This window comes from Toxorhynchites rutilus, chromosome 2 (assembly GCF_029784135.1).
Source record: "Toxorhynchites rutilus septentrionalis strain SRP chromosome 2, ASM2978413v1, whole genome shotgun sequence".
In the NCBI taxonomy this organism is placed as follows: domain Eukaryota; kingdom Metazoa; phylum Arthropoda; class Insecta; order Diptera; family Culicidae; genus Toxorhynchites; species Toxorhynchites rutilus.
The window spans coordinates 165,275,782-165,336,495 of NC_073745.1; the positions used below are offsets into that span (position 1 = coordinate 165,275,782).

At 40.6% G+C, this 60,714-nt stretch overlaps 2 protein-coding genes and 1 long non-coding RNA gene across 13 annotated transcripts; 1 reads left to right on the top strand and 2 right to left on the bottom strand.

Moving 5' to 3' along the window:
- Positions 1–4,154: 4,154 nt before the first annotated feature.
- On the bottom strand, positions 4,155–45,787 carry LOC129770806 (dynein regulatory complex protein 1 homolog). Of its 11 annotated transcripts, XR_008742198.1 has the most exons (10): positions 45,535–45,786; positions 45,303–45,475; positions 44,905–45,237; positions 44,740–44,849; positions 44,290–44,685; positions 44,052–44,235; positions 43,572–43,995; positions 43,368–43,515; positions 19,557–19,668; positions 18,396–18,523 (listed from the first exon to the last, which is right to left on the bottom strand). XR_008742198.1 is itself a non-coding variant. In XM_055773906.1 (9 exons), exons 1-9 carry the CDS (start codon positions 45,669–45,671, stop codon positions 4,170–4,172), a joined length of 1,923 nt encoding a protein of 640 aa, XP_055629881.1. In that variant the 5' UTR covers positions 45,672–45,786; the 3' UTR covers positions 4,155–4,169. The 11 variants fall into 11 exon arrangements, 10 of the variants coding, with proteins under 10 accessions (XP_055629881.1, XP_055629880.1, XP_055629875.1 ...); XM_055773906.1 differs by lacking the exons at positions 18,396–18,523; positions 19,557–19,668 and adding an exon at positions 4,155–4,187; XM_055773905.1 differs by lacking the exons at positions 18,396–18,523; positions 19,557–19,668 and adding an exon at positions 8,832–9,141.
- Positions 45,788–46,204: 417 nt separating this feature from the next.
- LOC129770812 (60S ribosomal protein L11) lies at positions 46,205–47,398 on the top strand. The gene is made up of 2 exons (XM_055773916.1): positions 46,205–46,643; positions 47,155–47,398. Exons 1-2 carry the CDS (start codon positions 46,265–46,267, stop codon positions 47,283–47,285), a joined length of 510 nt encoding a protein of 169 aa, XP_055629891.1. The 5' UTR covers positions 46,205–46,264; the 3' UTR covers positions 47,286–47,398.
- A 143-nt stretch (positions 47,399–47,541) lies between these two features.
- Positions 47,542–49,494, bottom strand: LOC129770820 (uncharacterized). The gene is made up of 3 exons (XR_008742209.1): positions 49,361–49,494; positions 49,090–49,292; positions 47,542–48,803 (listed from the first exon to the last, which is right to left on the bottom strand). It is a non-coding gene; the product is annotated as an uncharacterized LOC129770820 (long non-coding RNA).
- Positions 49,495–60,714: the final 11,220 nt, after the last annotated feature.

Here is a 60,714-nt window from a genome sequence, read left to right on the forward strand (position 1 = left end):
GGGGAGCGGTATATGAAAACAGTACGGAAGAAAGCAGAAGGGGATTTTTTTCCTTGAAGTGTGAAAGAGACAGACTGATCACGAGCGAGCTTGGGCACAAGCGTATTGTGTTTTGTTTACAAACAAAACACAGTAGACTTCCAAGATGGCTGAAGAGTGGTTTTAGCAAGTTGGCCCACCTTAGGATATATTTCTACGCGTCTTGGTCCTAACCTTAACTTAACCTATTTCCCCTGAATTTTCAGATATTCCTACTAAAATGTATTATTATAATATAACGTCAATTTCAGACATAATTTTCGTATGGGATTTTCTCACCACTTGCCGAAAAAAAGTAATTTGCATTCACATAGAATACTAATTTTATTCGTAAAAGTTCATTTTCATTCATAATTTACACTTTAGAATTCGGTTTTTCTTATCAAAAATACATCATAATACTCGTTTCACAAATACAGACTGTTCCTTTCAGTTTCAGAGATGCCAGATTATTTTAGTTTGCGAAAATATATGCAAGTTATTTTATCTGCAAGCAAATGTTTTTATTCCATAAATGAGACTATGACAGTAGAACCCCGATTATCCGCGAGCGGGTGATCCGACCTGCGGATTATTCGTGACTGCGAGTTCCATAGTAAATCAATAGGCCTTTCCGGAATTTGTTAGTGAGTGGTAGGCCCATGCTCTTTTGTTGTGGTCATGGCTTTTACATTATTTAGCCACTGGTGTACACGACCTTATAGATGGATAGTTGATTGATTTCTGTATTGATAGAACATAGTTTTTATGTTGAAACATCTCTTTTCGTGTTTGCATTTTTTTTTGTCTTTTAATGGGTCATCCGAGATTTTAGCTAATCGCGATGAGTATGCCCGACTATTCCGCGGATAATCGGGATTCTACTGTAGCTTGAATTAACACATGATGCATTTTCATCATTTTCCCAGATCTTCTCATTCTCCAAATTTTATAGCGGAGTGTGAAGAAACACACAACCCGCTCACTAGCGCAAAGAATGACCGAGTTCAACGTTAAAAAATTCCTAAAACGTTGTTAAGTTTCATCCACTCTCTCACCATCACATTGTCAGGTCCGCTTTACACGGTCAACTTTATTGACAATATGATGACATTTGAGAGCATAATGACAGCTGAACATGGCCGACGACGCAGAAATCCGGATTTTCTGATTTTCGAGCATCAATATCGTGACATTTCATATGGATGCATGATGTTGACGTTTTACCTCACGGACTTCCAGACTGAGTTGCCAGATATGCAAGTGCACATTTAATTTTTGTTAGTCTTTTTTGCGATTGTAATTAAAATTTATAAACTACTGAAATTGTAGGAATCATAAATGGAAGCTTTTGGTTTGCAAAACCGATACTTTGAATAGCAAAATACGGTACTTTTCACGATACAAATCAAAACTTCAAAGTAAACTGACAATGTGATGGTGAGAGAGTGGATGAAACTTAACAACGTTTTAGGAATTTTTTAACGTTGAACTCGGTCATTCTTTGCGCTAGTGAGCGGGTTGTGTGTTTCTTCACACTCCGCTATAAAATTTGGAGAATGAGAAGATCTGGGAAAATCACAGATGAAAAAACATCATGTGTTAATTCAAGCTACAGTAGAATCCCGATTATCCGCGGAATAGTCGGGCAAACTCACCGCGATTAACGAAAATCGAGGATGACCCATTAAAGGACAAAAAAATGCAAACACGAAAAGAGATGTTTCAACATAAAAACTATGTTCTATCAATACAGAAATCAATCAACTATCCATCTATAAGGTCGTGTACACCAGTGGCTAAATAATGTAAAAGCCATGACCACAACAAAAGAGCATGGGCTTACCACTCACTAACAAATTCCGGAAGGGCCTATTGTCCAAACAGTTGTACCTTGTACTCGTCTTGCAAACATATGAAAACATATGATAGTGAAACCGTCGAAAGCCGCTGAATGTGTTTTACATCAAGCTCCTGCTGCGACTTGTCATTGTAAAAATCGCGCGGTAGAGCCGTCTAGTGTGTTTCCACGCTAAGAACATTGAAAAGTTGAAAGGTAAGTCTTTTACGGTTAAAGTTAAGTTTGTTATTTACTCTATCTTTTTATATGTTTCAGCTAAAAAGAATAAATCGACTCTCGGTGTCGGTTGGTGATGGAGATATTTTTCCCGCGTTTTGCAGTTAAAGACGTCGGTTAATCATTCGATAGATTCAAATAATCGAATATCTGCAATTTTATTCGAGGAATTTTGTATCGAATATTCTTTGTTTCTGTGTTCTTGGTTAACAAAAACTTAATGCCTGTTTTTTTATGACAAAAGGATCTTCCTGCGACTTGTTTTATTGTCGATATTGTTCCCGAAGCCCGAAGCTGTAACTGTAAAAATAACCATAAGCCACCGATTAATTCATAGTTTACAGTTTACAATTCTTTCGCAAGTGCGATTCTTTCACAAGTGTGTATATGTGTGATAATTGTATTTAGTGAACAACTATACGAAACAAACAAACAAATGTCAAACATTTGTACTTTACTTTTGCACGTATGAATCTAACGACGAATAATATATGAATCCATTCAATCCGGTGACAAAAAGGACTAAAATCAAATAAGAATAGTCCGAAAATCATATTATGCATTTTATTTAATAAATATTCCACGCCACTGACATTAATTCATACATATCATTGAACAATATTCTAAAATAGCAAAAAAAGTCTCTCAGACCTATGCGCGAGTATAGGAGTGTTAACCGTCATGATGTTTCGTCGAAATCCATCGAATATGCTAAACCATTTACGGTTGAAGCATAAAAATGATTCCCTGGTGGTGGAGAAGACTGGGAAGAAGAATTCAGGGTCTGCAGGAGTAAAATGCAGACTTGAAGAAGGTAGCCTCAGCTCCCGTTCTAAAATAGTAGTATCCAAATTCAGAGTGCCAAGGAAAATATACTATACTAGTGATCAATCATTCTATAAATATACTTCTTTGTGAACTAGTAGCTATAGAGACCAAGCATAAATATTCAAACAAATCAGCTATCCCAACAACAATCGAAGAATAGGTAGTTTTGAACAGAAAAAAATTATGTTGGTGCAATAAAAATATTGTGCATTATTCTCATGGTGTGCTTTTTTTTCAATCGTCCTCACAAAATCATGAAATGGTAAATTTATCAACATACTGAAATACCATTTCATTCAAAAACCATTATTCTGCACCATGTTTATTACAAAATTATATTTAATGTAATTAGAATTATGCCATCATATTTTTATCATGAATGTCTGTTCTTTTTGATTACAAGAAATAAATATATGCTCGATTATTCGAATATTGAAAGACAACTATTTGAATGAATCGAATATTTAAAAATGACCCCACGATTAATCAACAACCGAATAAACGAAAAATTTAGACATCTCTATTTTCAGTCAAATCCCTTCCCACAATCCTCTCTATATTTATACCGTTTCCACTCGCGACACGGTCACACCTTTATTCCACACATGTTGCTCACGTCATTCGCCGTGCAGGATGAAGACCAACCCAGCAAACATTAAATCGCATAACAAGCGTATATATAACATCATATGCCCTAAATTTTGGTTGGCATATAATGCGCCTAATTGGCATATGCATGCAAAAGTGGGGGCCATATACATACATGACAAATGCTTACCGAATTAGTTTGGATGAATATGCAACTTTGACCGGCTATAATAGCGATTATGTTGAAATTGAATTGCGATCTAATATGAACATATTGTCAAAGCACCAAATACGACTTTTGCCATACTCATATACGATTTATTACAGACATGTAAAAAAACAAATGGCGCAAAATATTTTCGTGAAATGTTTATTATAGCTGTAGGGTTCATTATTATATACATTCTTTTTATATCCTCACAATTTCTATGAATCTTGATAATCGATAATATTCATACCTGCGTGTGTAGATCCTTGGTTGAATAGACTAGAGATTTGACAGATCAGAAATACGGGAAGGATGGAGACAATTGACGAATTTACGTTGGATTTACAACCAGATGGCGCAGCGAGTAAAATGAGGATGTTTTGTTTTTTTGGTATGAAATTCGTTCAAATTTTCTAGAAAAATCAGAATTTATCTTCAAATTTCCCGGTTTCATGTATTCTTTCCACGCTGAAAAGGATAGAAAATCATCATTTTACAACTAAGTAAACGATGAATAGGGCGTTTTGCGCTAAAAATACTGCAAATTCTTCTCGTATCGGCCCCTGCATAATCAATGATATCAGCCAATTTGATGTGATATCGATTTCATCGCAGTTATCCATAGTATCAATAATCGGTATACATCATCAAACGTAAAATTTTCGAAGATTATCTATGACTTTAGTCAAATCGCCTGTTGAAACCATCGTAAATATACAAAACTCCAATTTTCTTACCATATACTGACGACATTCAATGGCTGAAATGAATCTAAACTGAAATAAAATGAATAATCACCACCGAATCTTGCTTTTCAGTGCATAAAATAAACAAACACCCTCACTTTTGTGGTTCTGAGCTCTAATGTAGATGTCGCATGAGCTGATTCAGCTTTGCGTAAATTCGTCAATTGGCGATCTAACGTACAAATCTACACCTAGGCGGTGTTGCGGTGAATGTGATGATGGTTTTAAATTTTGCCATGTGAGCTTATGGAAGGTTTGTAGTTCTTTCCACAAATTACAATGTTATAATCATAAAAGAATATTTGATTGCGATGAGTTTGTAAAAAATTTAATTCTGCGCAATTTTATATATAACATGTTATTTATTTACCTCTTTCAGTAGTGAAAACTATAAAAATGTTGACAATGGATGAATTAAAGAAGGAAATTCGAGAGCACAATCAAACACAAGTAGAAAAATGCACGATCCTGCATGTGAGAACTACCTTAAAAAGCCCGGAAGTAAAATATAAGTGATTTGTTTTTTGAGTTTTATACTTATGACAGACATACAGCTGTACTTGCGTTGTACTTCGAAAATTGTATGTCTGTCACCATGTACAGCGCTAGAACCATGCAAGCAACTCGGTACAATCGCTGTATCTGTACCGACCTATTTCACCGTTGTACATGGTTACAGCTTGTCAATTTCAACTGCTCGCAGCGCCATAGACGGGTAGTGGTGGCAACATGAACAAGTTTTGTCAACACCGAATCAAAACACCGCAGTGTTAAATATTCAGTTAGAGACGAATGAACTCCCAGAGTTTAAAGTCTCTTAAATCCAACACCAATTCCAATTCCTATTCAGTTCGTGAGGAAAAAAACTATAAATTATATATACCTGTGGCCAAGAGTAGTTGAACAATGGTAATGGAGCTAGCAAAGAAAAGGAAGGCTACGATGCTCGACAAATCGGGGATGCTGGTCGTCATTGAAGTGTGGAAGGACAATATTCTGTCCCTTCGGAGCACTTCCAAGAACTCCCACATCTACAAGCAAATGTGTGAGGAGCTGAAAGGCCACGGCGTTATACTTACGGCGGTCGAATTGAAAAACCGGATCAATAATCTCTCTCGGAAGTACAGGTAGATACTTTTTGAAAAGAATATAAAATCAAGTCAAAATAATGGCATATTTGGTCCCTACGTGGGGAAATGTGCCCTTTGTCAAAATAATCACAAGTGCCCCTGATTTTCATAAATTCCTGATCTACTGAAAAAAATCATGAAATTAATGCCAGAGATAAGATATTTTTTGTGGCATTTGTGATTATTTTGACAACTGAGCTACTAAAAAGACATATTTACAAAGCATACGGACCAAATATGATTTTATTTTGGCTCGAATTAACATGCTTTTCGGCTGTTAAAACGTTTGAGTCAGCACTCTACGGGCAATTTTTTGAGATAGTGTACTTTTACAGATCCGAAAGAAACGCCATGGGGCCCTCGGGAGGATCGCCTTCTTCTTGGGATTATTTTGATATTCTACACAGCTTTCTCCATACTTATAAACAAAACAGGTGATTGGTTCCGGTAAGTTAAAAGTAATTTTGACAGTAAATTTTCGAAAGAAGGAGACTGCATGGATCGACTTTCTCTTGTGTTAAACATCATCTAGAAAGCTTTCCTTACCATTTTTGACGTAGGACTACGTCTAACCGGAAGATATAGGGGGTGAAATGGAAATCTAGGCACTGAACAAGTAGGAAAAAATGCAAGATTTGGAACGCTTATAACTCGAGCATTTCTCAATAGATCGCAAAGGTTTTTGCATCAATTGATAGGAAATATATCTACGCATCTATCATAACGAATAACATTCCATTTTTCTTGAGATAAATAATTGAATAATTGTGAAATATCAAGCATTGTCAAAATGCACTATGTGCCCATTTTTGATTGGTCCATTTTGTGCTCCTCAAATCGTACCGACCAAAACGGGCAACCAGAGCAGCAGCGAAATAGAATGAAGCACGATTGGAAAGGAAAAAGAAAAAAATGAACGAAGCAATGGTCGCAGTCTCACACATGCGTAATCTCGAGCCAGCCAGTCAGCTTAAAAATCCCCGCTCCGCTGCCGTAACGATCATTCTCATTCAAACCGTACACCACATCGGTTCGCATCACAACACATCAACAAGCCAACCCAAGCAGCCATGGCTGGACATGGTAAAGGAGGAAAAGTGAAGGGAAAGGCAAAATCCCGCTCGAACCGTGTTGATCTGGAGTTCCCCGCAAGGGTAGCTATGCCGAGCGCGTTAGTACCAGTGCACCAGTCCACCTAGCCGCCGTTATAGAGCTTCGGCTGCCGAAGTGATCGAGTTGGCTGGCAAAACTGCTCGCGCTTTGGTTCGGTGGACATCAACACAACAACAGGCAGACGCAAACGCAATCGCAAAACGGCAGCAGGTAGCAGAAGAAAAAAGTTTGTTCTTTATACAAACTGCTTCAATGGCAAATCCAGAACAAGGCGGCATCGAGGGCGTTCGAAATGGTTTTTTTCAAAACCACGAGTATTAAGTTTTCTAAATTGGAACCATTCCATAAAACAAGGCGCTTTTCAGGGCCATTAAACCATCCAAAAAAGAGTATAGGAAATACAGTTCAATGCTTTCTAAAACAATATCCAAAATAATAATAAAACACAAATTGATTTTTTCATAATTTGTTTGCCAGGATATGATGAGTATGTGAATTTGGCAGTTGTTCTGAGCTTATTGATTTTCACCAATTCTTAAATTGCTTCTAGATTGAAAGTACAGTAATTTACACTTATCTCGACATTTAGTTAATTGGACGGACCTGTAATGCGACATATTTAGTTGGACATTTTTGTAAACATAGAGTTCGGGGTCCAAATTATGACCCCACATTGAAAGTCGACACTGTACCACTGTCATCGGAAATGTTCAATTACAGGTTAAAATTACCTCCAATCCGATACTGAGTGGTGGTAATGCGACGTGCCATTGAATGTAATTTATTGTAAAATATGTCACAAGCTGGATGGGAAGAATTTTTCCAACTGTGAAAGCTGTGGCGAGTGGCAAATGCAATCGCTAAACAGAAAGGTTTAGCCGAACAAGATGGGGATATCGAGTGATAACAAAACAATAAACTCTTTAGATTGAAGATAATTTTGTGATCCTGAAAAGGACCCTTTTTAGCCTGCATGTGAATCCAACGAGCGAACAAATCGTAATGAATGTATTTTTTTGCCATCGCTCCCTTTTAACGCTCATTCGTTCGTCTCGTTGGACTCGCCCCTCTGGCTGAGTCTGCCGATTTGTCTCTATCCTGTGAGTGTGTACCGCTAGAGTATAAAACACGCGGACCCCTAAAAAAATATCTTATTTTCTTTCAAACCGTAAACCCGTGTGGTTGTACGGCATCGGCATCGTGGACGTAACAAAGGAGGATGAGTTAAGGGAAAGGCAAAGTCTCACTCGAACCGTGCAGGTCTCCAGTTTCCTGTTGGTCGCATTCACTGATTGCTCCGCAAGGATAACTAAGTCGAACGGATTGGTGCCGGAGCACCAGTATACCTAACAGCGATTATAGAGTTTCGGCCGTCGGAGTGCTCGAGTTGGCTTGCAAAGCTGCTCACGACAATCAGAAAACCCGCATCAAGAACAGAGCAGCTTCGGTTCGGCGCTCATCAAGGCAACAATTAGTTTCAGTGAGTGGCAAAGTGTTTCTCCGGCACGTCGCATCAAATGTAATTTACTGAACAACATGTCACAAGCTGGATGGGAAGAAATTTTCCAACTGTGAAAGCTGTGGCGAGTGGCAAACGCAATAGCTAAACAGGAAGGTTTAACCGAACAAGATGGGAATATCGAGTGATAACAAAAACACAGCACCAAAGGTTCTTTTCAGAACCATCAACATATTCATAAAGAGTAAACAGTGAACTAATCCATTTTTCAGGTAGATAGGTAGGTATTCTCGTAGGAGAAGAAAATAAAACAATATATTTAAAATATATATTTAACAAAAGCTGTCCCCTTTGTATAGTCCTACGTCACTCCGGTTATGTCCCTGACATTACCCACCCGTCTTTTAATTTATTAAATGTGAGATAAGAACTTCCCTTTCAATTTGAGTCGTACAAATATAGTATCAAATCTCATGCAATGGGTGACTTTAGCGATGGTCCAAATGACCTGTTTGGTATAATTATTCTGAAAAGAATCAAACTGAGACCTTGCAGAATCATGCGCGGAACGTGAATGTATGTAAATAACCACTCAGTCTTAGCATTCAAATTCATTTTCATTGAAGCAGCTTTTGATTTATGAGTAATTTGAGTTGGGTTCTGATTCAAGATAGAATAGATAGTTCATCCGGCATCTTCTGGAAAGTATTCCAGGCAAATTTTATAGTTTTTCACTCAACTTGAAAACAGTGTTTTGATCTATATCAGGCATTAACGAAGCAACTAACAATATCTTTTATTTTGTTCCAGATGATGACTACTGCGATGCTGAGTATTTAGATGGAGCGTACAACCCGAAGAACGACACATTCGCTCAATCTATGTTTATGTCACCTTCTGCGCCGACATCATCAGTATCATCGTCATCACCAACACTGCCATCATCAAGCCGCAGGAAAAATTGTTGGAATTGGCTATAAAGGAAAACGAAAATATGGTTACTTTTATGGAGCATTCCAAGACTACAGATCTTCAAATAATCGAGCTCATGAAAGAAAATAACGCGTTGATGAGCAAGCTGGTCGATAAAATTTGAATTGTGTACTTGGAAATTTGAACCAAATAAAACATGTTCAAAAAATCAAATGAATACAGAAATTGATAAAAAGTTTGCGGTGGTGGGTACCACCCACTGTTTATACAGTGAATATAGAGGGAGATAATGGGACAGTTTCCCTGTGATATTTACCGAAATGTACCATCAGTGCGTTTCTAATCCTGGATGCTGATGCGTTTTCGTTTCTTACTATCAATCCTCTTTGTGGTTGTTGCTTCGAATTTAAGGTTTGAAGCTGGATCATCCATTTTTTGTTAATATGGTCATTGTGGTTGTTACATAGGTTATGTAGAATGCAGCAAGTATTGATAATTGTATTGACATTATTTAGGTCGACCTCCAAACCTTTCCCGATTCTTCTGAAACGGGCCTTCAGATGGCCGAAAGCATTCTCTACAACCCGTCGGCATGCTGATAGATGATCATTAAATAACTTTTCATGCTCCGGCTGATCTACAGAAAATAGAAACGGCTTCATCACCTGGTTTGACAGTCTGAAAGCCGAATCGCCGATCAACAGCATCGGTACTACAACCCCTTCGATTAGTTTCGAATGCGCTTTAAATGTCTCGTTCGTGCAGTGTACTTTTTTGAGTTTGGAGTTCTCAAAAATAGTTGAATCATTTGAACGGCCAGGAACTCCTACTGTTTCTGCCGCTGTACTCGGATTCGGACGAATTTTAGAAATTAAACTTCAACTTCTTTGAACTTAAAAACTTCCGTAAAATTCACGACCAATTTATTCCGTGTTCATTTAAACTGGATGACTAAACTCGAACAGATACTTTCTTCGACTGACTTGTGTGACGACCGGCAGAATTCAACACAACTATATTGCGAGAGAAGAGATCACAAAAATTCTCCGATAATCCCTAAATCTATGACCGCGTTAGCGCGATCATTATCATGCGACCGAAAGAGACGGATCTATTCCAACTATTTGTGGATCACATGTTGGTTCTTAAAACTAAACAGTATACTTTTTATCTCTCGCTCAATCATATGCCGGCCGCCTTGAAATGCCTTCGATTTCAATTCTTTTTTTTTTCTACGCTAGATACCGTTATACAATTCGGTTTGTTTTGACTGTGAAGTGAGACTGCTACGATTGCTGTGTCTGGTTCTATTATGTCTGGATTGTTGTGTCTGGCGTTGCTGTATTCCTGTGGTGACTGCTTCTGGTATTTCTCGCTATTGTCCCTGAAATTGCGTTGACCTTGAACTCTGTTCCTTTGTTTCAAATCAGCTGATTTGTTGGCGACTGTATTGCTGCTACTACGGTTGTTGATTCTGTTACTGCTGTTTCTGTTGCGATCTGTGATACTGCTGTTGTTTCTGGATGTTGCTTCAACTGGACCGATTATTTACGTTGTTGGAATTCCTTGACACCAGGACTGCTTTTGATCTTCTAATAATGTTGACTTTATTTTCGTGACTGTGACGGATGCTCATTGCATTCCGCTTGTGTTGCTTATGCGTTGCTGCTGTGTCGCTGTCAGATAAAATAAGAACGGCTTTTTTATTCTGTATTTATTTAATAGAAAACGACTTGCCTGGACTGCGGAGGCCACAATGACCTCCGCTGATTCCGTCTGGCACCACTGATGTTCCCTCAGGGTTAACGAAAGGCAGCATATGATGACTGTTCGATGGTGGATGTTGAAAATGACGGCATAAACGTTGTTGACGAGATGATCGCCGAAACTAGCTGGTCATGCTTGACGACGATCAAACTGTTACGTTTGGAGAATGAATAGCGCTCTTCACCTCTAGTGCCGTCACGGGTACCTCAAAATGTCAAAATAGCTGCACTTAGTTTCTGTTTTGATCGGGCGCACAAATGCGCTGGCGTTATACGCCGATGTTAATGGACGAACTGGACGTAGCTAGATGCACTAGCACAACTGTTTGCTTGCTTCATGCAACACAACATGCAACCAACACCGAAACAACACAGATTACCTCAGTTTTCTGGAACTGGTTTCAAATACGAATTCGCCAAGATTGGCTTGCGATTGAGATAGACTGAGAAAAAAAAATACGGATAAGCTTTTTGAAAAATTATAAGGTACATAACTTAACTGAAATGCGGAGGCCGACCTCGACCTCCGCCCTTGGGGGAGCCCTAGCTCTCCCCATCGCCCGAAACTGTATTATCCCGAATAGGCAATATGCAAATTTTCGAGATTGCCCTACGAAAACTGCCGTACTTTGTTCGCACTGTTACAACGCGTACGTTACCATCCGGTCCAGCGTGAATTTCAGTCACTCGTCCTAGATGCCACTTTAATGGAGGAGTGTTGTCCTCCTTTAGGACCACCATTGTTCCAACTGCAATGTTGTCCTTCTGCCTTGTCCATTTAGTACGATTGTGGAGGTTGGACAAGTACTGTTCTGACCATTTTATCCACATGCTTTGAACATAACGCTGAACTTTTTGCCATGCGGACAAACGATTCTCCATAATACCTTGTAATCCTGGTTCTGATATTGCGGTTAGAGGTCTGTGTATCAGGAAGTGCCCAGGGGTCAGGGCCTCAAAATCATCTGGATCATTGCTCAAAGGGGTGAGCGGACGCGAATTGAGGATTCCTTCAATTTGTGCTAATATCGTCACCATTTCGTCGTACTTCAAAATATGTGTTCCTATCGTGCGTTTAAATAAAGTTTTGAAGGATTTCACAGTTGATTCCCACAGTCCACCAAAATTTGGGGAACGTGCTGGGATGAATTTGAATTCTATCTCCTGTTCTACGGCATCCTTCATTACTGTTTCCTGGAACTGCTGGTCATTGAATAATTTACGGAGCTCTTGCAGTTCCCGCTTCGCACCCACAAAATTGGTGGCATTATCGCACATTATTAGACTAGGTCTTCCACGTCGCGATACAAATCTTCTTAGAGACGCCAGAAAAGCCTGTGTTGTTAAATCCGCCACAAGCTCAAGGTGTACTGCCTTCACGACCAGGCATACATACACTGCTACGAAGCTCTTCACAGGACGACTTCGACGATTTGGATAAGCCACATAAAACGGGCCACAATAGTCTACCCCAACTCTTTGGAACGGTGAGCATGGGGTCACTCTTTCTGGTGGAAGGTCCGCCATTAGTTGTTCGTGTATTCTTGGTTTTGCTCTAAAGCATGCCACACAATTGTGAATCACCTTCCGTGCTAGATTCCGTGCGTTCACGGGCCAGAAACGCTCTCTTACTGCCGAAACTAATATTTGCTGTCCCGCATGACACAGCTTGCGATGGTAGTGTGTAAGTATTATCTCAGCCAATGGATGACGATGATCTATCACGTACGGATGCTTGCGGCTGTTTGTAATGTTTGCATGACTAAGCCGGCCGCCAACACAAATTAATCCATTCATTAAAACTGGATTCAGTGAAATGATTCGGGAGGAAGGTTGCAACTGACGACCATTTGACAGGTCTGCCATTTCCTGCGGAAAACTCTCCTGTTGTGAGAGCCGAACTACCTTGTGTAAAGCTTCTTCATATTCGTAATACGTAATTGCTCCTGTTCGACGACTGACGTGATTAACCTTTTGAGCATTGTAACGGAAACGATAGATGATTGCTACGATACGAATTAAATTCGGCAGCGCTGATTTCAAGCTGAATATTTCGCTCGGCGGGGTGGATTGCAGAATAGCAATGACAGCACTTTTCTTCTCCATAATTGTTTGATCTAGTTCTTCTTCGTGGATTTGACCACCCTTTGGCCAGTGGGATTCATCGAATATTAGCCAGGAAGGACCACGGAACCACAGCGTCTGATAATGGAGTTGCGCCGGGATCATTCCTCTCGAGATTATGTCGGCAGGATTTTCTACTCCTGCTATATGCTGCCATATCCCGTCTCTTGTAAGATGCTGAATTTCGGAGACTCGATTTGCAACAAATTCCTTCCATCTTGAAGGTGGCGACGCAAGCCAGCATCTCACTATCGTAGAATCCGTCCAAAAGTAGGATTGTGGTTTGATTCGAAGACTGGTTATAACTTTGTCGTATAGATGCGACAATAATAACGCCGATGATAGTTCAAGACGTGGAATCGACTGTTTTCTATTATTTGTTTTTAAATTCTCTAGAGGAGCCACCCTGGATTTTGACGTTAATAGCTGCACATTCACTTGTCCGTCTCCATAAACTGTTCGCACAAAAATACAAGCTCCATACGCTTTCTCCGAAGCGTCGCAGAATCCATGAAACTGCACTACGTTCGCATGGTTGCCGATTCCAACCCAACGAGGCACCGATATTCCGTCGATTGCTGCGAGATTTCTTCTAAATTCGATCCAATATTGTTCAATATCGACGCTCAGTTTGTCATCCCAGCCGTATTCTTGTTTCCACAGTTCCTGAAGGAATATCTTCGCTTGGATGATGACCGGACCAACTACCCCCAATGGGTCAAACAGTCGTGAGATATCAGCTAGTATCGTTCGCTTCGTGATAGTCGATGAAGTCCATGCAGGTGTGCTGAAACGGAAGGTATCTGTTCGGGGCTCCCAAATCAAGCCCAACGTTTTTACTGATGAATGAGCTGAATCCAAATCTAAAATGGTTCGATCGTCACGTAGATGACGAGGTACGCTCTTCAGGATCGCCTCGCAATTAGAATTCCATTTGCGCAAAGAGAATCCACCTGATTCCAATAATTCTATCAGTTCCTTCACTAATTTTACGCCATCTTCGAAGTTGTCCGTTCCGGTCAGCAAATCATCTATGTAGAAGTCTTGCTTTAACACCCTTGCCGCTGTTGGATATTTATTTACTTCATCATCTGCCAATTTCTGTAGGCACTTCGTTGCCAAATATGGAGCCGAAGCCGTACCATACGTAACTGTAGCTAATTCAAACGTACGGATTGGTTCTATCGGTGAATCTCTCCACAGTATTCGCTGTAGTCGCTGATCTTCCGTGTGGATACCTATCATGCGATACATCTTCGCTATATCAGCGACTATAGCACATTTATGGACCCGAAAACGCAGAATGATGTCCAACAAATCCTCTTGGACAACTGGACCGACCATTAGTGCATCATTCAACGATACTCCTGTACTAGTTTTACAGGAGGCATCGAAAACAACACGTAACTTTGTTGTGGTACTATGCGGTTTCAAAACGGCATGATGTGGAAGGTAGAAGCCTGTCTCTTCCTTTTCATCCTCGCTGATAGGTTTCATGTGTTCGAGTGCTAAATATTCGTGAATGAATTCTGTATACAGTTTCTTGAGTTCTGCATTCATCGAGAATCTTTTCTCCAGTCCCATAAAACGTTTGACTGCAACATCTTTTGAATTTCCGAGCTGATTAATCAACATTTTTTTCTTAGGTAACGTCACTATGAATCTCCCGGTTTCATCTCGTACTGTCGTTTTTTCAAAGAACTGCTCACATGCTGTCTCTTCGAGAGAGTAAGTGGTTTTCGATCTACACGTTTCCAATTCCCAGAATTTAGTCAGTTGCTCTTGGATGTCCATTGAAACACTAACATGGACCATCGACATTGATGGACCGCACGTATTCTCAGGAATTTTGCCAGCAAGAACCCATCCAAATAACGTGTTCTGCATTGCAGTTCCCTCTGACGTTGCCTTCTGTTGTCCCTCACGTAACAGCTCAAAATAATACTCTGCTCCGATAATGATATCAATTGGACTGGATTCATAAAATAACGGATCAGCTAATAGCGTTGACTCAGGAAGTTTGAGGATCGATGGATTGAAGCTAGAAGTTGGCAGCGACACAGTTAGCCTTGGCAGCACATAAAAGTGCATGTTCGTAGAATATAGCGATATGGTTTTCGTTCTGGCTGCTACTTCCGCACTGACTGCTGTAGTTGACATGAACCGACTAGATCCTATACCTTGGACAACTAGATAGGATGGAGTTTTCTTGAACCGCAAACTTTCAAAAAATGTGGAAGTCATGAGGCAATGCTGGGACCCAGAGTCCAGTAGTGCTCGTGCTAACTTGAAATTTCCGCAAGAATCTGTCACTTTAACAATCGCCGTTGATAAGAGAATGTTGTGTGTGGGTGTAACGGGTAAAGTGGTGTTGGTTTGACTTACAGTGACCAGACCTGTAGTGGGTTGTGTGGGTGTGCTATGCGAGGTGGCAGACGTAACAGGTGTATTGTTGGTCGACGGTTGATTTTGTTGAATCTGATTCGAGCGTGTGAATTTTGGTTGTCGAAAATGTTGGTCTATTGTCGCGGGTCTTACTTGCGGTGAGGGAACTGGGGATCTTACCTGTCCTACGTGTAACATGGAATGGTGGCGCTGCTGGCAGTGGTGGCACAATCCTTTCTCGCAGGTCCTTGAGAAATGTCCCGGGTGAAGGCAATTACGGCACAGTTTGTATTTCGCTACTGCTTCGATTCGCTCAGAAATTTTCATTTTCTGGAATTTAGCACATTTAAAAGCAGAATGCCAAGAATCGTTACAGAATGGACATCGAACACCTTTTCCATACGTGGGGTGACACACTGATAGTTTCGGTTGACGGAAATCTGGATTACTAGGTTTTGATGACGCTACAGCCTGTAATACTGCACAGTGATTACGCAGAAACTCAAGTAGATTGTTGTATGACGGGACATCCTTAGAATTATGATGTGTTTCCCAGTGACGTAACGTGACTGTGTCCAGTCTTGAGCCTACCATGTATGCCAAAATGGTGCTCCATTCTGCGGTTTTCTGACTTATTTTTTCTAGCATCTGTATATTTCTTTCGAACTCGCTAATGAGGTGGTTTAATCCCTCATAGCTTTCCCGTTTCAATACATCCAACGAGAATAAAGAATCCAAATGCGCCTTGACTATAAGTTTCTTATTCTCATAGATTTTCTCCAATGCCTCCCATGCTACTTCATAGTTAGCTGCTGTCTGCTCAATGGAGCTTATTTTCTGAAGGGCATCTCCAGAGAGTGAAGAACGAAGATATGTGAATCGATCCATTGGTGTTAACTGCGTGTTGTTGTGTATGAGACTGCGAAACGTGTCCCTGAATGTTACCCACTCACGGATCTTTCCACTAAACATCGGTAGATTTATTTCAGGAAGCTTGACCTTGGAAAAGGATCCACCTGATTGCCTTGTTTGAGGACAGTCATCATCGTTTGAAAATGTTTGCCGTTTTCTCATCTGTAACTCAAGCAGTTCTGCCTTGAGGTTGCAAAACTCATCGTCAAACTCCTGTAACACTCTGAAGTTCTCCTTCTCGCGTTCAGCCTCTGCAGTCTCTTCTTCACCGCACTTCGTTGACTCATCCTCCAACAGCATCTCGATTTTTGCTCGGGTCTCTAGAAAATCCTTTCCTACTTCCTCCAGCTTCTGAAGTCGCACACTGATTTGTCGATTATCTCTTTCTGAGCTGTAGTTTTCCAAGAATAATCTGATAAGATTCACACTATCCCGCAATTGACGCTCCTTCTTCAGTAATGACCTCAAGTTGGCACTCATTTTCACTTCTCACTGCACTGCACCGGAAAAGTGAAATTAATCACTTTTCAATAATAAATTGACAGATCAACCCAAACGTTCCACCCACGCGACCTCACGCGACACTTCCGATAGACAATGACGAGCAATGGTATGAATAAACAGCGGAAAATATTCAACAATTCGACGATTTTTTGAAGAATGGAATACAATAATACAACCTCTGCTACCTGCCAGAAATAAAACTCGCATGCATTTATTTATTTATTTTCATTTTATTTCAACACCACGGTCGGTCACATGCAACAAACCACCTCCCTTTCTTCATGCAGTACTTCTCTGAGTATTCTTTTATGCACTGTCATCTGCCTTCCAAACTCTCGAATAGCTAAATCCTCCTCCAGGTATTTGCTCCAAATGATCCCCAGCAGCAGCATTCGCTGTTCACTCCAGCAATCGTGGATAAATTTCTCCTTTTAATCAACTTTTAATTTCACCGAATTTGTATGGAAAAATTCACTTTTCACAATGTCCGCGAACAATTAGTTTTGTTGTCCGGTCAATAGAACACAATAGCGTTCTATACGACTTATTGTCCACAGATAATTCGTCCGAATATCCGATCCGTTATCTATAATCCGGAGATCCGGCTCGAAGGACCAATGTTTCTGCCGCTGTACTCGGATTCGGACGAATTTTAGAAATTAAACTTCAACTCCTTTGAACTTAAAAACTTCCGTAAAATTCACGACCAATTTATTCCGTGTTCATTTAAACTGGATGACTAAACTCGAACAGATACTTTCTTCGACTGACTTGTGTGACGACCGGCAGAATTCAACACAACTATATTGCGAGAGAAGAGATCACAAAAATTCTCCGATAATCCCTAAATCTATGACCGCGTTAGCGCGATCATTATCATGCGACCGAAAGAGACGGATCTATTCCAACTATTTGTGGATCACATGTTGGTTCTTAAAACTAAACAGTATACTTTTTATCTCTCGCTCAATCACCTACGTTGATATATGTGAACCGGTAACGATGATCCACCGCAGCAAACAGAATAACCGAATGCCATCCTTTGAAGTTATAGTAGTCGGTTGCCTCATTTTTTGGTACTTTGACTTCTATATGGCATCCATCAATGGCACCGTAGCATTGTGGAAAACCCAGTTTCTCGAAGCCACCGACTATTTCTGATATCTTCTCCGAGGTTGGTGGGTATGCGTCAAACACTTCGTGTTGCACAACATCTACAACCGCATTGCAGATTTCAATGACCAGTTCACACGTAGTTGTTCTTCCTACACCGAATAGACTTCCAATAGTTCTATATTCCGCTGACGATCCGAAAGCATATAGGGCAATAGCGATGCGTTTCTCCAACCGAATAGCAGACCGCCAAAGAGTATCTTCTCTTTGCAGGCGATGTAATTTTTTGACCAACAAATTAAACGTACATCTGTCAACCCGAAACGTGTTTTTGAACTTTTTATCACTAAACTTTGGTACTTCATCTTCCCAAAATCTAGAATTTTCTACCTGAAAGACCGATATAGTTAGAGAAATTAAAGTTGATATTCAAATGCATCTTACAGTTGACCACACCCTACGTTTTCGGGATTTAACCGGACTAGAGAGTAACGAAACGTATTTCCTGTAGAGCTTCCTAGATATCAAAGCTAACATCCTATATTTCCTGCTCTGCTTCAACAGCATTTGAATTTTTCAGTTATTTTGAATCATTTTCGTTCTGATTACGTTCAGCATCCTGAAGAAATAAAAATACAAAAAATAAACAAGCAAGAACGTTGACGGCATTGAGCTTCGTATTACGAAACGGGGGAGTAGGCATGACAATATGGGTTTGCAGAAGAAATGAACACACTTTCAAAATAAAAACTATGAATGATAATTATTTTTCCCAAATCAAATTAGTACTCCATGTAAATTAAAATCACTTTTGCATGCAAGTAGTGAAAAAATATCGTACAAAAATTATGTCTAAATATAATTTTATATTATAATGGTAAGTTTTGGTGAGAATATTTGGAAATTTATAGAAAATAGTTTAAATTAGGGTCAGAACAACGTACTTCTAGTAGGCAAACAACGCCAAGAAAAAAATTTCATACAAATTTTAGTAATTGAAAACTGCCTTAGGGTCGACTAATCTGATAGAGAAGAGTCACACAAACTAATGTCGTATCCAGATGTCGACACCATTCCGTTGTCAACCCGAATGCAATAGATTTAAATTCCTGATTGTCAGTTTGACATGCGGTACAATGTACAACCAAAGTATGTCTGTCATGGTACGATAGTACCTGTACAATGCTGTACTCTTACAACGCAAGTACAGCTGTATGTCTGTCCCTGGTATAAGAGTTGTTCTATACTTTCCAGAAGATGCCGGATGAACTATCTATTCTATCTTGAATCAGAACCCAACTCAAATTACTCATAAATCAAAAGCTGCTTCAATGAAAATGAATTTGAATGCTAAGACTGAGTGGTTATTTACATACATTCACGTTCCGCGCATGATTCTGCAAGGTCTCAGTTTGATTCTTTTCAGAATAATTATACCAAACAGGTCATTTGGACCACCGCTAAAGTCACCCATTGCATGAGATTTGATACTATATTTGTACGACTCAAATTGAAAGGGAAGTTCTTATCTCACATTTAATAAATTAAAAATGGTAAGGAAAGCTTTCTAGATGATGTTGAACACAAGAGAAAGTCGATCCATGCAGTCTCCTTCTTTCGAAAATTCACTGTCAAAATTACTTTTAACTTACCGGAACCAATCACCTGTTTTGTTTATAAGTATGGAGAAAGCTGTGTAGAATATCAAAATAATCCCAAGAAGAAGGCGATCCTCCCGAGGGCCCCATGGCGTTTCTTTCGGATCTGTAAAAGTACACTATCTCAAAAAATTGCATGTTAATTCGAGCCAAAATAAAAGCATATTTGGTCCGTATGCTTTGTAAATATGTCTTTTTAGTAGCTCAGTTGTCAAAATAATCACAAATGCCACAAAAAAATATCTTATCTTTGGCATTATTTTCATAAATTTTTTCAGTGGATCAGGAATTTATGAAAATCAGGGGCACTTGTGATTATTTTGACAAAGGGCACATTTCCCCACGTAGGGCCATTATTTTGACTTGATTTTATATTCTTTTCAAAAAGTATCTACCTGTACTTCCGAGAGAGATTATTGATCCGGTTTTTCAATTCGACCGCCGTAAGTATAACGCCGTGGCCTTTCAGCTCCTCACACATTTGCTTGTAGATGTGGGAGTTCTTGGAAGTGCTCCGAAGGGACAGAATATTGTCCTTCCACACTTCAATGACGACCAGCATCCCCGATTTGTCGAGCATCGTAGCCTTCCTTTTCTTTGCTAGCTCCATTACCATTGTTCAACTACTCTTGGCCACAGGTATATATAGTTTATAGTTTTTTTTCCTCACGAACTGAATAGGAATTGGAATTGGTGTTGGATTTAAGAGACTTTAAACTCTGGGAGTTCATTCGTCTCTAACTGAATATTTAACACCGCGGTGTTTTGATTCGGTGTTGACAAAACTTGTTCATGGTGCCACCACTACCCGTCTATGGCGCTGCGAGCAGTTGAAATTGACAAGCTGCAACCATGTACAACGGTGAAATAGGTCGGTACAGATACAGCGATTGTACCAAGTTGCTTGCATGGTTCTAGCGCTGTACATGGTGACAGACATACAATTTTCGAAGTACAGCGGTAGTACAGCTGTATGTCTGTCCCTGGTATTAGGTTACATTAGCATCATTTTCTTAGTTCAAAAACAAAATCCAGATATCTCACCGATCGTTTACGTTGTGCTCTCGAATTTCCTTCTTTAATTCAACCATTGTCAACATTTTTATAGTTTTCACTACTGAAAGAGGTAAATAAATAACATGTTATATATAAAATTGCACAGAATTAAATTTCTTACAAACTCATCGCAATCAAATAATCTTCTATGATTATAACATTGTAATTTATGGAAAGAACTACAAACCTTCCATAAGCTCACATGGCAAAATTTAAAACCATCATCACTTTCACCGCAGCGCCGCCTAGGTGTAGATTTGTACGTTAGATCGCCAATTGGAGACTGAAGGAGAAGCCGTAAATAGTGGTGAGAACCAGGAATGATTGAGAAATAGCTGCGATAAACTCTACAATTGGCGACGAGGATGGGATAGATAACCGAAGTAAGTTCCATTAATTTGAATAATTAATATTGTTTTTGTTGTAGATACCCGTTCGTAATAGATGAAAATTCCTAGAATTGCATGTAGAAGAAGAACACAAAATGGTGGAACTCAATGACGGTGAAAGAAAATAGATGAAATTTGGAATTGGTATTTGGAATTTTGTATTATTTTTTTTTGTTGTGCCCATAGCGTATTTCTGGTTGATTGTCTGCTGACAATAATTTATGGTTGGCAGCATGCTAATCATTGCCTGTGTGATAGTCTGTTGTGACGGTGGCGGATCACCTGTCGATTGTCTGATGGTAACGATTCATGACTGTAGCGGATAGCCGACCATGACCTCCAAAGTCATTTGCTTAAATGCAGTATTTGTGGACGTGGCGGGATGCCAGTCGTTTGCTTAAATGCAGTATTTGTGGACGTGGCGGGATGCCAGTCATTTGCTTGAATGCAGTATTTGTGGACGTGGCGGGATGAGAGTCGTTTGCTTAAATGCAGTATTTGTGGACGTGGCGGGGTGCCAGTCGTTTGCTTAAATGCAGTATTTGTGGACGTGGCGGGATGCCAGTCATTTGCTTGAATGCAGTATTTGTGGACGTGGCGGGATGAGAGTCGTTTGCTTAAATGCAGTATTTGTGGACGTGGCGGGGTGCCAGTCGTTTGCTTAAATGCAGTATTTGTGGACGTGGCGGGATGCCAGTCATTTGCTTGAATGCAGTATTTGTGGACGTGGCGGGATGCCAGTTATTTGCTCAAATGCAGTATTTGTGGACGTGGCGGGATGCCAGTCATTTGTTTAAATGCAGTATTTGTGAACGTGGCGGGATGCCAGTCGTTTGTTTAAATGCAGTAGTTGTAGACGTGGCAAGTTGCCGGTCGATTGCTTGAATGCAGTGGTGTGGTGTTTTTTTTTATCCAAAATATATATTTTTATTAAGGCTCATATGGCGTCAACCTGACGGGGCCGGGAGTTCAATATTTCGACAATGTTTGCCTTATAACTATGTTAGTAATATGTAACCGATTACTCGCGGTTGGCTCGAGGTTAGTATTACAAGTGTTTTCGTAATTGTGATGTTGCTGTCTCCAATGCTCTGTACCTGTGCCCGACACGGGATACTTCCTTTTGGGATGCAGCTGACCATTAATCAGCAACGCCCCCTAGTCTGTACCCCATATCTAGCGTGGTGCGTCTTCCCGACTCGAGGAATCCAGTATAGAATGGTCACTAGCCGGCGCAATCATCAGCTCGTGTAGAGTTGTCATGAGCGGTACAACCTTTGGCTCTTGTTGAATCATCAGTGGACTGCACAACCTTTGGCCCGTGTATCTGTAACGAGTGTGTATTGCCGCGACTAAGTAAAAGTTTATAGATCGGATAGGAGGGATATGAAACAGGGACACAACGAAGGAAACATCATTAAACGTTGACATCGGCGTTTCTGAGGAACAGGTATAGATGAAGCAGAAGATCAGGATCACGGCTACCTAAGATATCCCGGAAGGGGATATCCGATTGTCTGCCTTTTGCTCTCAGTGCTCTAGAGAGCTGAGAGCGAGCAGCATGGAACCGGATACACGACCAGACAATATGCTCGATGTCGTGGTAGCCATCGCCACAATCACAAAGATTGTTTGCTGCGAGCCCAATGCGATAGAGATGCGCGTTTAGGTTGTAGTGATTGGACAAAAGCCGAGATATCACGCGAATGAAATCACGGCCTACATTCAATCCCTTAAACCAAGCTTTCGTCGAAACCTTAGGGATAATCGTGTGTAACCAGCGACCGAACTCATCTTCACTCCACATGCGCTGCCAACTAACGAGTGTGTCCTGACGAGGAATGTGAAAAAATTCGTTATAAGCAATTTGCCTTTCAAAAAGTGTGCCTTCTGAAGCGCCCACCTTAGCTAGCGAGTCCGCTTTCTCATTCCCCGGAATCGAGCAATGAGAGGGAACCCATGCTAAGGTAATCTTGAATAATTTTTCGACCAAAACACTCAATAGATGTCTTATTCTTGTTAGGAAATAAGATGAGCGTTTATCAACTTTCATTGAACGAATTGCCTCTATTGAGCTGAGACTGTCTGAAAAAATAAAATAATGGTCGATGGGCAATGTTTCAATGATCCCTAGTGCGTAGTATATCGCACCCAGTTCAGCGACATACACGGAACAAGGATCTTTGAGTTTGAAAGAGGCACTGGAATTTTCATTGAAGATGCCGAAGCCAGTGGACCCGTTTATGAATGAACCGTCAGTAAAGAACATTTTATCTGATCTAACTTTCCCATATTCTGCCGAAAATATCGGCGGAATAGAATCGGAGCGCAGATGATCTGGGATTCCATGGATTTTTTGTCGCATGGACAGATCAAAATTGACAGAGGAATTGCAAAAGTATGGGAAGCAAAATTGGTTGGAGATGCCCGGTGAAGGGTGCACTTCATGGGTAAGGAAATCATGGTACAAAGACATAAAACTTGACTGAGGAGTCAGTTGGAGTAGATTTTCGAAGTTATCAATCACCAATGGATTCATGATCTTGCAACGGATGAGAAATCTGTAGGATAATTCTGTGAATCGAAGAGTAAGCGGGGGTACTCCTGCCAAGACTTCGAGACTCATCGTATGTGTCGAATGCAAACACCCCATTGCTATACGCAAGCAACGATATTGTATTCTCTCCAGCTTGAGAATATGAATCCTGGCAGCTGATCGGAAGCAAAAACTGCCATATTCCAACACTGATAATATCGTTGTTTTGTACAACTGAATGAGGTCTCCTGGATGGGCACCCCACCATGTTCCGGTTGGTTCCCGGAATAAATCGCCACAGAAAACGACTGCAACAGAAACCACCGCTTATAAAATGTGTAGTAGGCTATAAATATTGTGGCGCGGTATTGTATTTCAAAACAAGAATTAACCGGGCAAACGTATCGCCCCAGGCAAACGTAACGCCCCGGGCAGACGTATACCGTCCGACGCTCGCTAGAGCTCGGTCGGACATTGCTAAAGGATCGTATCCTATGTTTCAAACTAACCGGGCAATCAGTGGATCCCAGGTTTGCGTGCGAGACACCGCCGCTTCCGACGGCGGGTCGGCGGTGGACTCGGATTGCGTCATCTTGGCGGCATGGGCCGCCTCGATTCCTTATCCTCGCCAAATGGGGACTTCGTCCCCATTACATTGTCCTCAGAATAAATTTCGAAAAACGAGAACAAGAGAATAAATTTATAATAGAAATGTGAGGCACATGATGTTTTTCCCGCGCCAAATATTTCTAGCCTACTACACTTTTTCTAAGCGGTTGTTTCTGTTGCAGTTGTTTACTGTGGCGATTTATTCCGGTCACCGTTCCGGTTATTGTTTGGAGAAAATTGATTCTTTGCTGGCATTTCTGTTTCAAATACGCAATGTGTATTCCCCAGGTACATTTAGAGTCAAAATATACTACAAGGTATTTGAAAAACATTGAGTGCCTGATCGCTTTACCGGATAGGTGAAGCTGGAATTGGGCGGGTTCGTGCTTCCTAGAAAAAACGACCATTTCAGTTTTCTCCGTAGAGAATTCGATACCCAGCTTTAGAGCCCACGTGAACAGGTTGTTCAGGGTATCTTGCAAGGATTTTTGCAGAATGGCGGGATTAGTACCCGTGATGGAAATAACTCCATCGTCTGCAAGTTGTCTCAGCAAGCAGTTTCTAGTTAGACAATCATCCATATCATTGACGTAAAAACTATACAAGAGGGGGCTTAGGCAGGAGCCTTGTGGTGTTTGTACTAGTTTCGGGTTGCCGGTGGATGCTGTTTTGTAACGATTACATAGATTCTATTTTGCGACACTGTCCGAGGAGAAGTGATTTTCGTAATGGTTAGAGTCCTTGAAAGGACGGTTTGGTTCTAGAGCATGCCATTCTTGAAACGTTAGTGTCTTTGAAGAAGAAGGAGTATAGCACGACGTGGTCTTGTTCGTTATGTAACATGATGTATGTTAAGAATTAACTTGGTAGAGCGAACGGTACTGCGTAAGTATCTGTGAATGTTTCACGTTTTCAATCACACAACAACGGGAAAATCATCATCCCAGTTGAAACTTCAGTACCATACTTCGATTCCCCCAGTCAAAATTGAAGATCAAATCAATACAAATGAAGATCAAATGAGGAAAGATGAGGAGAGGCAGTATGCGGACATCAGGGAACCGGCAAGACCAAGTGGGATACAAGTCGATTATCAGGTATTAGGGAAATGAAGACCATTGTATTAGTGAAGACAGACAATAATGTAGGATCTGTAAGAAATAAGAGAGCTGGAGTCGATATTTTATAGAAGGCCTTGTAACTAATGGAAAACGTTCTGTTTACTAAAGAAACCGTTTATTTATTGATATTATTCGTGGTTTTCTGTTTAAAGAAAGGGTGGGGTGTAGGGTTCATTATTATATACATTCTTTTTATATCCTCACAATTTCTATGAATCTTGATAATCGATAAGATTCATACCTGCGAGTGTAGACCCATGGTTGAATAGACTAGAGATTTGACAGGTCAGAAATACGGGAAGGATGGAGAAAATTGGAGACTGAAGGAGAAGCCGTAAATAGTGGTGAGAACCAGGAATGATTGAGAAATAGCTGCGATAAACTCTACAATAGCCTCACGAATCGCCATTTTTATATAAGAGTATTCATGTTTGTAAAAATAAAAATTGTTTGATTAACTTGTGTTGGGAGTGGAATATGAATGTTTAAAATGGCACAGATTGATGTTTGGTGAAAACTGCTCCGATATGGGTTCGAATTCCGGTCGTCTGGATTATCATCCACCAGCTATCTCGCGCGGCTATCTGAAATTTAATTCAACAGCGGTTAAAACTTTCGAGTGCATCAGAATTTCATTGACATTTCAATATGATGTAATATGTTCTTTATTAGGATCTAATATAATTTACTGTTTCATGATTTTCTTCAGCATGCAACACGATTTACTACAATACTGAATCGATTTAAATTATACGCTTATACGACACACAAACTGCATCAGCGTAATATACGCATATGATGCGGATTAAATATATTTTACGACAATGTACATCATAAAATCACTATCCACTTTTGCATGCATATGCCAGTTAGACGCATTATATGCCAACCAAATTCTAGGGCATATGATGTTATATATACGCTTGTTATGCGATTTAATGTTTGCTGGGTTATTATACCGAATTGTGACTTAATTTGATAATGGTATATAAAATCGAGTTTTTACATTTAATGCGATTTCAAATATACACAATACATACTTTTATTGATATTATATGCGATTATGATTTATTCGGATTTCTTATAAGACTTGGCACGTGCAAAATTATACGATTTAATGTTTGCTGGGAATGCACCATCGTGATTCATGCATTCAACTATGTACCTAATCAAATCAAATGGTCCAAATTCACACCATTTTCAAAATCGTGGTGTATTCATCCTGGGCAGTAATGTATTCCGGATCACCGAGGGAAATCCGAGGGAAACTAATAAATGATACTTTGTCAAATTCTTCGGAGTATAATAAAAAGACGTGTGACTTGTTTGGGTGTCGAAGTCGGAACGGAACTTTATTTCAACCAAGGCGGTATAATAAGGTGGAACGTTATGTCAGAACTGCTGTTCAGCCATTACTTGAGTTCGAATTGACAGCGACCAAACGAACGGCTAGAGTTTTCCGAGAAAGAGGATAACAAATGGCATGCAATGATGAGTGCATACCGCTATGTGTTTGCTGCGCATAAACGTTGGTTTTGTTTACGCTGTTGGCATCATTGTTGTGTTTCGGTGATTACTGCAAGTTGTTGTCTGCATTGCTGTTTTACGGAACGTGAAGGTTGTTGCTGTTGCTGCTGGGATTGGCATGTCAGCGATTGTGGGAGCTTTGCTAGTGGATATATGAAAGGGCCACTACCGGCGGGCTTGTGCCGTACTGCTCTAAAGGCTGATTTAGACGATGCCAGTCAGCGCTCTAGTTGAAGTATCCAGTGAACAGAGAACAGACACTCTGTTCAAGTTACTTGTACCAGTATCGAACAAGTAATTGGCCTCTAACTTGAACAGAGTGTCTGTTCTCTATTCACTTGATACTTCAACTAGAGCGCTGACTGGCATCGTCTAAATCAGCCTTAAGTTCCATTCGCTTTGGTGGCAGTAATCGTTGGCGACCCATTAGAATTGAGTGATAGCGATTCGCTGAGGATATCCATGCATATCGTTTACCGGCGACTGCTGCTTTAGCTGGAGACTCACCTGATCGTGCGGGTTGTGAGACACAACAGCTAGTTCGATTGAAACCGGCCCAGCGGATGTATATGTTGGTATGGACCGCTATGTAGCATAAAAATTAGACCTGCTTTGTTTATAAACAAAAATAGTCGCTGTCATTTTTTATCCCCTCTCGCATCTTCCATGCCTTATCTACATACTGTCGCGAAAACGAACCACCTGTCAATTCCAGCTCCTTGATTTCAACAACTACTTTGACAGCAGTATGTTTATCCCGTTTATCCCGCCGAATGGTGAATACACGAATAATTGATGTTATCTAAAGTGTCTATACAATATACTCATTTGAAAGATGTTCGAATAAACCTACTAATTCAACTCCTAAAATTCAACTAATCTAGATTGTAATTCAATATACAATAAGCAGAGAATGATCATTTATTACCAATGGAAATAAATTGATTACTATCAGTGATCGGTGACTTTGAACATTAAGGGTCATATTCTCTCATTTGCTTCTACAATACATTCCAAACATTACATAGCAAAATCATAAATGGATATAATTGGAATTTCGGTTTTTGTCTCACTTGGATATCCTTTGTATAATGTCTAATTTCAAATTTAGTCTGCTCAAAAAATATCGCATATGACTCTGTATCTGTAGAGGGCGTATGCGTGTATTCGGGTTCACGTAAACCGAATCGTTTATTTTTGATATTTTACAGGCATTTTCTGCATTAAATGTTGCAATTCAAGATTTTGTCTTCTCAAAAATTCACACTCTTCATCATATGCCTTCCTTTCCTTGAGAATCTGGAATAATTAACAAAAAAAACATAATTATTTCTATTTCAAATTTACGGTTATGTATTAATGCGTGCGTTTTTACTCATCTGTTTTTTACTTCGATTCCTTTTCAGATGCTCTCAGCCTCGAGGTTGGAAATATGAAATCATAGAGAAACTCTATCATCGGTCGCATGCCCGGAAATGAGCAGCGTTACAGTAAAAATTTAGCCCCAAGCTCGGTAAAATCGTTAGGGCCCCCTCCACAGTATTTTGTCCTCACTGTGTTACAGTAGGGCTCTGAAACATTTATCCTATCCATCCTATCCGGCCAATATTTGTGCTATTCGACCGGATACCGGATAGTGACCTACTATCCGATCGAATACCGGATGTTAGAAAAAAAAATCAATAGTTTCTCATCACAACTATTAATTTTTTAACAGTACTAAAATTGAAAAACCAATCTTTGTTTTCTACAGAACAGTTTCAGAGAACAGTTTTTCGCTGTAAACACTACAGCAAAGAACTGAAAGATAAACTCTAACAAACCTTGCCAGTTGGATGTATTGCTTGGAGTTTATCACGTTGAGCTCGGATGTTTTCTTGCTACGCTTTTCATTTAGTTCACATTAAGAGCATTTTCACAATATCAGTGTCGGTCCCCGCTCCCAAAGGTATTTATTGTATTAAAGGAAAATTATCAGAAATTCGATCAGAAGGTAGTCACATATCGTAAAACATCCGTAAACAAACAATGTTTATTTTTATTCCTCATTTTGTAATTTTTGTTATTTCTTTTTGATCTATCAGATTATCATCCCTGAAGACAGTTCTTATTAGTTTTTTTAATCTTGAATACAAATAATATTTGCATATTTAAATTCGTAGTCCTTACTCTTACTCTCCCGGTATTAAAATTATTTCAATAAATCCGCAAAAATCTCATCGTTGAAAAAGAAAATCCTTATCAGAAAACAATATATTCAAGATTCTTTCGGTGTTTATTAGGATATTAATTCTAAGCGGAAAATTTAACCATCGTTCATTATTTTAAATTGTGTATTTCTTCCTAAATGTCTCCCTATATTATTATTTCTTCCTCAACGTAGTTTCTCCCTGTTTCGTATTCGCAAATAAAGAGCCGAATATCCGGCTCTCGGATATTCAGCCATTCGGCTTCGAAGCTTACCGGATATCCGATAACCGGTATCAGGCCAAACAAACATCCATTCCATCACTAGTTATTTCTCTAGCGTAAAATAAATCAAAAGGAATGACGGAAGTAGCGATCAAAAATAGAACGGTAATCATTCTAAAGGAAAATTTAAAGGCAAGTCAGATGATACCTCTTCAGCTACTGCTAACACCTCAGGTAGCTTCATGGTCGCTAGTATGGCAACATCTCATCTCAATTGCTGAACCGCTTAGGTCAAGTCAGCTACTGCCAACACCACAGGTAGTTTTACGCCCGCTTGATATGAACCAGTGGAGGCATATCATCTCAACCACGAGTTTTGGTTGAAACGCTGAGGGCACGTCAGGTGTCATTATTCGATATCACTTTGACTTGAGACATACGATGAGTGTAGCCGTCCTTATGGTTCGCAATTGTTTTGGGCCGTTTTTTATCCCATCTGTTTTATTTTTATTATTAGGCTCATCTAACAATTTAGCTGTAACAGAGCGGAATTTATTCGTGTATATTGTTTCTCATGTTATATATTACACAGTAGCCATATAGCCGTAAAAGTACATGTCGCAATTTTCGGCATAAGAAAATTTCTATTGTTCGAATGTTTACAGTTGGACTTCCATTGTTGTGTTTATAAATAGCACTAATTACCGATGCAGCAGATCGATCGTATGTGGAGTGAGAGTCTGGAATCACCTTCACATGATGATTGATGCATGGACGTAGTAGCTAGAATTTTTGCGGATAAAAATGTAAAAACTAGACCGTTCAGGTTGGGTGTTAGAAGACTAATGAAAATTTTATTCAAATCAACAAACTACGTTGCTACGTTATATATAACAGAAGTACAATTCGTTGGTTACATTTTAGGCAATGTCTACTGCGATCACAACACTCCTCCTTAAGCAACGAATCCAATTAACCTTCTATTTTCTTCCAGCTTCCGGATAGCCAGGGCCTTTGTGAACCCATCAGCGGGCTGCTGCTTCGTGTTCACATATCCCAGCTCCACTACTCCTTGATTCAGGACATCTCGGACGAAATGATACCTGATGTCTAGATGCTTTGTTCGTGGATTGTACCCTTGGTTCTGAGCGATACAGATGGCTGATTGGTTGTCACATCGGATGGGAATCTGATACATGCCGAAAATCTGCAACTGGAACTGGTACCACCAAAGTGCTTCCTGGACTGTGCGGGAAAGCGCGATATATAACGCTTCGCACGAGGACAATGCGACTGTTGGTTGACGTTTGACGTTCCACGATACAGCTCCTCCCATGAACGTAAAGACGTATCCGGTGGTGGATTTTCTGGAGTCCGGTTCTCCTCCCCAATCGGCATCTGTGAAACCAACCAAGCCTGTGCTATTCTGCTTCGAATACGTTAGACGGTTCGAACGCGTGCCTCGCAAGTACCTCATGATACGCTTGACAGCGTTCCAGTGGCTACGTCCGGGATTCACGTTGAATTGGCTGACTTGGTTTACTGCGAAACTGATGTCCGGCCGCGTTGCCTGCGCCAGATAGGTGAGACACCCCACTGCCTCCTGGTAAGGAATCTCTTTCATTTCGCGCATCTTCTCCTGTGTCGCCGGAGACATGGACTTGTCCAGTTTGACGCTCGCCTCTGCTGGTGTCGAAACTGGGTTACAATTCACCATGTTGAACCGTTGCAAAATACTGTCGATGTAGTGCTCCCGATCTACCCACAGTTTGCCGTTCTTCCTGTCACGCGTGATCCGTCCCAGGCAGAAAGAAGCTTCACCAAGATCCTTCATTCTGAAGCGGTTGTGAAGGAACGATTTCAACATTTGCTTCAGCTTGGCATCATTGGTAAAGATCATGAAATCGTCCACGTAAATAGTGACGAAAATCATTTTCTCACCGCTGATTCGGAAATACAGGTACGGATCAACCTTTGATTGGTTCAGTCCGAACTCCTTCAGTGCGTGATCCAGCTGGTTGTTCCACAGACGGCTTGACTGTTTCAGCCCATAGAGTGCCTTCCGTAACCGACAGACTTGCTTCGAGGTGCCAGCAAATCCTTTCGGCGCCTCCATGTAGATGACCTCGTCCGATAGCTTGCCTTGAAGGAACGCAGTGGCCGCATCCATATGCTCCACATCGAGGTCATGCTTCACCGCCAGTGCCAGCAGATAACGAATGGTGGAATACCGTACTACGGGGGAATACACCTCGTCGTAATCGATGCCTGGCCGCTGTGAGCACCTTTAACAACCAGCCGTGCCTTGTATCGTTCGATGTCACCAGTTGGTCCCCGCTCCGTCTTGAAGACCCATTTGTTTCGGAAGGCCTTCCTATCGCTTGGAAGGCTGGTTAGCTCCCACGTTTCGTTCTCCTCGGCCCAAAATTCCTTCGGCAGGCGCGAATCACTCAGCATGCTTCTGGCCTTCTCGATGAGTGTCCGGTTCATTCTTTCCGCTACACCGTTTTGCTCAGGGGTGTACGGACAAGTTTTCTCGTGGCGCACTCCATCTTTCACCATGCTGCTTCTGAAGGATGCATTTACGTATTCGGTCCCGTTATCCGTTCTCAGAACCTTGAGTTTCCATCCGGTTTGGCGCTCACTCATGGCCTTGAAACTTCCATAAGCTCCAAATGCTTAATTCTTCTGTTCCAGGAAATAGAGGAAAACCTTCCGGCTCGCATCGTCGATGAACGTCATCACGTAACAACTGCCACCGAGAGAAGGAACTTCGATGGGTCCAACCAGGTCCGAGTGGACTAAATCCAGTAACCTTTCGGTTCGCGACTCACTGGAAGAAAATGGATTACGTGCATGCTTACCCTCGATACAAGCGATGCACTCTGGGATGACGTCATTTGCCAAGTCGATGCCGTCTGCCATCGTCGCAAGCTTTCGTAGACTTCGACGATTGAGGTGTCCCAGACGTCTGTGCCAAATTCCGTTACTCGGTGCCAGCAAAGCTTCCTCGTGCTTCTGGTTCAGCATATACAAGCCGCCTACCTGTGTACCAGATGCGATCACGTTGCCATTGCTCACGCGAACTTCACACCTTTCGGCATCGAAGACCACCGTCATTCCCTTCTGGCAAATCTTGCTAATCGAAAGGAGATTCGTGGCCAATTCCGGAATCTGCAGCACTTCCTTCACTTCGATGCGTCCTTCATTGAGCTCCAGCTTGACCAGACCCTTCGCGACAGACATCATGCTACCGTTGTTCGCCGTTCCCACTGGATGCGCCATTGGCTGTTGCTTCACAAATCCAGTTTCATTCCAAGACATGTGATACATGGCCCCGGAATCAAAGTACCACTCCTTCTGGCTTACATCGCCCATCGCAAAAATGCTGCACAAAGCTTTGCCAGACGTTTTCGATGTATTTTGCTTCTGTGGACACTTCGCTGCAAAATGCCCACGCTTCTTGCAATTGTGGCACGTGTCGTCCTTCTTGACCGCACCATTTTTGCTTCCACGCCGTCTTGAACTTGAATACAACGCTCCGTCTCCACCGGCGATTTCGGGTCCGTTCTGCAGCTTCACATCTTGCAAAATTTTTGCTTTCACCGCGTCCGACGTCAACGCAGTGCCGGATGCCTCGAGCCCCATAATCATGGGTTTGTAATGGTCCGGAAGCCCCATCAGCAACAACGCAGCCAGCCATGAGTCGTCGACCTTGAATCCGATTCCCGCAAATTTGTGTGCCGTGGACATCAATTCATCGACGAACGACTCCACGCTGCCGCATTCGTCCAACCGAATCGACGTTAGCTTTCTCAGCAACCCGATTTTCCGTGTCAGACCTGTAATGCCTTCTGCTCGCGATTACTCAGGGTCGTTGCAAACTGCTGATTCAGACTCAAGAAGAACCACACAACCCACAATTTCCCAGGAGTTTACCCTTTCCCGTTTATCTACCCTAAATAAAGCCACTCGCGTCACTCGTGGGGAGCCTCTCTTGCTACCGTTCCCAAGGCTCCTGTGGTGAAACCTTCTCTACAACCGACTACGGACGAGGGGTGACGGCTACCTTTATGAGCCCGGAATAACGTCAAAGAATGTATATTCAGGGCTGTTTGTTAAAAGGGAATGACACTGAAGGTAATGGTAGTGATTTCTATATATTTCGGGGGGGTTTAAAGCACACGGTACTTGCGGTCTGATGGTTTTCGGCGTGCGTGGGAGGAAAATTCCGTTCCCTAATCAGATGGCCTTCGGTTCTTAACTGGAACGGTACTGATAGTCCCTTCCGTAGGGCCTCTTCCTGTCGTGTCCTCTTCGATCTTCTGCGTCCTCGACTGTAGATAATAAAGAAAAGGCCCACTGGTCGGACCTGACCAGCAGAAGTTAACCACCGTGGCGTCCCCATTCGAATCATCTTTCTCATTACCTTTTCTTTGTATACTTTTTAAACTCTAACGACGTCCACAATTATCAACGACGTGGACGTAATACGAAACCTAATAAACAAACAACACTAAACATTACTGAAAACTACACTTATCTACATATTTAAATTAAAACATTTACTTTACACGACGCGCACTTCTACTTCCGGAGACGGTCACGAACAGAAAGAAAGACCACATAAAACGGACAAAAGGGAACAATGCCGACAGGCCGAGCACAATTATGCCCTATCCTTTTGAGCGACGGTAGTTGCCCCATTCATGGACGCGACCTCTCCTTTGCTCAAACCAGTCCATTGTTAAGGACGCGGGGTCCCCCAGATGAGCTGGCGCAGAGCTTACAATGACCCTGTCAATTGACATTTGGCAGATTTTGTTGTCTGCGGCTCAGCTTTATTTTAGTGATGGCAGAGTCATCGCTTTAGGCCAATATGAACGGATGTTACATTACCCTCCCGTCCCGGTAAGAAAACTGTATCATAAAGTAAGCTAAATGGAAAAAAGCATATCGCTGCTTCATCTAGCCGGAAACATGTCCTTCGAATATACTACGTTCAATTCCGAGGCATAAGCTAACTATTTGCTATGTTCGATTACATATCCTACCCTCGTGACATTCTCAATGCGCCATCTTTGAAGGTAATGTTATTCATTATGAATCAAAACAATCTCAACATATTCATTATTTCTTTAGATTTTCCATCGGTTTTAAATCTGCCGCCGAGAATGTTCCAATACTTTTCCCAGAATCGTCGGCTAGTTCATATGAGCTAGTACCTATCCTGGCAAGGATCACACATGGCACATAGCAGGGACCCAGTTTGGAATTATAATTTTGAGCTGCAGATGATACACGGAAATTTCGTTTCAAGACCCTTTGACCCACTTTATAGGAAGGTGCTTTATGTTGGTATCGCATATCGTACAGTGATTTGTTTTTGTCATGTTGCTTTTTTAACTGTTTGTAGACTAAATCAAAAATCAGTCTATCCACTTCTATCCTTTTTTCTATCCTCTCCTCCTTTTCCAATTCGCTCTCGTCCCTATCCATTCTATGTTCGTCCCCTCTTCCTACTATTTCATGACCAAAAAGCACTCTGTACGGACTGAAACCCGTAGAGGTGTGAGGTGTAGTGTTTAAAACATATTCAATTTCTGAAATTCGTGAATCCCATAGCTTTTGATCCGTACGAACATATGTTCTAATACATGCGTTTATTGTTCTATTCAAACGTTCGACAGGATTGGCTTGGCTGTGATGTCGAGACGTGGCCCAATGCTGAATGTGATACTTTTCAAGCAAACCTTGGAATTCGTGCGAAAGAAAAGTCGACGCATTATCAGTTATGATATATTCTGGAGTTGAGAACCTTCTGAACCAATTCTGTTCTAAGATTTGGCCCACCTGCCCCGAGGAGATTCTACGAAGAGGAAAAAGAAGACAATATTTTGAGAACAGATCCATCGTGACCAATAAATGGGAATTGCCGTGTTTACTTCGTGGTAGGGATTGAATGAAATCAACCGCTAAAATTTGGAACGGTTTGGTAGTTACCCGTTGTTTTCCCATTTCAGGATGCTGTGATCGAGTTGAGGGCTTGTTCTGCTGACATATAGTACACTGACGAATATGTTCCCGGACATCTTCGGTTATCCGTGGCCAAAAATATTTTTTCCGGATCCTGTAAATGGTTTTTTCCATGCCCATGTGAAGCGCATCATCATGCTCTTCCACTAAAATATGCTCTCGCCTACTTTCCGGAACGCACATCTTCCATTCAAATCGATAGTCTAAACTATCATTCTTAATTGGGACAAATTTCTTAAGTATACCGTTGTCGATTCGAAAATCTTTATATTTTTCCGGACTTTTCACAACTTTTTTCTGCATTTTAGCATACCAATCGTCATTGGATGATTCTATACCTACGACTTCAACCGACCGGGACAATGCGTCAGGAATAACATTATCAACCCCTCGACGATGCTTAATGGACATATTGTATCTTTGGAGCTCCATACTCCACCGGCATAGCCTGGAAGATGTGCGCCAGCTACTTTGTAAAATATATGTCAACGCCGACGCATCTGTGATTACTGTAAATCGAGAGCCTTCTATGTAGCATCTGAATTTCTGTATCGAGTTAAGAACAGCAAGTGCTTCCTTTTCGGTTGCACAGTAACGTTGTTGAGCATCACTCAATTTTTGTGAATGATACGCGATCGGTTTTTCGACTTCCTCGTGCATTTGTGTTAGGACTCCTGCGACAGCTGTGTTGCTGGCATCGCAGTGAATTGAAAATTGTTTCTCGAAGTCCGGATTTGTAAGAATCGGAGCGCTTATGAGCAGTTCCTTGATCCTGGAAAAGGCGTTTTCCGCGCCTTTGTCCCACCGAATACTCGCTGGTTTATTTTTGAGCAAATCAGTCAAGGGTTGTACCACTCCACTGTACTCGGATATAAATCGTCTATAGTAGTTACTCATACCCAGAAATCTACGTAATGCTTTGAGAGATTTCGGTCGTTCAAAGTTTACAATAGCCTCAATGCGATCTGGATTTGGTCGCAACCCGTTTTCATTCAAAACATAGCCTAGATATGGTACCTCCGAAACACAAAAATGCGACTTAGCTAGATTTATTGACAAATTTGCTCTCTTCAATCTAGAACCCACTTCCCGAAGCAGCAATATATGTTCGTCCAAAGATTGGCTGGTAACAATTATGTCGTCCAGGTACACAAAAACTTTTGGTTCTAACTCCCCTGCGCCCAGGACTCGATCCATTAATCTTGATAAGGTAGCTGGGCTGTTAACTAATCCGAACGGCATTCGAGTGAATTGGAACAATCCTTTCCCTACTACCGAGAAAGCCGTATACTTCTTAGATTTTGGATGAAGCGGGACTTGTAAAAACGCTTTAGATAAATCAATGGTTGATATAAACTTACATGGACCTAGCCTACTCAATATCCGGTCTGCATGAGGTAGAGGATAGCAGTCACGGACTGTGCGCTCATTTAATTTTCGCGCGTCCAAACACAATCGGACCGAACCATCTTTTTTATCAACTGGGACCAACCTTAAAGCCCAATCACTATAAGACTTTTCAATAATTCCCGCCTCAAGCATTCTACCTAGTTCCATATTAATTTGTTGTTGTCTTTTTGGTGAATTTGGATATGGATTGATTCGCACGGGGCCTATTTTTTTCGCATCTTCCGTTAGCTCAATTCGATGCATGATGAGCGGTGTAGAATCTAGCCACCCTTCTCCTGCCCCTTTGAACAAACTCTTCACATTTTCTAGTTGTTGCTGCGGATTTGGAGATAACTCCTGTTTATCAGAGACCGTGTGTATTTCGTTGACAGAAACTGTCTGAATGGTGGGAGCAATTCCGAATGCTTTCCAAAAATCAGTGCCAAGAATCAATTTACGTTTCAATTCCGGGACGACGAAAGTCGAAATTATTTTGGTAGTCCCGTTAAAAGTCATAGGCATGTTAACATATCCCCGGACTTCTAGTTTCTGTCCGCTGGCTGTACTCAGTTCCACATTAGAGGGAAAAATTTTCAATTTGCAGGACCTGATTAAGTCTTCACTTCCCACACCTATAATACTCTTGTGTGCTCCACTAGCCAACAAACCCAGAATTGGAACATCTAAAATGCTTATTTGAGCGAAGGGGCGATCATCTTCATTTAACTGAAGAAAGATTTCTTCTAATTCAGTCCCCGGTTCATTATACTCCACTTTATTAACTTGCCGGTATCCTAGCTTGTTCAAATTAGTGGGTGTATCGACAAAGTTAGGAGGATTTACCATTGCTTTCTGACCGACCTGCCCCCACAGATCGTCTACTGCGCGTTTTTTGCGCAATATGGACAGCTTCGAGTGTCTACTTCATGAAACCCACACGTGTGACAATATTTGTGTCGCGGGGCTTCACACTCCTCTTGGTGATGACCCGGTAGGCGACAATTGAAACAAATACCCTCTCTCGGGGGAACATATTTCTCCAGCAATATATTTGTGCCTCTCGAGATTTCCTCCATTCCGTTTTTCCTTTCTTTCCTAACTACGGACCGCTTTTGCTCTTGAGGAATTCTGTTTCCCCCCTGTTCATCCTCTGATATTTCCGTCTTGGATGAACGATAAAAGTTTCGCGTTGGAAAAGCTCTCCTCGGTTCACCTTCTACTGATTTTTGTTTGGCTTTACTAACAAATGCCATTTCACTAACTTGGGGTCGCGTTCGCGGATTGTTTAATTCCTGTGTATTGACTGAGTATTTAAACCAATACGTAGCATCGAGTTTTCGACCAAATTTTTTCAAGTCTACAAGATTATCGATATTGGCTGCTACGGCGTGGGCTTTGTAATCGGAACGTAAATTCCTGAAAACTATTTCGAATTTTTTGCTTTCTGTTATCGATTTTGTCGATGAATTGAAAATTTTTTGCATTTCACCCAAATAATCTTGAAACCTTTCTTTTAACCCCTGTTTACGCGATATTGCTCGTATCTCATTCAAATGATCATGATCCGGCATGAGGAACTCATTTTTAAGCTCATGCACGAGCTCCCTCCAATTTGAAAAGTCTTCATTTTCCATGGAAGTCATGTACCACGTTTTAGCTTGGCCTTTGAAAAGATAAATCGCGGAATGAAATAATTCTCTATGGGAAATATTTTCAGACTTTGCATAGAACTCTATCTCTTTCAAAAATTGCATGAGGTTTTGACCGTTATCTCTCCCATCGTACCACAGATTCCAATCAGAAACTGGACGACGAGGCCGACGAGATGGTCGACGCGAACGCGTCACTTTTCTTTGGAATATTTCGTTCGATGATGAGTCTGAATCATGTGATTCTACTTCGTTTTCCGAGTCGACTAATTTGGCTCGCGATTTTTGTACTTTAAATTTTTTTGTCTGAAGCGAAATTTTACGAATTTCCTTTTCTTGATTGCTATTTCCTGGTTGAATATCTGGCTGCGGCCACCCATATGGACCCGCAGGAAACGCAAAAGGACACCAGTTTCCGAACGGTGGATACTGTACATATTGTTTTGGTGTTTCACGTATGGATATAAGTTTTCGTCGGTCTGACGAATTAGAAGTTTTGGCCAACGGATTCTCTCTATTATTTCTCTCTGACATTTCCGACTCTCCATCTACCTCACTTTGTATTGGGATGGAGCAATTAGAATTTCAGTGTTGATTGTCCTCCCCCATCTGCATGTTCGACAATGATCGTGCGATTTGCTGCACCATTTCTTCACGAACTATCTGCACTGGTGAAAACGGGGAGAAGTAAGTATTCATCATCCCTCGCGCAGCACTAATTAAATTATCCAAATCTAGAAGATCTTCTTCTATCTCGGCGTATTCCTGAATTCGACGTGCTCGTATGAAATAATGAACCAGTCGAGTTTTCAAACTATCCTTTACTCCTTCAAAGCGCGCTCTATTTTCCAAATATTTTCTAATTATTTCTAAATTCTCATCTATCTTCTTAATTTCCTCATCTACGGATTTCTGCCAACGTTGAACGTCCACATCCACTACATTCTTCTCTCTTTCCTCCTTCAATCTATCTCTTAATCTTCTTTGAATCGCAGCACGACTTTCTGTATTTTCATACTGAACTGCTCTGATCGCTAACTCATATTCTATTTCATGCCTTTCCAAATGATGAACTAACAAATTTTTATACTGTAAATGGAATTCTAAATCCATTTTTCCAAACAAAACAACAAACAAATCCAAACAACACTAAACATTACTGAAAACTACACTTATCTACATATTTAAATTAAAACATTTACTTTACACGACGCGCACTTCTACTTCCGGAGACGGTCACGAACAGAAAGAAAGACCACATAAAACGGACAAAAGGGAACAATGCCGACAGGCCGAGCACAATTATGCCCTATCCTTTTGAGCGACGGTAGTTGCCCCATTCATGGACGCGACCTCTCCTTTGCTCAAACCAGTCCATTGTTAAGGACGCGGGGTCCCCCAGATGAGCTGGCGCAGAGCTTACAATGACCCTGTCAATTGACATTTGGCAGATTTTGTTGTCTGCGGCTCAGCTTTATTTTAGTGATGGCAGAGTCATCGCTTTAGGCCAATATGAACGGATGTTACAGACCATTGTCCTGGAAAGCATTCCGCAGCTTCTCCCAAGCTTCCTTGGCGTCCTTCGCGTCCTGGACCAGACTGTAGTTGGTCGTCTCCAGACTCAAACAGATCGTGGCCATCGCTCGCAAACTCGTTTCAACGTCGACTTGCTGTCTTTCCGGCGGCGACACAGCGTTCCATGATCCCTCGCGGATGAGCGTCATCTTCATAGCGAACGCCCACGTGGTGTAATTTTCTCGTCCCTTGAGCCTCTCGATAAACGGTAACGAAACTCCGCTGATTCGTCCGCTCCCAGCAGCTTGTACTCCAGCAGCAGGAACTCCAGCACCGTTTCCATTGCCGTCTCCTCCGTGGCTCATCTTGGGTTGACTAATTACTTCTTTAAAAAAATCTCCTTTCTTCCGGCTATGACCTGTCCTGGGCCCATAACCTTTTGCGGATAAAAATGTAAAAACTAGACCGTTCAGGTTGGGTGTTAGAAGACTAATGAAAATTTTATTCAAATCAACAAACTACGTTGCTACGTTATATATAACAGAAGTACAATTCGTTGGTTACATTTTAGGCAATGTCTACTGCGATCACAACAAGAATAACACACAAAGATGGTCAGTTGAAGGCCCTGAGTTATAAGCTCATGATTGTTTTGGGCCGGTTGTAAATATCAAAATATGCAGGAAGTGGTATTCTAGGGTCCGAAGAGACATGAGTTATATGATTGATGAGGTCCGTGATTATTTCAGGGGTAAATCAAGGCAGACAACATGGTATTTGGCCAGAAGATATCAATGTTAAGTTTCTTCTATGACTATTGAGAAAAAATCTCACCAACATCGGTCTCCATCTACGCTATGTGTTCATTCCGCCTTTTACACCTCATACGCAGGCTGATGAGACTGTGCTCAGCCTAGCTTCCACCACACGGTGAACGCTCCGTACGTATCTCATCATGCTCTCTATCGTACACCTTATACGCAGGTTGACGAGACGTTGCTCCGCCTTACCTTCCACGAAACACAGTGAATGTTCTGTCTATTGAACAATCACTCTCCCTAGACATATCTAGGTACGAGAAATAATATAAAATAAAATTTTAGTATGCTTATTTTAGCATTACCATCGCGAATCTCAATGAATGAAGCGTCGTCAGTGACGGAGCGATCAGTATAGTCAATGCATTTATTTGCTCTTCTAGACTCTTGAAGAATAGTGTCTTAACCGCAGTTGACGTGGCAGTATATCACCTATTAAGGTTTGATGTTTTTGTTTATCCAACTTTAGAAAAATATGAAATTTTGGACTCCCCGTGGGCTGCCGTTCAGCATCAATATCAAAATACTCCCGGCCCCGTCAGGCTAACGCCATATGAGCTTTGATTAAAATATATATTTTGGATAAAAAAATCCCTTTAATCGCCTTTAAATCGTTCAGGTGATCCGCAATTTTGTTGGACTGAGGTTCCAGTGGAATGAAAGGCCAAGTTTGAATAATTAAACGGATGAATAAAAATTTTATTAATTACATGTGTTCACTGCGCGTTCTAACTTTTGCATGAACATGTTTGTTCAAGCACACAGCAGAAGGCTGATGGTGTGCTCTCGATTTGCTATGCTACCACCTTGCGCATACACAAGGTGTTTAAATGCACAAGGTGGGACGTTCGTTGTTCTACCAACAAATTTTTCTCTTGACCGTTTTCGCATTGAGCTTGAAATTCAAGTTTTTATCGATCGCCTATATCGTCACCTTCTATGGTGTGTGGGCTATGGTTTATTCCCATCAAGTGTGATAATACAGTAGAACCTCGATTATCCGTGAAATAGTCGGACTAGACCAACGCGTATAAAGAAAATCGCGGATAACGCAATAAAGGGCTAAAAATGAGGTTTGAACACGAAAAAATATATTTTATCAATACAGAAATCATTGAACTATCCTTCTGTAAGGTCGTGTACATCAGTGACCATATAACGTGAAAGCCATGACCAAACAAAAGAGCGAGACTCTGTCATTCACTGACAAATTTTGGGATGGTTTATAGAATTACTAGGGAAATCGCATTCGCGGATAATCCGCATCGCGGATCATCCGCTCGCGGATAATTGAGTTTCTACTGTAATAGGAAAATTGTCACTGCTGAAAGTATCATCAGAAGAAGACCATTGAAGGTTACTGGTTAGTGTGGGCGAGCCCATAGTCAGGTCAAACGCAGTGGTATGACTTGTCATAAGATCTATTCTGGTGTGAGCACTATCAAGGGATAAGGCCAAGGTTATTGGCCGACTCAATTACCACCAAACCTGTACGGTTTGATATGTTTGATTCCCAGAGGGTGTCATGCGCGTTGAAGTCCCCTTCTAATAGGAAAAGTAGGGTTAAATTTAAAAGATTTTCTCGATCTCTTGTGCCACCACTCTATTATCGAATTCGTTTTTGTTCAGTTTCAACCCCAGTGCCGCACTAACTGCTGTCAAAACGTTTTTTTATTCACTCAGTTTCGCACTCAGTGTCGCACTAGTTCGCCCCGAAAGCTGTTAGTTTCGCACTGAGATGTTTCACGGGTTGGCACTCGGGTTCACCAATACAACTATACTGAACTGTCAAGTTCCGAATATTGTTTTGGAAAATCTAAAAATAAAGACTATGAAAATGGAAAACCTGCTGCTTTTGCTTTTGTATTATTGGAATCGTAATCCAATTCGGATTCTGATTTTGAAGAGTAGAGTAGACGGCATTAAGCTACGTGTGCTTTCATTGGGAGGTGAAAATAATGATGGATATTCAGGTGGAATAAATTTCAAAATCAAAATTATGAATGAAAATTTACTTTAACGTATCGAATATTTTTTTTTATTTTATGTGATTAAATAAAAGTTTTTTTTCCGATATCGCAGAATATTGAACGAAAACTGTGTCTAATGATGGTTTTATATTATAATAGTAATTATTTGTGGAACAAACAGGAAATGCATCGACAAATGGTTAAGTGAGTGTCAGAACTACATGTGTTAGGTAATCAAACAATATTAAGTAAAAATTTTCATTCAAACTTTTATATGTTTACACTGCACTTGGCCCTTCTGATCTGATGGAGAACAATTTACCTCCCAAGCACTAATATCACCAGCAGACGTCGACACTGTACATTTGCCGTCGTAAATATAAACAAATCAGACTATATAACGCACACCAACAAACCACCGCATTCGTGAAACTGAAAACGTTTTTTTATTACAGAGTCAGTTTGGCACTGACTCAGTTTTAAAAACGAATTCGCTATATGATTGTGAAATCTAGGGCGTATGTAAAAGTTAAAGGTGTTGACAGGTGGGATGCATGACTTCAACACCTTTGATCGGCATGCTCGATGTTCTTTGAGTGTTCTTGAAAAAACTTTTTGATATCCTTGCTGATACTAATGGCAGTACATACATTAAGGTAGCTATTCAGCAGGACACCAGGCACATAGGAGGCGAGGTAAGAACTTTTGAAACAAATGCACAATGAAACAAACTAATACTAATCAATATTATTTAAGTATTCTGATTAGCGTAAATTACCTTTAAGTATTGAACCAAATTAGTTTCCATTGTTTCCCAAACTCTTACTCTGTCGGGTGGAAACATGTTTCTGAAATTGGTCCAATAATCTTTAACGTGTTTGGTTGACACTTTGTCTGAACCGCCACCACATTTATTCGTTGATGATCTGTAAAATCAAACGTTTGAATTTGTTTTTTTTTTATTTATCATTCGTTAGCTTACACCATGCCATTCGATATTAATTCCTGTGAAAAACTTTTCAGTGTCCGTAGATTCTCCGATGACACCAAAAACGAGCTTACATCGGATTCGATTATGCTCGTCTCATCTTCTGTTTCATCTTCTTGTTCAGTTTTGGATAATACAACCTTGCTTTGCTTCGTAGATGATTCGCTTATTATGCGGAAACGTGACTGTCTCGCTTCTTCGAACTTGCTTTTCAGTTTGTGTACATCATCCCAATTCAGTACCCCAAGTGCACTTAGAACATTGTCAATGTGTACGACGTTCTTTTCGTCCTCTGTATAATGTTCTATGAGTTTTGTAATAGATTTATCGAATAGGAATCCGGCTTGCTGTAGTACGTCTTTTAATATTTCAATTGTCTGTTCTCGTTCGGACACATCAGATAGTAGCGTTGAGCTTCCTGAAATGCAATTAATCAGTTAGACCTCTATTTTCTGACTTGAACCCATGGCTTACTTCGAGGTGGATCGGGCACTTTTTCGCTATTGATGGTAGATGATACTAGACTGCCATCATCGGTTATAGAAATTGTTTTCCATTTTTGACCTAAATGTTGTTCTACCAAAATGTTGTCAATACTTAGAATTGATTTCAATACATCAGAACATTCTTGCTGATTCATTAGCCAAACAAAATTATACTGAAAAACAATATCAATATTATCAAAGAATTGTTTCACTATGGAGAAAACAACCTTTTTATCGTTTATATCGGCAAAAGTATTGACCTTTGTGGTCATGTGTATGATGCTGGATCGTAGCTTTGCAATGTCTGAAGTAATTTTCTCTGTCTCAATGAGATAATTCATCCGCACATCCTTAATTTTTCTTCTTAGCACAAATATAGTTTCGTTGAGTTTAGTTAACCGCCGCTTTTGTGCATTACGGACCATCAGGTTTTCATCTTCTCGTTTTTTCAAGACTTGGAAATTGTAATCTAGCTTTTCAGCATTCAGAGTAGTACTAGTTTTAACTTTCTGCAATTCGATCTCCAATGCTTGATTATCTTGTTCTAATCTGATACGTGTTGCTCTTGTCACTTCTATGTGCTCTTGTTCGATATGTTCTATCTTCTTGCGATAAAAATCCAGCTGCAAGAAAGAACAATTTTATGTTATTTATCTACGTATGTTTAGGCTACAAACCCGATCTCTTTCTTGTTTCAGCTTTATACGTTCGTTCACGGCTCGTCTTGTATACAAATCATCCCACTTTTTCGACGCTGCCAATCGCAAAATATGTCTTTCTTCATCAACTGAAACAAAACAATAAATTATTAAGAACGCCTTGGATAACGTGCAGTAATTAACTTGTATTTTCCAATAGCTCCAAGTGTTCCTTGAAAGCGCGTTTCATTATTTCAATTTGACTGTCTACCCTCTCTACCAAGCTATGGATATCTGCTGTCTGCTTGTATAGATCTCTGGAGTATCGTTCATCAGCTGCTCTCAACTCTTTGCGACATTCGCCAATAATGATATCTTTTTGCTTCATAAGATCTTGTATACGTTTCTTCTGCAGTTGCAGATCGTCGTTTATAGTCATAGGGTCTTTCAAATTTTTTAGCTCTATCCATTTCTCCGAAATTGATTCGAATTTAGCTATAGCTTCATCAGACTCCGCTTGTAGTTTTTCCAATAGCTCTTTCAAAATGGAACAAAATTTGTGTTGAGCTTATGATGTTTTATTTGTTTTCATTTTGCTTTACCTTCCCGTATTTCCGCCTCTTTAATACGCCTTCCTACCTCACGTTTATCATTTGCCACTTGTATATCTTGAATAAGTTCGTACCCATCACGAAGAAGCTCGGAAATTGCACGATCACTTGTATCTAGCCTCCGGCGAATACTTTCCTTGTCATCCGTATAATCGTCAGAGATACTGAAATGAAAAGATTTATGTAATTTGTTACATGAACAAATCATATTCCTTTGATTTACGATTTCGTGTTTTTTTTACGTTTAGCCCAATCTCCTATTAGAGCGTGGGATCTATCGTCAAGCACAGCATGAGAAACGATACCAAGAAGATCCGGTAAAACTGGTCTAGGTTTTTTCACAACTTCGTCGATTTCCATTGAAACGATTTATTTTTCCACGGATTTTAATTGTTTCTACTTAATTACAATCAATTGAGGCATCGATTAAACAAACTTCTGGTACCTAGCAACGCTAGAAACAAAATCATTACACAGTGTAGAAACGTGGCGCTTCAGAAACGTTTGAGAGATTCAATGGGCACGTAGATGTCACAATAACGACGCGCCGCGTTCGAATCTGTCGATAAAACGGAAATCTATGTGTCAAAAGCCATAGTTATTCTTTTCCGGTAGCATCTGTTGTTTGATGGACACATTTTCATAGCTCTTCTACAAAAATAAGTAAGTTTGATATATCTGTATATTATTGAATTAAAGGTTTGTACAACTATATAGTGCAAAGGTTCAAACAAACAAATTCATTGAAAAATACGTGTGTTTGAACGTTACTGCATTGTATGAATAGTATAAATCCTCAATGCAAGCTGGACACTGACGTATTTCTATTTACTTTCAGAGATGGTAAAGTGCTTCGATCAAAAATGGGTTTGTACACAAAATTCCACGTCTGCAAATATTCTTTCTAATTTTAGGCTACCAAAACAGCTGTAAAAGACAAATCGAAGAATATTATGCGTGATCTGCGTATCCGCAAATTGTGTCTAAACATCTGCGTTGGTGAATCTGGTGATAGGCTCACTCGTGCCGCCAAAGTGTTAGAACAGCTTACTGGACAGACCCCAGTATACTCGAAGGCTCGTTATACCGTTCGTTCATTCGGCATTCGGCGTAATGAGAAAATTGCTGTGCATTGCACTGTTCGCGGCGCCAAAGCTGAGGAAATTCTTGAGCGTGGCCTGAAAGTACGCGAATACGAGTTGAGACGCGATAACTTTTCGCAAACGGGTAACTTCGGTTTTGGTATCCAGGAACACATTGATTTGGGAATCAAATACGACCCTTCAATTGGTATTTATGGCCTTGACTTCTACGTCGTTCTTGGAAGACCTGGTGAGTGTTTGCTTCTGTGTAATTTTAATGTTCCGAATTTAAGGAATATTCGCAGTTGACTTTTTTTTGTTGAGATTCAAAAATGTGCAGCTTGTTCATTCTATGTTTTTCATGTTAGCTGAAATTTATGGCCATTTTCTTGATTTTACGTTTATCAACAACATCAATTACACACACAATTTGTAATGATTACAAATTTGCAGTTGAATTTCATGACAAAAGGAAAACACTAACCCTGCGACATTCCCGTTCGGTACCACAATTTTAAGTTCGGTCCTAAAAGGTGGAATGCACAATAATTAAATAACATTTGTGTTTGATTCAGATGTTATTCAGTCCTGTGCAAACATGAAATACGATTTGTTGCGTATAATTTAGGCTTTGATACTTTTGCCTTGTATCAAGACTCCCAATTAATTGAACATCTATTGAATATCTATATATAACTAATTCTAAGAAATATTATGCAAGTAGGTCAGATTCATAAATAATCTTTATTTTTGTTCCTCAGGATATAATGTTGCTCAGAGACGGCGTAAAACCGGTAAGATTGGGTTCATCCATCGTTTGACTAAGGAGGATGCCATGAAGTGGTTCCAGCAGAAATACGATGGTATCATCCTCAACAGCAAAGCGAAGTAAAGGGCTCCACAATAACATTTACTGTTTTATTAAGGTAGCCATAAAAGAGAGAAAATATGAGAAGTAAAAAAGTTTTGTTCATTTTGAATAGAAAGTCCCACAGCAGATTTAAACTATTTGTTTTTTTTTTTGATGTATCGATTTGAAAGGAATCATTGATAAGTTGAATTCCGACATCGGAGAGTATTCCAGAATCAAGTGAACTGATAGATAGGGCTTACAAACAGGCACCCCTATTCTGTATTTCGATCGATTCGAAATATTTCGAACGGCTTGATAAAATGTCATTCTGTATTCCGTTCGAGTTTTTGCATTTCATTCGATCTGTTTCTCATCGAGCGTTAAATGGGCAAAACGTTCGAAATAGGGAATGCTAAATTATAACTTGAGCGAAATAACGGTTTCGAACGAAATGGAAATCCGTCGGAATACAGAATAGGGCTGAGGACTATAGTCCTGATCTTTCTGAGCATCCGACTAACGTGTAAATAAGGTAATGTACAAGATATGGTACTTTCTACACATTCTGTTCATGAATCACAGTTTTCTACCCCCATTATTTAATTAGACTCAATGAGTCATTCATTTATTTATTGTCGTCAATCAAAATTGTAGACCGATACATTCTTAATACTACTTAAAACAAAAAAAAACTAAAGAGAGCTAGCTGGATAATTTATCCGTTTAATTCAAAAGACGATTTTAATAACATAATCAAATTATTTTGAATTAATTTATTTCGTCAAACCAGCGTAGACTAAATATGCTGCCCAAATAATACAGTGAAATTTAACTATATCTTATTCTATTCAGATAGTCTTTGAGCATTGACCTTGACATGGTTACATCAATTATTTCACTGTGTTCGTTACAGAGGCTCATCATACGATTAATAGGACTATGGGCCCTATTATAGAAATCGAATCGAGGATTCGATACAATCACTATCACACCGAGTAAAATCTGGAATTATAGAAATCGAGGAAAACTGCTCGATTCGTTAGCAAGCTCGAATGTCAGCGGTTGTGATGAAATATTTTGAAACGAGTTTGTAATGTTTCACGAAGCACTATAGAAAGGATGCCAATTCTTTTTCTGAGGCATCAGCTATAAAAAAAGTATTGCCAAAAGTGTTAATATGGTTATGTTTTGTAGTAAATTGATATTCCCTCAAAGAATAAAGCTTAATAGGCGTAAGGCACGCATGCATGTGTAATAAAAACGACAGCGTGGAACAATTTGCTTTACAAAAAATATAATTAGAAAATGAACTTTTTCATGTTTTTTGATGATTGCAATCTATGGAATTCCGTAAAGAGTCATGCACGAATTTCCCTTTTTTTAGCAAAACAATTTTTGTTATTCATGTAATGCAATATGTAATTCTCTTTTAGCGTCAATTTCTTGTTGTAGCGGCGTCAATAGATTTATTGTATTGGGGCCACCACCTGTTGCTCTAAATTATCGCTTGTTGTGTGCTAGTGTTTTCTTTACCTTTTCCCTCATGTCAATTGAAACCTGTAATTTAAATAAAATCATTATTGTTTTGCAGGATAGCTTTAGCATATGGTATAGAAAGTTTGGCATCTTCTGTAGGAGCATTGTACCACTGCGACCATTAGTTTGATCTATTGTAGTTAAAGTGGTGTAGTTTGGTATAGTATAGCAATTATAAAGATAATTGCTGCCGAAAATAACGTACTAATGTATGCTAGTAGAAGTAAGCAATGTTTAGGTAAGAAATTCAAAGAGTATTATAAAATTTACTTATGAAAGTTATGTGTATCATAAAAGAAATACTTACTTTCTACCATCCTGAACCAAGATGCATTGGTGGTCTCAGTGCATTGAGCTCCTCTCTGAATTCCTCTAACTTTTCCTACACCGGGATTAAATTAGAACTGCATCCACAAAAACCTCGCTTCCATTGGTTCAACGAGCCGTTTAAACTGGTGGTGATTTGGTTTTTTTTCTTCGGCCACTCATTTTCAGCCACTGAAATATGCGCTGGAAGTAAATTCTGCATTGTAAATTATAACATGATTAATATAAATAATGCTGGATTGAACACTTACCTTCTATAGACTATTTACGGTGCAAAACAAATGCTGATCAAAACAAACGAACATGTGTTGCAAATTACATATATTGGGCCCTATTATAGAAATCGAATCGAGGATTCGATACAATCACTATCACTACTGCAATCTATGGAATTCCGTAAGGAGTCACACATAAATTCCACTTTTGACGTAGGACTACGTCTAACCGGAAGATATAGGGGGTGAAATGAAAATCTAGGCACTGAACAAGTAGGAAAAATGCAAGATTTGGAACGCTTATAACTCGAGTACTCCTCAAAAGATCGCAAAGGTTTTTGCATCAATTGATAGGAAATATATCTACGTCTCTATCATAACGAATAACATTTCATTTTTCTTGAGATAAATAATTGAATAATTGTGAAATATCAAGCATTGTCCAAATGCACTATGTGTCCATTTTTGATTGGTCCATTTTGTGCTCCTCAAATCGTACCGACCAAAACGGGCAACCAGAGCAGCAGCGAAATACAATGAAGCACGATTGGAAAGGAAAAAGAAAAAATATGAACGAAGCAATGGTCGCAGTCTCACACATGCGTAATTCTCGAGCCAGCCAGTCAGCTTAAAAATCCCCGCTCCGCTGCCCTAACGATCACATTCTTTGTGTGGACACCGACTGGACAACATCGTTGCTGGACGAGCTGGACGGCGAGGGATCGAGTGCCTTTCTCAAGGCAAGAGGGCGGAGGTGGTAGCGCTGGAGTAGAGTAATAGAGTAGAGTAGAGTTTTCAAAGGGCCTTTCTCAAGGCTAGAGACGAATGAACTGCAAAAGTTTAAAGTCTCTATAATACAAGACCTTCCTTCCTTCCGTAACGATCATTCGCATTCAAACCGTACACCACATCGTTTCGCACCACACCACATCAACAAACCAACACAAGCAGCCATGTCTGGACATGAAAAAGGAGGAAGAGTGAAGGGAAATACAAAATCCCGCTCGAACCGTGCTGGTCTGGAGTTCCCCGCAAGGGTAGCTAGGCCGAGCGCGTTAGTACCAGTGCACCAGTCCAGCTAGCCGGCGTTATAGAGTTTCGGCCGCCGGAGTGTTCGAGTTAGCTTGCAAAGGTGTTCACGACAATGAGAACATACCACATTCGGTTCGGTGGCAACAACTAGTTTCAGCGAGTGGCAAACGCAATCGCAAAACGGCAGAAGGTAGAAGGAGGAAAAAGTTTGTTTATACAGACTGCTTTGGTGGCAAAACCAGCCACCGTAAAACAAGGCGCTTTTCAGGGCCATTAAACCATTCAAAGAAGAGTTATTAAAAGTTATTCACAATACCAATGCATTCGAAAGTGACATAATATGACATATAATATTAACTGAATGATTTTGTTTATGATTGTTTTTGAACTTATTGGTGGCTGGGGTCTTTTAAATTGATCATTCAGTTTTCACAAACCCATACATGGTTTCCGAATTAAAAGTGGCTTCAAATTGTATGCAGGATGGCATTAACGAATTTTCTCGGTAGCAAGAACTGCTTTCTTTGGTTGATAACTGATGTTGATAATTGACTGACGTTACATCCGCATTGTATAGAAAAATAACTAAGGATCAACATGATGAGCTATGTATTTCCTGCTGCTCTGTTCTTATTTTAAAGGACTTTAATCCGAAGGTCATAAGTCCCTGTATTTACTGTTGGTTTTTCAGAACGCTTATAGCTCGTTTATTTCTCGACAGATCGTAGAGTTCGTCTCCAAAACCTCAGTTCTTTTTCATTTTTATTTACTTTGTTTGCGGAGATACAAATCTTACAATTCATTCGTCTCCGAAACCACAGTTTAGGGTACGGTAATGTGCTCAATAGTGAAATATATGATAGTGAATGAGCTGATGACCACCTATGCATTCCCTATCACAGCCATCATTTTGATTGTATGATATGTGCATACGCCAAAAGATGCCCGTCGTGGAACATTTAATAAGTACAAAGCCTTCAGAAAAAAATCAAGAAATCAACTATAAGACAGTGAGAAAAAAATGAGAAAGTTTGTGAAAAAACGCAAAAACACAACACCAAAGGTTCTTTCCAGAACTCCTAACATGTTCATAAAGAGTAAACAGTAAACTAATCCATGTTTCAGGTAAATAGGTAGGTATCCACGTAGGAGAAGAAAACAAAACAATATATTTAAAATATATATTTAGAAAAAGCTGTCCCCTTTGTATAGTCCTACGTCACTCCGGTTATGTCCCCGACATAACCCACCCGTCTTTTTTAAGGAAAACATTTTTTTATGTAATTCTCTTTTAGCGTCGATTTCTTGTTGTAGCGGCGTCAATAGCTTTATTGTATTGGGCCACCACCTTTGGCCCTGAATTCTCGCTTGTTGTGTGCTAGTGTTTATTTACTTTTCACCTCATGTCAATCCAAATCTTTAATTTAAAAAAATCATTGTTTTGCAAGACATTTCAGCTTTAGTTTGGTATAGTATAGCAATAAAAAAAGAAAATTGCTGACAAAAGTAACACGTACTAACATACGCTAGCAGGAATAAGACATTTTTAGGTAGGAAATTCGTTTGATAGTAATTCAAATAATATGATAAAATTTACTTATGAAGTTGTATGTATCGTAGAAGAAACACTTACTTTCTGGCATTCTGAACCAAGACGCATTGATGGTCTCAGCGCATTAGGCTCCTCACTGAATTTCTCCCACGTTTCCTTAACCGGGATTTTATTTGAACTGCCTCCACAAATACCTCGAGCAATGTTTACATTCGCTTCCACTGGTTCAACCAAGGGATTGCTAAGATGGCCGCCTTTCAGTAGCCAGCATAGAAAATCATGAGCATAGAAATCATAACCTAAAATTCAAAATGAAGTGCTCCGCGCGATTCTTCGGCTGTTATTTGAATTGCAAATCGTCAAGAAAGCTTCCGGATGGGTATCCAAACATCGCTTGCCAAAAAAAAAAGACGGGTGGGTAATGTCGGGGACATAACCGGAGTGACGTAGGACTATACAAAGGGGACAGCTTTTGTTAAATATATATTTTAAATATATTGTTTTATTTTCTACTCCTACGTGAATACCTACCTATCTACCTGAAAAATGGATTAGTTTACTGTTTACTCTTTATGAATATGTTGATGGTTCTGAAAAGAACCTTTGGTGTTGTGTTTTTGTTATCACTCGATATTTCCATCTTGTTCGGTTAAACCTTCCTGTTTAGCTATTGCGTTTGCCACTCGCCACAGCTTTCACAGTTGGAAAATTTCTTCCCATCCAGCTTGTGACATGTTGTTCAGTAAATTACATTTAATGCGACGTGCCGGAGAAACACTTTGCCACTCACTGAAACTAATTGTTGCCTTGATGAGCGCCGAACCGAAGCTGCTCTGTTCTTGATGCGGGTTTTCTGATTGTCGTGAGCAGCTTTGCAAGCCAACTCAAGCACTCCGACGGCCGAAACTCTATAATCGCTGTTAAGTATACTGGTGCTCCGGCACGAATCCGTTCGGCCTAGTTACCCTTGCGGAGCAATCAGTGAATGCGACCAACAGGGAACTGGAGACCTGCACGGTTCGAGTGAGACTTTGCCTTTCCCTTAACTTGTCCTCCTTTGTTACGTCCACGATGCCGATGCCGTACAACCACACGGGTTTACGGTTTGAAAGAAAATAAGATATTTTTTTGGGGTCCGCGTGTTTTATACTCTAGCGGTACACACTCACAGGATAGAGACAAATCGGCAGACTCAGCCAGAGGGGCGAGTCCAACGAGACGAACGAATGAGCGTTAAAAGGGAGCGATGGCAAAAAAATACATTCATTACGATTTGTTCGCTCGTTGGATTCACATGAAGGCTAAAAAGGGTCCTTTTCAGGATCACAAAATTATCTTCAATCTAAAGAGTTTATTGTTTTGTTATCACTCGATATTTCCATCTTGTTCGGCAAAACCTTCCTGTTTAGCGATTTGTTGCCACTTGCCACAGCTTTCACAGTTGGAAAATTTCTTCCCATCCAGCTTTGTGACATGTTGTACAGTAAATTACATTCAATGCGACGTGCCGAAGCGCCACTCAGTGTTGCATTGGAGGCGATTTTAACCTGTAATTGAACATTTGCGAAGACAGTGGTACAGTGTCGACTTTCAATGTGGGGTCATAATTTGGATTTCTATGTTTACAAAAATGTCTAACTAAATAAGTCGCATTACATGTCCGTCCAATTAGCTAAATGTCGAACTAATTGTAAATTACTGTACATTCAATCTGGAAACAATTTAAGAATTGATGAAAATTGAATAATCAGGAAAGTCCCCAACTATCAATAAGCTCAGAACAACTGCCAAATTCACATACTCATCAGATCCTGGCAAACAAATGATGAAAAAATCAATTTGTGTTTTATTATTATTTTGGATAATGTTTTAGAAAGCATTGAACTGTATTTCCTAAACTCTTTTTTGGAAGGTTTAAGGGCCCTGAAAAGCGCCTTGTTTTATGGAATGGTTCCAATTTAGAAAACTTAGTACTCGTGGTTTTGAAAAAAACCATTTCGAACGCCCTCAATGCCGCCTTGTTCTGGATTTGCCGCCAAAGCAGTTTGTATAAAGAACAAACTTTTTTCTTCTGCTACCTGCTGCCGTTTTGCGATTGCGTTTGCCACTCGTCACTCGCTGCAACTGCCTGTTGTCTTGATATCCACCGAACCGAATGTGCTTTGCCAGCTAACTCGATAACATCGGCGGCCGAATCTATATGTCGCCTGCTAGGTGGACTAGTGCACTGGTACTAACGCGCTGCTGACTGGCTGGCTCGAGAATTACGCATGTGTGAGACTGCGACCAATGTTTCGTTCATTTTTTTCTTTTTCCTTTCCAATCGTGCTTCATTCTATTTCGCTGCTGCTCTGGTTGCCCGTTTTGGTCGGTACGATTTGAGGAGCACAAAATGGATCAATCAAAAATGGGCACATAGTGCATTTTGACAATGCTTGATATTTCACAATTATTCAATTATTTATCTCAAGAAAAATGAAATGTTATTCGTTATGATAGATGCGTAGATATATTTCCTATCAATTGATGCAAAAACCTTTGCGATCTATTGAGCAATGCGCGAGTTATAAGCGTTCCAAATCTTGCATTTTCTCCTACTTGTTCAGTGCCTAGATTTCCATTTCACCCCCTATATCTTCCGGTTAGACGTAGTCCTACGTCAAAAACTATCCAACGTAATCAAATATTAACATATATGACTCCAAACATTAAACAATACGTGAGCCCCCTAAGCGCGAGCCCTGTTTTATGCTGCCTACGCTCAATTTGCATTGGATGGGATAGGGTTGCCAGAGCCCCGGGTTCAACGAGTCGTTCAAACAGGTGGTGATTTGTCTGTCCACTCGTTTTCAGCCACTGAAATATGTGCTGGAAGTAAGTTCTGCATTGTAAATTATAACATAAATAATATGAATAATGTTGGATTGAACACTTACCTTGTATAGACTATTCTGGCAGCACCGTAAAACAAATACTGATCAAAACAAACGAACATGTTTTGAAAATTGCATATATTCAAGCGTTTCTGAAATGCTTCCTAAAGGAAAATATCAGGGACGCAAACCAAAACAAAATAATTCTCTGAAGATATGCAACAAGTAAACCAAACAACTCGAAAAGTTCTGACACTTGCATCGATAGCTATCACTCGCTCGTTGCTATCGAATTGCTCGATTTCTATAATAGTGAAATAGAGCTAACGAGCAAAATTCTTATCGCCTCGATTTCTATAATAGGGCCCTATATTTGGCATAATTCGTTCGTCGGTAATCTATGTAGAAAATGTTAGTGTTTCTCAGGTGCCTAATCGGTGCGTAAAAATTTAGGTTTCCTAATATATCTTCTGAGTCCACTCGTTGTGATATGATGTCAATAATAAATATAATCATGGCAGAGCTCCGATGTTCTTTTAAACTTTTCATATTGATTAGCATGCAACGTGCCTCATATGGAGGGAGATGGTATGAAGACCAGCCTAGTTTACGAACTGTCAATAATAAAAATTGTTTTTGTACAGATTGTTGGGGTCGGGTTGACTCTCCGAGTAAATACTGGTTTACCTGGACGACTTCGGGATGATCTTTTATCTTTCTTCGCTGGATCCAAAATACGAATTATATATTTCTTCGGCGAACGGGAGCAGACGTGAATTGTGAAAACTTAACCTTTTCACAAAACAGCATAAAATCACGGGAAAAATCCTTAACGCAAACGATATTTGCGCACGTAGTTTTGCGGGAAACGGAAAATTCTCAAAAGAAAACTCGAGAACTATCAACTTGTAACTTGGTATTAAAAAACGATGTATTTCAATTGGGAAGTATAATTCGAATGGGACTAGCGAGCTTACAACAAACAATGTATATCAGAAAACGGATGAAACACACTATAAATGTTTTTTTATAGCTACAGGGACAGTTCGATTTGAGTTCTATCATAACCGGCCACCTTTTGAAATCAAATTGGATGTATTTCAAGAACGCGGGCAAGAGGCCAACGAGCAGGAGGTAGGGATTCATCCTTGACGATGACGATGTCCCCAACGGTAATTTTATATCGCTTTGGTTTGGCACTGTACTGCTGATTCAACTCCTTCAAGTACTCATTCCGCCAGTGGTGCCAGAAGTTCTGTGCATACTTTTGGAGTTTCTGGTATTGGTTGAAACGATTCAGTGGTACATCGCGGACGACGGCCTCGGGTAGTGGGCGGATCATATTTTTCACCAAAAAATGTGCCTGGGTCAACACAGAGAAGTCATTGGGGTCGCTCGGTAGTAGTGGGCATGAGTTCATACTACCTTCAATTTTAATCAAAACGGTGGTTAGCTCTTTGAAGGAGAGCAACGAGGAACCAATTTGGCGCACTAAGTGGGTCTTGGCGACCTTCACCGCAGCCTCCCAAAGACCTCCGAAATTGGGAGCGCGTGGTGGGATCAGGTGCCATTGAATGTTATCGTCAGCGAGGTGCTTGGAAATCCCATCGTTGTCCCCTCCTGGTTGGAGCATAGTGTAAAGGTCGTGCAAAGCATTTTTCGCACCGATGAAATTCGTACCGTTGTCCGAATACACATGCCGAGGCTTATTTCTTCTCCACACAAAACGGTTCAGGGCCGTGCTTAGGTCACTCACAAGCTCCAGATGGACAGCTTTCGTACTCAAGCATGCGAAAAAGCAAATATAGGACTTGCGAGCGGCGGCTTTGCGGTTGGTTTGAGGAAGATAGGGCCGCAATAATCGACACCTGTGCAGATGAAGGCCTCGTTAGCAGTCACTCTTGCAGTTGGCAACTGTCCAATCGGTTATTTGATGGGTTGCGGGTTAGATCTGCTGCATCTGTAACCCCTTCGAATAGCGCTCCGAACAGCTCTTCGACCGTTAAGTGGCCAGAATTCATCGCGGGCGACAGCGAGGGTGACCATAATTCCACCATGCATGTGCTTGCGATGTAGATGTATTAGAAGAAGTTGGGTAAAATGATGAAATCCGGGAATGACGATCGGGTGTTTTAAATCATATGGCGCATCGGATAGGCGCAACCGGCCACCAACGCGGATTAAACCATCAGAATCCATGAATGGGCTCTGCAGATGAAGAGGTGATTCACCTGATACCGTTTGCCCTTTCTTCAAACGTTGTAGATCTTCGGGAAACGATTCAGTCTGCAAGAAGCGGGTACGGTGAGAACCTATCGATTAACGATTTCAACTGGAGCACTTGGTTCGACAGAATCAGTTTAGAGGTTGACTCCATTTCCTCGGAAGGTAACTGGTTCCCCTTCAAAATTTGAGCCTGCCACCTTGATCTGTCCTTTTGTAACCAGCTAGGTTACTTCCACAGCTTGCTCACGATCAATTCCCCAGCGGACATTCCTCGGGAAACAAGATCGGCGGGGTTATCCTTACCAGCTACGTGTAGCCATTGCGATTCATGCGTAGCGGACTGGATCTCAGAAATGAGGTTTGAAACGAAGGTTTTCCATGACCGTGGAGGAGATTTCATCCATTGTAACACTACTGTGGAGTCGGTCCAAAACACCACTGTAGAGAATTTTGACGTAGGACTACGTCTAACCGGAAGATATAGGGGGTGAAATGGAAATCTAGGCACTGAACAAGTAAGAAAAAATGCAAGATTTGGAACGCTTATAACTCGAGCGTTTCTCAATAGATCGCAAAGGTTTTTGCATCAATTGATAGGAAATATATCTACGCATCTACCATAACGAATAACATTTCATTTTTCTTGAGATAAATAATTGAATAATTGTGAAATATCAAGCATTGTCAAAATGCACTATGTGCCCATTTTTGATTGGTCTATTTTGTGCTCCTCAAATCGTACCGACCAAAACGGGCAACCAGAGCAGCAGCGAAATAGAATGAAGCACGATTGGAAAGGAAAAATAAAAAAATGAACGAAACATTGGTCGCAGTCTCACACATGCGTAATTCTCTACCAGCCAGTCAGCTTAAAAATCCCCGCTCCGCTGCCGTAACGATCATTCTCATTCAAACCGTACACCACATCGGTTCGCATCACAACACATCAACAAACCAACCCAAGCAGCCATGTCTGGACATGGTAAAGGAGGAAAATTGAAGGGAAAGGCAAAATCCCGCTCAAACCGTGTTGATCTGGAGTTCCCCAAGGGTAGCTAGGCCGAGCGCGTTAGTACCAGTGCACCAGTCCACCTAGCCGGCGTTATATAGTTTCGGCCGCCGAAGTGATCGAGTTAGCTGACAAAGCTGCTCGCGACGATAAGAAAACCCGCATTCGGAACAGAACACATTCGGTTCGGTGGACATCAACACAACAGGCAGTTGCAGCGAGTGGCGAGTGGCAAACGCAATCGCAAAACGGCATCAGGTAGCAGAAGAAAAAAGTTTGTTCTTTATACACACTGCTTTGGTGGCAAATCCAGAACAAGGCGGCATCTAGGGCGTTCGAAATGGTTTTTTTTTTCAAAACCACGAGTACTAAGTTTTCCAAATTGGAACCATTCCATAAAACAAGGCGCTTTTCAGGGCCATTAAACCTTCCAAAAAAGAGTTTAGGAAATACAGTTCAATGCTTTCTAAAACAATATCCAAAATAAAGGGTGTGTCACATCAAATTGCATCACGGAAAAAACGCTGTAGAAATTCGCCCAGTAGACCGATCCTTTTGAAAATTTTAGACAGTAAAATAAAAACTATTAAACAACTTTTGGCATTTTCTTTTTATTCATACTTCGAGCCCAAGCCCGTATGCTCGCACCTTCCTCTTTACCCCGTCCATAAGGTTCTGTACAACGTCAGGTTGTAGTTTTTTTTTTGAACAGAAATCCATTTTCTCTTGAAGTCCGCCTCCGATTTCACAACTTTTGGGTTCTTCCGGAAGGCCTGCTTCATAATCGCCCAATATTTCTCTATTGGGCGAAGCTCCGGCGCGTTGGGCGGGTTCATTTCCTTTGGCACGAAGGTGACCCCGTTGGCTTCGTACCACTCCAACACGTCCTTTGAATAGTGGCACGAAGCGAGATCCGGCCAGAAGATGGTCGGGCCCTCGTGCTGCTTCAATGGTGGTAGTAAGCGCTTCTGTAGGCACTCCTTAAGGTAAACCTGCCCGTTGACCGTGCCGGTCATCACGAAGGGGGCGCTCCGCTTTCCGCAAGAGCAGATCGCTTGCCACACCATGTACTTTTTGGCAAACTTGGATAGTTTCTACTTGCGAATCTCCTCCGGAACGCTGAATTTGTCCTCTTCGGAGAAGAACAACAGGCCCGGCAGCTGACGAAAGTCCGCTTTGACGTAGGTTTCGTCGTCCATTACCAGGCAATGCGGCTTCGTCAGCACTTCGGTGTACAGCTTCCGGGCTCGCGTCTTCCCCACCATGTTTTGCCTTTCGTCGCGGTTAGGAGCCTTCTGAACCTTGTATGTACGCAGGCCCTCCTGCTGCTTGGTCCGCTTGACGAATGAACTTGACAAATTCAGCTTATTGGCGACATCCCGGACCGAACTTCTCGGATCACGACTAAACTGCTTAACTACGCGCTTGTGATCTTTTTTACTGACGGAGCATCCATTTTTGCCGTTCTTCACCTTCCGGTCGATGGTTAGGTTCTCGAAGTATCGTTTTAGTACTCTGCTGACCGTGGATTGGACGATTCCCAGCATCTTACCGATGTCCCGATGTGACAACTCCGGATTCTTGAAATGAGTGCACAGGATTAATTCACGACGCTCTTTTTCGTTCGATGACATTTTTCCAAATTTACGAAAAATTGACAGTGAAGCATGGCCAACGTGATCTATACACTCTTATCTGATTATAAGCGAAAGCAGAAAATATAATTCCTAAAAATTAAATTTCTACAGCGTTTTTTCCGTGATGCAATTTGATGTGACACACCCTTTAATAATAAAACACAAATTGATTTTTTCATAATTTGTTTGCCAGGATATGATGAGTATGTGAATTTGGCAGTTGTTCTGAGTGTAACAGGTGTACATTTGTGTATTGTAGTGTTTAACATTTCTTGTAAATATTCTGTTAAGTGTAATGTAATTATTTTCAATGTTGTACATACACTTACTTTCTAGTTAATTTATTTATATATTTATTCACCCACTTTTGGTAGATTTATTTATTTCATTTATTTATTTATTTATTTATTATTTATTTATTTATTTATTTATTTATTTATTTATTTATTTATTTATTTGTTGGAGGAATTATTATGTTAATATAATTAAAATATTTAAATCACACTTGCCAAACTTCTGCTGAAACATAAGTACTCAGTACAAATGAAACAGACTTTTTCCCGTCGATCATTGCACACGACGATGTTCATAACTTGCATGAAATCGTTGTGCTGTTGTACGCAACACAACATCTAAGAGCGAGGCAAAGCTCATGTTCCGCCACACCAATACAAGAGCGAGTAGCTTAAGCGACGCTAGCTTAAGTGGTCACTCATGCGCGAGGAAAATAAAGAAGCCAGGTTTCGTGGAAGAATCGCGAGAATTAGCTGACTCAACCTTGAAACAAAGAGCGGACAATTATGACTTGTTTAGCTGTAGGACTGGGGGTCTGGGGAAATTCGCGGTTCAAAAAGAACCTTATTGGCTTCGGCAAATATTGTTCTCCTGGAGGAAAGGGTTAATTGTTTGAAGCAATCGTCATACTTTTTGCTCGTTGACTTTGACCCAATCTGTGGAAGAGGCAGGAGTGCGATTTTGAAATCGCGTCGCGGTGTGTTTTTGAAGGAAAATTAACGAAGAAATTCAAATTTACCAAGGTTTCGTTAAGTGTCTGTGCTTTG

What these genes read in the sequence shown, in the direction of transcription:
- LOC129770806 (XM_055773897.1), bottom strand. Translation starts at nt 45,671, where the DNA reads ATGGAAATCGACGAAGTTGTGAAAAAACCTAGACCAGTTTTACCGGAT. An exon ending in AGAGGCGGAAATACGGGAAG is followed by an intron (nt 45,238 to 45,302) that starts GTAAAGCAAAAT and finishes CCATTTTGAAAG; the next exon opens with AGCTATTGGAAAAACTACAA. An exon ending in TTAATATCGAATGGCATGGT is followed by an intron (nt 43,516 to 43,571) that starts GTAAGCTAACGA and finishes TTGATTTTACAG; the next exon opens with ATCATCAACGAATAAATGTG.
- LOC129770812 (XM_055773916.1), top strand. Translation starts at nt 46,265, where the DNA reads ATGCGTGATCTGCGTATCCGCAAATTGTGTCTAAACATCTGCGTTGGT. An exon ending in CGTCGTTCTTGGAAGACCTG is followed by an intron (nt 46,644 to 47,154) that starts GTGAGTGTTTGC and finishes TTTGTTCCTCAG; the next exon opens with GATATAATGTTGCTCAGAGA.